This window comes from Dermacentor albipictus, chromosome 1 (genome assembly GCF_038994185.2).
Source record: "Dermacentor albipictus isolate Rhodes 1998 colony chromosome 1, USDA_Dalb.pri_finalv2, whole genome shotgun sequence".
Classification (NCBI taxonomy): Eukaryota; Metazoa; Arthropoda; class Arachnida; order Ixodida; family Ixodidae; genus Dermacentor; species Dermacentor albipictus.
The window spans coordinates 88,676,662-88,748,750 of record NC_091821.1 but is presented as its reverse complement, the minus strand read 5'-3'; the positions used below and the strand labels follow the sequence as shown (position 1 = coordinate 88,748,750).

Sequence of the window (72,089 nt, the reverse complement as noted above, 5' to 3'; positions counted from 1 at the left end):
AGCCGACATCGCGCTAGGAAATCCTACGAATCCGCTTCACGTCTGTTCCCTTGCGCCGTCGTTCTTTCTTCTTTTTTTAATCTCTTTGATTTCACGGCCTCAAATCAAGAGTTTACGCGTATCGTCTTTCTCTTTTCTTTTTTTTCTTTACTTAGGGGAGCTTCTTGTTGGGCTAGTTGGTTTCGATTTTGGGGGATGGTTCTTCGCACCACAAGTGAATAGTTGGCCGGAAGGAGAAGAGAAGGAGAAGAGATAAGGAGAAGGTTTCTCCTTATCTCTCTTTTTCTTTTTATTGTGGCGCTAAAAACCATGCCTCAACTTCTCTTCTCGCTCTCTTTCTGACGCACAAGCGAACAACAAATGCTGCGTCGGGTGAGTTTGTATATTCTCTTGAATGCTATATGGCTACATCTCCTCTTTCCGTAAGATGGCGCGATAAGCCTGGTTGAAATAAAGCCAATAAAGCGTGGAGCGCCAGCCCCGTCGTTTTGTTTGCCATGATAAAATAACACCATTCCCCCAGCACGCTCTGAGCTATACCTCCGATCGAGTTGTCTCGCCACGAACGCTGCAGACTAAGTCAGTCTTAAAAATTCAACGAGCATCTACTTTTGCGAATGGCATTACGCGGTCGCAGTGCCCTGTCGCAAGTATTCTGTGACATTTGGGACTTCGCTGCTTTATTCATAATCAAAAAAACATTGCGCACGCGCGCGTGAGTGTGTGTGTGCGTGTGTGAGCGTGTGAAGATAATTTCGATTTTACTGCGATACCAATTATACGGACGCTCCAGGAGTGTTTGCGACGTATGTGCCGGCGCCATCGTACTGCCAAGGTATTGGCCCTTTTCGCGGAGCAGCTTGCTCTACAGGAACGAGATGGCGCTTTCGGCGGAGCGCCGCACGTTGCCTCAGCGAAAGCACTCGCATACGAAACCGTTACCGCTTCTGCCCTGCTACTGTGCGATCTGGGTGGGTCGCTAACGCACTGAATTTGATTATGCTGCAAAACGTGGAGCGGTAGTGGCAAGACGAGCGCAGTAGTTGGCTGGAAAAATTGTGACTAGCATGTTAAGGTCATAGAATGAATCGGTGTGGCCAAGTGCACGGACTGCTGCTACATAAGGACTGCCTGTGTTACCAGCCCTTCGCAATGCACAAAATTTCTCGAGCATAAAAAAATCACTCATCCGCCAACGTCGCATCGCTAACCTCCAAAGAAAGGACTTCCACACCGGAATATCATCAAGAGTTAGTATTGATCGTTACACAGTGACAAATGGAGTAGCGCCACTTCCTGACATAGTTTCTCACACGTTGCCTATACACATCCACCCTCACTGTATTGCCAACGTATCAAGAAAAACTAAATGCGCGCACTCTTGAATTAATGTGCTGAAGCATGGGTGACGGCGACCATACAGCAACAGCACACGAATGTTCGAAGCTGAACGTTTCATGACGGTCCACCGAGTAAGCGAGTGACTAGCGATAATACGTCTTTGCTGCAAGCTCCAGGCGCCTTCATCCTCCGGCGCTCGCTTCCCTCGCGGCGACACACATAACAGGCAGTTTCAGTTGGGCGTCCGCTACCACCCTCGTGCGCAGGGAGTGAGGTTGTGCGTGCGCCAAATACACTCATAAAGTTCCAGATCGCTTGCATGCGCAACTGCAAATCTCATAATTAGTCCCCTGTCTTTGAAGTTTACCTACATATTGCTCATAATGCGCCCTTTATTTTCGCCAAATATAAGTGAAATTACTTGTTTAGTTCGACGAGGACATCACTCAAAAAAACGGAACGTGTTATGACGCCTGAAAATAGAGAAAGAAAAACGATGGCATAGTAATTATTTGCAACGATTCTAAGACAAACGTAAAAATTTTGTCACATATTGCCGTTACCATGCCCCCATCCCTCTTCCACAATATATAAACCTGTTGTACCCAACAGCTATGTCGGGACATTAGGTATCATAGCTGGTAGCAGCCATACCACACGCTCTAACACTTGAATAATAATTTTTTACTAAGGCTGTGTTTCATCCAACCGCATTTATCTTCACACAGAAAGTTTCCATAGAATACCACCAATTTTTGCTAAATTTTATCTTTGTGGTTTTTATAGTTCTGCCAGGGCAGCCGGCTCAACTCTTCCCGGCTCGTTAGACGCGCTCATAATACCCTGGAGTGCTTGCATACGTAATTTATTGCGAAAGCCCCAATGCCTTATCTCTTTTGAGCCTCACCTGCACATGACTTCTTAGTCATCAAACATTACGAATCGCCGTCCTTTTGTTTAGTGAGGACACCAGACGAAACTAATGTATCACGCAGGAAAAGTAAAAAAAGAAAAGATGAAGGTTCAATAGTTATTCGTATCGCCTCTAAATGAGAAGAAACGTAAAACTACGCGACACATTGCACCTGAAATGCTGGCTATTTCTTCAAAGTATAAATATCTGAAACGCAGAGTTCTCTTGAGACATGCTCCGGTCTCTGATGAATACCCTTCGAATACTCTTAAATAACCTGCACACTCCTTCAGCGCGAAGTGCAATGCAAGTGCTGGATGCTCTCAATTCAGTACTTGCAACTCTTGAGTAAGCATCATGGCTCACACGCATCATTATATTCGCACTGAAGTCAGAACGGCCGGGGTTTAGCTTAAAAATTATACTGCCACGTACTGCAACGTACTGCTGACGCCCACCGGATCCTTGGTCTTCACTGGTAACTTCAACGTGCATCACCAGCTATGAACCACCAAGATTGACGGCAGCCTAACGTATCGACGGCGCACTTGCTTTGACTTGACTGATTTCCAAGCACTTTGCTGCGTGCACAGACAGTGTTCCCTCTATCCCGCTTTCTTTCTTTCTGTACCCTTTTCCCCTCCCCCAGTGTAGGGTAGCAAACCGGACGCTCGTCTGGTTGACCTCCCTGCCTTTCCTCTCTTTGCTATCTCTCTCTCTCTCTCTCTCTCTCTCTCTCTCTCTCTCTCTCTCGGAAACCTAGCTAATATCAGCAGCGTGATACTTTCGCACACTTGCTTACAATTGTTTTTAACCATGTAGTTGACGTATTGTCCCCTTATGTTCGCAAAATGTTCCCTCAGTTGTAATTGTAAGTATGCATCGCAGCCGTCTAAGCTTTACAGCTTTCGTAAAACGGACGAATATTTAACGCTGTGGACCACTTGCATACATATTCTGCCAGAAAATGCGCATTTAGCCACCCATCCATTTGGAACATTGCCTACACATTGGCCATACCATGCCCTTCATTTTCCCGAGATATAAACAAGATGCCTTGTTTAGCTCACTGAGGACACCGGAGAAACAAACTACAAATCTCGTAAAATACAAAAAACGAGGGCTTGGTAATTATCTGCAACACTTGCATTTAAAGCAGGAAAGTGAAAGTATCGCAACGCATTGCGCTTAAGATTATCTCTATTTTCACGAGAATTCAAACGCCTTTCATGCTGTGGTTTTAGGAGTCTGGGAAACATTTCTATTAGCGGCTGTACGACACCCTGGAACGCTTCAATGAGTAACTTTCTACAAAGGCTGTAATGAACCTACACCGAACAAACATAACTCGCTGGTTTATCCGAACTCCGTATTTCGAATACACTGTGCCCCACATATTTTACTGAGAATACCGGGGGAGAAAACTAAATGACATGTATAACGCATAAAAATTGGTAGAAAGGGTCAGTAACTGTTTTCAGAGCACATAAGCAACCTACACAGTGCAAATTTTCAGTACACGTAACCAAAAGGTGGCCTTCATTTTTTTCAAAATACTAAACATCTGCTTCTTTTCTTCCTGCCGGGAAACATGTACTAGTGTAACTCTTATTTAGAAACAGCCTGAAAATGAAATCGTCAAAGTAAGACGTGACACTTGCCTTTAGAAAAAATTGGTACTGAAACGGCTTTGCACGTTAGACCAACGTCATTTTCATGAGCCTATTTACGTTAAGTCTTGACAACACAATCATATTCGACAGTTATACCTGTAAGCGATTGATTAGATTTTTCATGATCATAACCTACTGAGACTGCAACGTTTTGTAGGCTATCTCTGTACAGAGATAAATAGCTCCGGCATTTGATAATCCTATGATTTCATGCCGTAAGGCACACAACCACTGGGCGCGGCTAATTATAGGGCTTTATCCGAACCTCCCCCTCACCTGTAGAATAAATGTAGCAAGCTGATTCGAATACGGATATAGCGCCCCCCCCCCCCAAAAAAAAAGAAGAAAGTGGGCAAAATGCAAGTTGCGCAAGCTGACAGTTTGTTACGGCGGTAACTGCCCAGCGCCAGCTATTCTCCGCAACGCGAACGTGTATGGTCAGTCCCGCGCGTCGTCCGCTACAGGGCGTCGCGAGAAGGCACAAAAGCGCATTTGGACGAAGCTTCGGGCCACGGCACTGCCACAATTCTTCGGCGCTCACCAACTGCTTTTCTACAGATGCTGCTGCTGCCGGTCCTGGGACAGTTGCTGTCGCTGCCTGCAGTACAGCTGACTGATACTCGTGCCGACGAACAGCGCATGAGTACTGTGCATTGCATGGAGAGCCCGCCAGTCTGCCGCGACTTATCGAGTCTGCTGCATCACCTGCCTGCGATTCTGGACAACTTCATGCAGCTTGTCGGACAACATGGGACGACAATATCTACACCGCCTCCTGCGGTGTATACATTCAATGTTCAGTCTTGTTTCAGCTTCACAGATGCTATAGTTAGCCCTACTCACCCTGTTTACGATCCTGGAAGGTTGAATTCTTATTTTACATGTCACTACAAAAGCACAAGCAAGGCAACAACCACAGTAAAATGTTCACTTATACTGTGGTCAGCGTATTTCTTGTGCCAAGTTAATTCCCAACCAGATGAACTGTTGTCAAGCCCTTGATTTCATGCTCCTATAATATTGCACAAATACTAAACTGATAATCAATTAAAGAAATAATAAATACAGTATGGTATGGTATGAAGAACTTTATTTAGGCCCGCATCAGTCCCAGACTGATGCGGGCCGCTCCTACGTCGGTACAGAGAGGCCGAGCCCCTCTACCGTCACACGGGCCCTCTGGACAGCCCTGAGTTGGTCCGCCAGCACTTCACTGTGCAGCATGCGCTGCCAACAGTGCAACAAAATATTTTTCTCAGTACATAGCACCTGTACCGAAATAGTTCTTCCAACGTTCGCAAAGAAATGTATTTGTGCTCTATACAGGGTGTCCCAGCTAACTTTACCCAGAGTATAAAAATATGCAAATGCCACGTAGCTAGACGGAACCAAGGTAATGTTGTTTGCCGTCACTTGGATATACTCCAATTATTTTTTTTCATTCCGCCGAATTCGATAAGTAGTCTTAATTAATCAACTTCTCAAGTGTTATAATTAGGTGAAAAGTACCAATGAGAAAATTGTACAGCGACATGAAAAACTCCCGATACAGCTTTCTGTTGCTCAATACGTGCTACATAAAAGTGTTTTTCCGAGTGTGAAAGAAGCCCGTGAATACACGCAAAGTGCCTCGAGCGGCCAGTTGTGCGGCAATTTGCGAAGCATTCCGGCAACTTCCGCGCTTACAAAATTTACCATGTCGCCCCCCTCCCACCTCAAATTCATTGAGGCAGCCTTGAATCCTCCCTGGCAATGCTTTCGCAATTTTGACACTTTTTCAGAGTAATTGTCTTCAAAATGGCTAGAAGCGTATGGCATCGAGACATCGAGTGCTAGCCATGGCGCTGAAATTTTTTTACATGTTCTTTCTAACTAAACGTATTCACAATGACTAGTGCGTATAGCTTATAGACATCAAGTGCTAGTCATCTTGAAGATTTCTGAACTTGACATAGCATTAGCTGCTTCTAGCATGCTTAAGCTGTGTCAAGCTAGCTATTAGCAAATTTGTGCTTCCTTGGGATAAACATGCACCCGGACTACCACAAGGAAATGAGCCAAGCGAGAGCACAACTCTACGCAAGGCCTACGAAGGATCAAGAGGAGAATTCAGATACACTGACGCTGCAAAGTACAACATAGCGGTCCCCGCTGTCAGCGTCATAAACTGCCAGCGAGAAGAGATAGCATCGGCCTCGGTGAACACTCCAGACATCGACTCCGTGGAAGAAACGGCGAGAGCCCTGGTGGCCACCACGGGCAAGCGAGAGGAAGAGCACGTCACAGTAATCATGCACTCGCAAACCGCATGAAGAAATTACCAAAATGTCCACATTTCCAAACAGGCCCTGAGCATCCTCAAGAAACTAGACAATTTTCAAGTAATATATATTGTCTGGGCCCCGGGACACGAGTCCCTGGGGGGTAATCTAACGGCTCACACCTCTGCCCGAGATTACATTCTCCGGGCTGGGTTCAAAAGCCCCGTAATCGTTGTTTTAACATACAGCACATGAAATGTCATCAGAAGCCAACAAACGAAGACACAGGGGAAATTACTTGTACTTACTAAACACTTATTGTTATTAATTACCATGTGTTGTCCTTGGTGTCGTTGCTTATTGGCTTCTTATGACATGATTAAAAGAAATTGGCCCCTCGGTTAACCCCCTTTCTTCGCCTTCATTACATAATGAGCCTCTCGAATCTGGCAACATTGATGCCTTCAGGTAACATTTATGAGTTTATAGACCAGTTGCCTTCACCCAAAAAGATCACGTACTCGTGACGCCTGCGGCAGAAAGGATGTTCCACATCCGCCGCCGAGGTTTCCGAGTGGTGGCGCTGGCTAAAATTCCCAGGGTGAGTTCTAGTAGTAACACATAAATACCCCAGAAAGTGGACGGGAAAACGGCGCCGTGGTAGCTCGATTGGTAGAGAATAACACGCGTAATGCGAAGACGTGGGATCGTTCCCCACCTGCGGCAGGTTGTTTTTCCATCCATTTTCATTGCCATTAATTTAACACTTCTTTCATTCAGTTAGCAAGTACAAGTAATATCACCCTGTGTTCTCCTTGGTGTTTTGGCGTGTTGCCTTATAATGCTATGATTAATAAAAATCGGGCCCCTCGGTTAACCCCATTTCTTCTGGTTCAGCTCATCATCATCATCATCATCCTGGTTACGCCCACTGCAGGGCAAAGGTCTCTCCCATACTTCTCCAACTACCCCGGTCATGTACTAATTGTGGCCATGTTGTCCCTGCAAACTTCTTCTCATCCACCCACCTAACTTTCTGCCGCCCTCTGCTACGCTTCCCTTCCCTTAGAATCTATTCCGTAACTCTTAATGACCATCGGTTATCTTCCCTCCTCATTACGTGTCCTGCCCATGGCCATTTCTTTTTCTTGATTTCAACTAAAATATTATTAACTCGCGTTTGTTCCCTCACCCAATCTGCTCCTTTCTTCTCCCTTAATGTTACACCTATCATTCTTCTTTCCATAGCTCGTTGCGTCCTCCTCAATTCAAGTCGAACCCTTTTCGTAAGCCTCCAGGTTTCTGCCCCGTACGTGAGTACTGGTAAGACACAGCTGTTATAAACTTTTCTCTTGAGGGATAATGGCAACCTGCTGTTCATGATCTGAGAATGCCTGCCAAACGCGCCCCAGCCCATTCTTATTCTTCTGATTATTTCAGTCTCATGATCCGGATCCACAGTATACCTGTCCTAAGTAGATGAATTCCCTTACCACTTCCAGTGCCTCACTACCTATCGTAAACTGCTGTTCTCCGAGACTGTTAAACATTAGTTTTCTGCAGATTAATTTTTAGACCCACCCTTCGGCTTTGCCTCTCCAGGTCAGTGAACATGCATTGCAGTTGGTCCCCTGAGTTACTAAGCAAGGCACTATCATCAGCGAATCGCAAGTTACTAAGTTATTCTCCATTAACTCTTATTCCCAACTCATCCCAATCCAGGTCTCTGAATATCTCCTGTAAACACGCTGTGAATAGCATTGGAGAGATCGTATCGCCCTGCCTGACGCCTTTCTTTATTGGGATTTTGTTGCTTTCTTTATGGAGGACTACGGTGGCTGTGGAGCCGCTATAGATATCTTTCAGTATTTTTACAAACGCCTCGTCTACACCCTGATTCCGTAATGCCTCCATGACTGCTGAGGTTTCGACTGAATCAAACGCTTTCTCGTAATCAATGAAAGCTATATATAAAGGTTGGTTATATTCCGCACATTTTTCTATCACCTGATTGATAGTGTGAATATGGTCTATTGTTGAATAGCCTTTATGGAATCCTGCCTGGTCCTTTGGTTGACGGAAGTCTAAGGTGAGGAAGCCGCGGTGGCGTAGAAGTAGAATACCCGCCTCGCGTGCAAGAGGTCCGTGGTTCGAATCCCGGTGCCGCGCAATTTTCCACCGGATTAAAAAAAAGAAAAATCCGCGTGTTGATAAAATTGCATGAACAGGCCTGGAGTGTGGCCTGATCCCGGTGACCAGAACCGGTAACGCGCACTCCCTGACGAGAGCAGGATTGGCCACCCTGGTGCAGTTCTTGGCCACAACCTCCTATATGAACACAACAATCGTTCAGCTCATGAATAGCCATATGGGTGTAGTCACGGATGACGTCACAAACCGTGTTTCGCTCGCTTATGGTCGTCCGCCACCTATGCAGAACCTCAGGAGAATCAGTATCATTAGTGGAAACATATTGTGTGTGGTTAGAAAGAAATTCTTCTATCCACTGGAGCAACAGCAGGTCAGTACGCAGGCGGTGTAGTTTTAGTAGGAGCATCTGATGGTTAGCCTTATCGAACGCTTTTGCAAAGTCTAGGAAGATGCAGTCAATCGCCACACTTGTGGCCAGGGTCACGTGCAAATCATTAGTAAATATGAGAAGTTGCGTCTCGCATGAAAAGAATGACGAAAGCCATGTTGGGTATGTGGAAGAAATTATTGGACTTCAACAAATTAGCAAGACGGGTGTAATAATATACTTCATTAGTTTACAACGAACAGACGTAATGGAAACAAGGCGATAGTTAAGGGGATTATGCATGTAACCGGACTCAGGAAGCGGAATCGCCTTGGCTGTTTTCCAGTCTTCTGGCAGATAGATATCCTGAAGCGATTTAGTAAAAATGCAACCTAATATGATAGTACTGATTCCTTTTACAGCAAATCGATATATGGCTAACCGATTCGTCCGTCCGTCTGTCGCCTGTACGCCTATAACTCATCCGGCGCGACCACATGCGCATGCGCATAAGAAAGAGGAGAGGCGCGTGATAGGCTGCGCCAGTAGTGACGTCGTTGCTCTCCTTCGCAGCCGAGCGCACGCAGCAGTTTCTCTCCGGCTCCGAAATGGGTAGGCCAGGCGTCATACGTACTCCTGAGGGGCAGGCAGCTTTCGATCAGCAACGCCGCGTGCAGAACCGGGAACCAGCTCGCCTACGCCGTGTCGATGGTGCAGCCCGGGCACAGGAACAGGCTCGTGCATCCGAGAGCAAGCAGCAACTGCGTACCCAGGATCCGGCAGCCCACCAAGCCGTCGTTCAATGAACCGTCGGGATTAACCCAGTGATGAAAACCGGGGCCGCAAGTTTAAGTTTCCTTGGTTAACCATCTGTACGGAGTGCTTGGGCGGTGGTTTTGTATTATGAAGGAATTTGGAGTTAATTGTGTAAATACCACACGAAGATGACAAGTATACCAGTAGTTTCAAAAGTAATGGGATGCATATGGAAATAGCTAAAATCCTACGTGTACGAACGATGAATAATGTTAGAGTCAGAGAAAGGGTGATCAAACGTTTCGTTAAGTAATGAGGCACCAAGATGCTTTGGAACTGGATTGCGAGACTTATCAACGATACACATCATTTTGCTATTTTACTGCACTCCAAAGCTCTTTTGATTAGTTCTTAACAAGGTTGAATGTGTAGCGTAAAAAAATGAATTGAGCAGGGTTGAGATCGTTTGCATACGATGTAGCAGCTATATTATAGGCGGGCCAGCGCTCGGCGCTTTGCGATGCTTTCGCAGCGCGAAAGGGCCTTGCTTTTTTCTTAGATAATATATTCAGGTATCCATAGTACCGGCGTTCATCAGAGTCGCTGTATACGGTTCTTAAAGGGGCGCACAGGTTCAAGAACTTTTGCTTTGAACAGCTGCCAGAGTGCTTCAACGGGTTTCCTCATTTCAAAGGCTGTGGTATAAAGGTTATAAACAGGCATCATCATCAGCAGCAGCCTATTTTATGTCCAGTCCAGGACGAAGCCCTCTCCCTGAGATCCCCAATTACCCCTGTCTTGAGCCAACTGATTCCCAACTAGCGCCCGTAAATTTCCCAATTTCGTTGCCCCATGCATCTATCTTTTGCCGTCTTCGACTGCACTTCCCTTCACTAGGCACCCATTCCGTAACTCTAATGGCTCGCCGGTTATCTAACATGCGCATTACATGACTTGCCCAGCTCCATTTTTTTCTCTGAATGCCAATTAGAATATCGGCTACACCCGTTTGCTCTTTGATCCAAACCGTTCTCTTTCTGTCTCTTAACGTGATGCCTAGCATTCTTAGTTCCATCGCTCATTGCGCGGTCCTTAACTTGTTCTCAGAAAGGCTGGCCAACGTTTCGACAGGAGCACCTATCTTCGTCAAAGGCGGACTTGTCATCCTCGACAGGTTAGCTTTAACATGTTAGTAGAGTCATGTCAAGTGCGGTCGTTGTCGCTGGCGGCTGGATGAAAAGGGGGAGACAGAAAGGAAAACGAACGCTGTCGCTTGACGTCTCTAGGCGGGGTTTCTAAAACGAGGGGGCAAGAGCGGGAGAGTGGGAAGGCGGCAGTAAACAAAGACAAAAAGAAGGGAAAGAAAAAAAGTCGCAGTTTCACCCGAAAGGCGAAGCATCGAGTGCGATAGCAAATAAATGGACAGCTATACGAAGTAAAAATATTAGTTTTGTCGGCCGTATAAACTTGTACGTTTATTCCGTGTAAATTCGCTTACTAACTAAATTAACAAGTGTGCACGCGCGCACAAACAAACATGAACCCATCTCACTCGATGACTCCGGAAACTCGCTCTGAAAACGCTGGAGTGAAGAAGCGCGGCAGCAGTAGCGAGCCAACTGACCTTCGTGCTGCCTCTCGCTTCCCCGCGAACTAAGCTGCCAGAACATAGCGCCCAAGAAACTGTGAGCCCGCGGCGCAGCTAGACTCTGTACTCATCTCAGATCGCTTTCAAATAGGGTCTATGGGGCTGCGCCATAAGCAGCAGCCACCGGCTTGACCTTTGAAGATGCATTGCTTGCAATGTCTGGTATGGTTGCTTGTATATTTTAGGTACTTTTGTTTGTCAAAAGGTTTCCTATACAGCGTTGTCTTTTGTAACCCGTTGTCAATATACAGTAAACTCTCAGTTGTACGAATGTCGGTTTAATGAATATTTCAGATTTATGAAGTTTTATAATATCCCGGCAGTTTTCCTATATTTTCATAAAAAAGCGCTGAAGACGAAGTCGGAAGAACACAGTTCAGTTGGTGGAATTTTATGAATATTTAGAAGGAGGTAGAAGCGTCCTGCAGTTTTGTTGCTTGGTTTAAGAAAGTTGAATTCTGACGGTGTTATGAATTCATCAGCAAAAAGTTATTTCAGCCTGTTGGTAATTGTCAGCGTATGTGGTAATGTTGAATCGTTGTCTAGCTTACGGTAACGTTCAGGGTTGTTTAGCTGTCTGTGAGCCTCGTGCTAATCTACTGGTCAAATGACTATACTTCCACCCTGCTTCCGCCCTTCAACAGAATTCTGGTGTTTTACGTGCCAAAACCACGATTTGAATATGAGGCACGCCGTAGTGAGGGACTCCGGGTTAATTTTGACCACCAAGGGATCTTTAACGTGCCCCCTATGCACGGGACCACGGACGTTTTTGCATTTCACCTCCATGGAAATGCGGCCGCTGCGGCCGGGATTTCATCCCGCTATCTCGTGCTTAGCAGCGCAACACCATAGCCGCTATGCTACCGCGGCAGGTATTCCACGCTTACGGCGGCAATTGTTCGATGTCCACCAATCATAATAAAAATTTGAATATACATTATCGTTTGCATTCTGATTATCTATGCCAAAAGATATGGCTGCAAGTCATTTAGCTTTCCTGAAAATTAATTTTAAAAATTGGGTGCGTTCCCGACTCATGGCTTTTTACTGGCCACCCGGTGTTTGTAACGTGAGAGACTGCACCGCCCCTGTCGCTGAAATCATCGCTGAAATCGCCGCTGTCTTGTTCGGGAAATTTGTAACAGCTCCCTGCGGCGTCAGGAGACACCATCAGTTTCGCTTCTTTTGTGTTAGCGCCACGTGTACTGCGTGTTTGGCACGCTTTCTGCGCATTTGCATTATGGTAGTGTAAGGTCTGACGTCATCGACTCATCGTGACGTCACACGAAGTAGCTATACCTGTTTCGGTATCCCGTTTATTGGTTATTTAAAATTATTTATGAACTTCTAAGCAAATTGAACCACCTTACCGGCGAAACGACTGCCAATGCCATTTGAAAATGACAGTATCCTCATATGGTTTAAAAAATGCCCGAGTTGCCCTTTAATGACAATGCCGTTCCGGCAACCAAGATTTGAGATGATACGGCTCTCTGAGGCAGTTATGTTTTTATACTCCGTTTCATACATCAGGTGCAATGCTGTGGAGGCTAGAGATACTTATTGCAGTGGCCGAGTTCGTACTTAGAGTTCGGTGTTTCTTGACTCGACTTTTGCGAACATTTTCTTTATATAAGCTCAGTTCTGAATGAAAAAAAAAAAGGAATTTACCCATAGAAACAATCCATGTACTTATACGGCTGCTAACACGTTGTTTTAAATCGATTTGCTTTTCGTTATTTTCTAATTGCAGCTCGTCGTGGCAGCTTCACGTGCATGCTCGTGCGAGCAAACGCCGCTGGCACGCTGCGAAGCATAGATGGAAACGCGCGGAGTAATAAATTTTGGTGATCGGACTTCTTGCGTAGCTTCCGCAGCGTTACACCTGATGCATGAAACGGAGTATAGGCATAGTTTCCTACAATATACTAGAGGGAACTCTAGCGCTGCAATCGTTGAGCCACCATGGGAATGATGGGAATTACATGGATTTGTCTGATCTTCGCGCTTGTGGATTCCGACGTTCTTCTGGCTTTGTATTTTACGCTATATAAATATTGTTGTAAATTTCAGAGCAATCTATACTCTCCGAAGTGCAGAAGACACCACGAACACGCGCGATCGCACCTAATTGCAACGATTGAGCTTGTCGAGGTGGCCAAATTGAAACGCGCCAAGCGTCTCAAGGCACTCATGCCCGCGATAAATTCATAAGGGCTTTTCACGTCGCTTGTCGATACATGCGTCCATAGCTTAATGGTGTCAATATCAAGCTTCTGTGCTAGAGGCCCTGTGTTCGAGTCCTGCCGCCGGACAATTTTAATAACGTTGACTTCGCTATTTATTACGCAGCACATTGTTGAAAATGACGAGCTTACAAAGCCGTTTGAAGCCAGAAGAACGAAGTTTAGGCAAATCCATGTACTACCCATAATTCCTTATGCTGGTACAACCACTCTCATTGCAGCTCCCGTAGACACTAGCACCAGAGTTATCTCTAGCAATCATTGTATGAAACTCTATATGTTTTAGGGTCGCTTAGCTTTCTTGGATTGACTACTTTGTCGCTAAGCAAACGAATTCGTTTGCTTAGCTTTATCACTAGATTTAGCGACTTAAGTCGCTAAATCTAGCGATAAAACCGCTAAGATGGCAAACTGCTCAGCAATAGCAACATTAAATGACATATAATAGGGTGCTACTGTGAACATTGCCGAATTCCCAATCTTGTCAGCTCTGATTGGCCAAGGCTGCTACGGACTCTTGTGATTTGCTCAACATTCATCCATAACAGAATTTGACATGTCAGAATTCGACCACAATAGAACCCACTGGACGCGCGTGCGCGTTCTGGCCAGCGGCTCGGCTGGTTGGACTGCAGTCGGCAAGCCAACCGATCGCGCGTGTTAAAACTGACCGCACGGTTGCGTATTCGCAGTGATGCGGAGGCATGATGCTGACTGGCTATCAAAAGCTACAGACGACCTTTTGCTGGCCGTTCGAAGTCATCTTGCTAGTATTTCTATTGCATAAACATGATCGCAACGTTTTTTTTTTTTTTTCTATCGCTGTGGCCGATGCGACTTCGTTATAATGAGGCTCGGCTGTACCACATATGCATTTAAGGCTCGAGGATGTGGCTTTGAAAATCAACTTCCTTATTTCTTCATGGATTTTGATGAAAATTGGCGCAAATGTTTAGAATGTCTTCCTGATGCTTCCATAAATGTTTCAGAATGACACCTTGCGAACATATTATTGAGCAGAATTTTTCTCCCTTGAACTTTCTCGAGGGCCATGGAGAGCTTAAAAAATGCGATGAAAGGCATGTTGAGTATTAACTGCGTGCTGAAGGTGGCGACAGTCTTTTTTTTTTTTCGCAACAGAAATTTTCGGAGACTCATTTTTGTATGTTAGCTTCGCCTCAAGCGCACTTTCGGGTTGAACAAATAGCCACCTCATAAATTTATAAACGTTGAGATAAAAGAGCGTCTTAAGACTGTCACGACCTGCACTATAGCCCAAGGAACGTGACAAAAATAAAAGCCAAAATAGGCTAAACGGTAACAAAGAAATCAGTTCCAGAAACCGAGCAGAAAGGCAAACACGAAATTTTTGAGAAAACGGCTCTCAACAGGGCTGCGCATAGAAGCGATCGAAACTCTCAGGAGCACGCGTGCCACGCAAAGTTTCGCCTTCTCTTCAGCTCGCTAAAAGGCACCGAATCTATTTGCAGTCTTTGGCGAGTTTTGTGACGTGGGGGTTCTTGGACATGTGGCTGCTGGTATGGTGTGCCTTCGTTCCCCGCCCACATTTTTTTATGGCATTCTTTGCTACTACTCTACAAAGAGCATGGTGTCTGGATTTCAAACCAAGTGAGGTGCATAACTCTGTCTGGGCATGATTATAGTTCGTGTTGTACTTGCAGGCTGCCACATTGATAGCAGTCTCCAGTGCAACCAGTGAGGCATTTTTTTTTTCTTTTGGTAGAATCAACCATGTTAATGAAGGCTCTCAGCAGCCTTCCGAGTCATCTTCCCTTGACAATGACTCTGTAACTTAGGATCAGAAAGCCACTGATAGATATACAGGTGCTAGGCGTTTTCCAGTTTGTACTTTGTATGATGCCTCACTTCTGCAGCCATGTGTCTGTGCCAGCCCAAGGGGCCCAGTGAACAGAGCTTATGATGAGGTTCTCCGTATGAAGGCGTGGTATGACGGATATTGTTACTAGATATCGTGGCAATATGATAATAGAGCTGGCGCGCGATGTGCTTGGTCGCGGGTCCGAGGTGCCGATGTGCGAAATGCCTAGCCGCGGGTACGAGGAGTCGACGCTCGATGTGCTTGGTCGAGCAGCCCGAGGTGCCGACACGCGAAATGCCTAGACGCTGGCTCCAAGAGTCGACACTCGATGTGCATAGTAGCGCAGTCGGAGGCGCCGATGCCCGAAATGCTTAGCCGCGGGTCCGAGGATTACGTGCGCGCTGTGCTTAGACGCGAATTCCGAAACAACGAGTACTGAAAGGCTTAGCCGCGTGCACGAGGATTCCGCGCGCGAAGCTTGGTCGCCTAATATATTCAGTGAAACTCATTCTAAATCAGACAAAACATTAACACTGCCTCCGACACTATATTACTTCGCTCACGCCGTCCCAGCAGGGCGGTTGAGGACTGTCTCAGGCGGCACGTGCAGTTCGCGAACTCCACATAAAGCGGATCGACCGGACACGGGGCAGTGCCTACATGAGACAAGGAACGGCCCACTTATCCGTTTGCCTGCGTGCTACGCAAGTGTAGAGTTGCGCGGGCCACCATGGATCAGATCACTCCCGCACCCGGTGGTCAGCAGCAAAGTACCTTCTACTCGACAGGGAGCCGAATTACGACGGGCAATCTCGGCCGAGCACCCCTGACGCAACGGCAGGACCCCGTGCGCGCTCCGAGTTGTACACAGCCGTCAACGCAGTAGAGCCGCAGCAGATTGGCAGGGCTCCAGCCACCGAGGCGCCAGTAGTGGCCGCACGTGCAGCGCTCGCTCAATCAACGACACGGCACACAGATCGCACCGCAGAGCAAGCACATCACGGTTCTCGAGTCCGATGCCGCAAGGGAGGAACTACGGCGTAGACGGCGACGGTCAGAATCAGATGTCCCCGAGGGGCCGATTCCGATGGCAGGCCACCGCCTGCTTCGCGAGGGCTCACACCAAGGTTCCCATTTACGAAGCGACCGCGGCCGTCGTTACACGCGATCTCGCGCACGGCGGGAGAGACGGACGATAGCGCAAGGCCAATGAGTTTACAGGACGAGAGGAACGAACGACGCGCAAAGCCGCAAAATTAATGCTTTCCTCCCCAGCTCTAACTGTCTGTGTCAACGCTCGCACACGAAGTATACCACACGAAGTATACCACACGTAGTATACCACACGTAGGCACACACAAGCCATTTTCCTACGCTTGCGTAATGGACGAAAGAACACTGGGAGTGTTCTTTCGTCTGTAAACCATACTATGTTTACAGAAGCATAGAGTAGAGAAGTGGCGGAATTCAGTGAGAAGCATGAAACCAACGCATCTGTGGGCAGTGTATCATAATGTGAGCTGCCAGGCACCATAAATACACTATGTATTGCTCTAGCATGCTGTAGTTGAAAAGCAAAAGTTTTATTACTCCATTGCTTGGCGTGCAGCTATACTTGGGTTATTAACAGTCTCCCCTAAAGACTCTAGAAGTTCTTTGCGGTAGTCTTCAAAGTCTCCGTCAATTTCTTCTATTCCTTTGTGCTCAATCACCCATAGCTGGCAATTTGTTTCACGTATGAGGCGCTCATCGTGGCTCACAATGATGACACCTAAAACAAGCAAACATAAGCAACATTTAGTCTTGCAACTACATGCTTCTGCAGGTATTCAAAACGCAAAAAAAGAGCTTTCTTACCTCCTTCATATTCTCCAATGGCCTCTGCCAAGGCATCGATTGACTCAATGTCCAGGTTGTTTGTAGGCTCATCCTGGCAATGCAAATTTGTGACTCACAATAAGTACACAATACGTTTATCATAATAAGGTGTACTGCAGTAATTAAGCACAGTGATCATACAAATTCACAGTGGAAGGGTAGTATAGTATATAAGTTTTGGATAAATGAAAAAATGTGTACATAACAGTCTATGCAAGCACATAGGTAATTCCATGCCAAGCCAAATGTGTAAGAGATTGAGCCCAATGATCTTATTTTTTATAATTGTGCTTATTTATTGATAGTGTCATCCTACAGTGTTTTACCATTTTTTTTCATTTGTTTGAAGGCAAAATCGAAAAATATGTTTTGAAGCAGTTTGGGGAGATAGTAAAATTAAATGGGAGCACTGAGCCCAAGCCCTGTTATCGAGCACTTGGGGGGCAATTCAAGTAATGTTATTAGATCCATAAAATACAAAAAAACAAACACTGCTCATGGAACTCAAGCACCAGCAAAAATAATTACCTACTTATGCACTTTTTGGACAATTTGATCTTCTGAGTGAACTACTTTTTCATTATGGCAGCATAATTTCTTCGCGATGCAGAAGCAACTTTGGCAAAGCAGTGCATCTCTAATATGTGCCATCAATTCAAAAGATCAGCATTTAACATGACATACAAAAAAAATATTTCTTTCTTTTTATAGCTGCATGGAGAGAGAGCCCCAATGCTGTTGTCATCAAACTGTCAAATCTGCTTATTACGTTGCATTAAGTAGTTAATTTAACGTTGTACTAAGATCCATCCAAGCACTCGCATACTGCCTGCTGGTGAATTCCAAATACTGAGCAATGCCCAGCACCACACCCTTGCACAAAGCGCTTTCTCTCAGCACACCTCTCTCTCACTACTGCGCCATCACTTCACTCCCACACAAGCGTTTAAGGGCACTTTGCAGCCAGGCTATCGCCTCACCTGAACCACCCCACAGGTTTTGTGAAAAAAAAGACTCAGTCCGTGGATAGCATATCTTAAATTTTACAGTTGTATGCAGCCCTTGGAGCTAACAAGTGGAGTGTGAATTCACCTTTTTCTCAAATGCTCTTTTTAACAGAAGCTTTCTCCTCACTCTTTTCTGGACACTTCGTTTTGTAATATGCAGATTCTGATATGTGGCTGCAATTGGCCAATAGCTAACATCAAATCAAATTATGGGGTTTTACATGCCAAAACGACGATCTGATTACGAGGCACGCCGCAGTGGGGGACTCCAGAAATTTAGACCACCTGGGGTTCTTTAACGTGCACCTAAATCTAACTACATGGCTGTTTTCGCATTTCAGTCAAGAAGATTGTTTAGATCAGTGCAGTTCTTCCTACTGTTATTGTGTATATTTATTGATGCAATTTACTAAACAGGCTGCAGTGAAAATCTTCTTTTGAATTTTGATTATAGTTATGTATTTCAGGAAGAAGCTGACTACCATCTGCTCACACTTGGCCGCGGGTAATCACATAGGAATTAAACTTTGGCCACCCTGCTTATCAGTGTCGTAGCCATCTGACTCATTCATTTCAACTAGTTTAGAACGCTCAACTAGCCTCAAACGACACGAAACTGAAGGTGCTCACTCCTGGCCACCCCTGGTTAGACACCTTGGCAGACTTCACTTTGTACTGAGCTATTGATAGCGCTTCAAATTGTGCCAGTTGGATGTGGCTACTATCCATCATTCAAGGTGGTGCAAAAAGCCGGCCTGTACCACGTAGCACAGCCAGACTGGAGAACATGAGTGCAAGCCCGTAGCTGAAGCTCTGTTGTGCACAAAGCTAATGCTGCGCATACGCACTACAGTTGCAAGTAGCTACGGTCTGCTACGTAGCATAGATACCGTGGCTTAGGGAATGTTCGATCGCCATAACTACGCTTCTCCTGAACGCATAGAAGTATTTTTTGCAACAGAGTATTTCTGAAATAGTCCATTTTAAATTCAGATGCATTTCTTGACTTTGATAAAATGTGGTTCAGGGTCCCTTTTAGGTCAAATGCTACAATGAATAATCATCTTGAAATAAACACCACGAAAACATGATACAAAGGTGGAGAGAAGTTAACAAAACAAGGCAGGAGGCTGCAAACTGGACTGTTCATCAAAAGAAATGACCTATCAATCAATCTTTCAATCTTTATTTCGCATTCATTCATTTACAAAAAAATGAACGCCGGGACAAGAACTAAAAGCTGCTTTTTTGCAGCTTGACAAGGTTCTTGCCTATATTCATGACAACGAGGACTCAACAAAATAAAGTTTGTACACTTTAATGCGCACAATGTACAAATGTATAAGTGAAAATGTGTAAGGTGAAATATACAATCAGTGATACAAAGCAGTGTGTTACTCAGTACAAATGACACATCAATGTACAGTATAATGTACTGCGAGAAACAAATGCAAGAAAAGTCCTCTTGCTCACCAAAATCAGCACATCAGGAGCCCTGAGGCACAGCTCAGCCAAGGCGACTCGTGCTTTTTGGCCACCCGAGAGATCGCTATTTTTGATTGTGTGTGCATGGCTCACCAGTCCAAAGCTACCCAGCTGCTTGCGTGCATCCTGGTAGTTGAGGTTGAACAGCCTCTGCAAAAGCCCACCCACCATGAACAATGTGATGCAAGCTTGGAAAGACACGTAAGTGAAGTGCCCACAGAAACCACCCCAAAATCATGACTGTCTAATTTTGCCAAAGTATAATTGAGTCAAACTTAACTAGAGGGCCTGCTACTCAGTTTAACATGAACACCTGCCAGTTCCTTCAATGCCCGTCAACTGAAGAATGTGGCACCATAATCCATCGTAATCCATCATCCATCATAATCCATCAGCGCCCACATCACGAGCTGCTGAGGGCACCAAGCGCATAAGTTATACAGTGCCCAAAGAACCCAACTAGTCTCTCTTAAGAGGAAGCTCTAACTCAGGGACTCCTATCTAAATACGAGGGCGAATCAGACAGTCTTTGCCCCTATTTTTTTTTTTTTTTAGCCAGATTACAGCTGTAAATGCGAAGTCAACATAGCCATTCACAGCGGTGGACCCTTCTTGGACTGGCCAGCTCTGCGGTGGACCTTTCTTGACAGCAGCTATGCAGCATGGTGCTGCTGTCAGTTGTTGAGGATGGCAGTTGCGCTTCACACATCCACAGCTACGAGCAATTTGTTTTCTATGGAGCAAGGAACAAACACCCATCAAAATCTACAGAAAAATCAAAACCCACGTATAGGAAAATGTGTCTCGCTTTGAGAAGTGTGAGGTTGTGGTGTGAGTTCGAAAAAGGCCGTGAAGTCCAACGATGGTACCACAGTCAGTCAGACAAATTTTACACAGGGGCATCTCAAATTTAGTGCTGCGATGGGAGAAATGTCTGAACAGGTGTGGGGACTGTGTGGCAAAACAGTGCAAGGTGCGTAGAAGAGTATGTATATCTGTAATTACATGTATGTACCTTATTTTGGCTAACAAAAATGGGGCAACAACTTTCTGATTCGCCCTCGTACATGGGAAAAGAGAAATTGTTTTTCTTGGAAACCACTGCACCAATTATGATGAGGTTGGTTGCATTTAAAAGGAAAAGCTAAAATACCGTATAGACATGCGGGGGCTGCACCTTCAACATGGCAGACCAAAATTTGGGACAAAAAATTTCCGACGGAAAAGAAATTGCATTAACTGCTCCAATGCCGGGCGTGCACGTTGGCGGATTTTTATGCGCTGCATACTTCCCCGTGCCGCTACTAGTTGACTACAGCCAGGATGTGCATGAGATCCAGGGCGCAGCCGGCACCATTTTGACCAATAGGTTCAATCCTGGTACAGTGATTGATGGAAGTGGATTTTTTATTTAGGCTGTCAATGTTTTAATAAAAGTTTGTGAAAATATCAAATGTCCAGAAAACAAAACTCTCAAGTTTATAACTTTACCTCAACAATGAAAAATATTATCACAATCCTATATTTTGCATCTAACAGTAAATTTAAAGCACACAAAATTAATGTATTATACATTGATCTTACATACACCACTAACGTGTGAGTAGGACTTATGCAAAAACCTTGTAAACATTGTAACAAATTCACATAAAATATAAATTATATCAAGTTCACCCACTTTAGATGTTCTAATGAATGCAGTTTACAAAACTGTTATATCTGTTCTTGGTGCAGAGTTGCGAATTTGTGAAATTTGCATTTCTATTCTTTTTTTTTTCAGGATTACTGATTTCTAGCAATTGTTTTACAAAAATTCAGGTCATAAATTAAAATTCTGCTTCAGACGGTCACCAGAATTCCACTTTTTCTCTCCGATGAATCAAATTTAATTAAAATCAACACTAGGGTTATCTCAGAAAAGCATTTCTATATTTGACATGTATTTGAATAGGCAGAACCGGAGTTGGGCCCAAGCTCAAGCTTCCTCATAAGTGCATGCCCGCCGGGCACTTAGTATAGTCCCAGCACCATGCATGTGCTCAAGCCGCTTCATGCGAGAACCACATCAGATATGCACAAGCAAGCTCAAAGCAGCAGCTGTTTGTGCTTTCATCGAGGGTGTGTTACTCAAGACAGCATGCTGCATGAGAGCAAGCACACTTATCTCTCGTAAGCACATGTAAAAATACCACACAGAACACATAAGCCCTTTAGTAACTTACTAACCGGCTACAGTATTTTATATTTGCATTGCGGTCGGAGAACATAAGTACTTGCTGAAGGCACCTTGATCTACAAACCAGTTCACTGTTGTGTACAGCAAGCGAGCAGCTGCCTCTGACAAAACAAATGTGCAGATGTACCATCACTGGTTACAAAAAGCAGTGTGTGCAGCCTTACACATATATGTTGCTGCGCATGCACCTAAGTGCATTTTCTTCAACACAACTGCTGCCAGGCAGAGCCTGTATAGCCCAGATATGGCTGCTCATACACTCTACAAAGTAGTGTATCGGTCTCTATAGGCCTCCTGCACAGATTAGTTTTTACAGAAAACAACAGTAATAGGCTAGGAGATGGGCTCATTGTGCTCATTCGTGTAAGTGTTTGCTTGCCAGGCTTTGGCTCGGGCGCGACCTGTGATGCCAAAGGTTTAGCGGTAAATGTGTGAGAAATGCGTCAGCATCCATGATTTAAATCGCGTTCACCACATTGCGAAGTGTTGTTCAGCAGCTTTGACACACATCCTGCTGACGGTGGTCCGGAGTAGGCCACAGTCAGTTTTACTGATATATGTGTATGTGTATATACATATATAGTCACAGCATAAGAAGCCAACAAACACTGACATCAAGGACAACATCGGGGAAATTATTTGTGCTTAATAAATGGTATCAAGAAATTAATGGAAATGAAAGTGGATGAAAAAACAACTTGCCACAGGTGGGGAACGATCCCACAACCTTCGCTTATATTATACATATATAGTAATAAAACTTAACAAGAGGCATAGATTAAAAGTAGTGCAAGCCTACACTGCAACCTCCAGTCATGATGATGATGAAATAGATCAGTTTTTTGAAGATGTTGAATTAGCAATGAGAAAAGTACAAACTCAGTACACTGTAGTAATAGGCAACTTCAATGCAAAAGTGGGAAAAACACAGGCTGGCGAACAAGCAGTTGGCAACTACGGTGCCGATTCTAGAAACACTCGAGGAGAGATGTTGGTGTAAGTGGTGGAAAGGAATAAGCTGCGAATAATGAACACCTTCTTTAGGAAGCACAGCAACAGAAATTGGACCTGGAAAAGCACTAATGGTGAAACAAGAAACGAAACTTATTTCATACTTTTTACTGATCCCAGCATAGTGCAGGATGTGGAAGTGTTAGGGTAAAGTGCAGTGATCATAGGTTAGTGAGGTCTAACATTCACCTCAATTTGAAGAAAGAAAGAGTAATATTGGTCAGGAAGAAACAAGCCAACCTATAAGCAGTAAGGGCAAAAGCAGACCAATTCCGGCTGGTACTTGCAAACAATTATGCAGCCTTAGAACAGAGAGATCAAGATTACATAGAGATACTGAATGAAACCGTAGCTAGGCTGGCTTCAGAGGCAGCAACTGAAGTCGGAGGTAAGGCACCAAGGGCAACCAGTAGGTAAGCTCTCCCAAGTAACAAAGGACCTAATAAAGAAACGACAAAGAAAGAAAGTGTCTAACTCAAGAGATCAGATAGAACTCGCTGAACTGTCAAAACTGATCAACAAGGAGAAAATATGGAGTTATTCGAAATTATAACGTGAAAGACTGAGGAAACGGTAAAAAATGGACGCAGCATGAAATCAGTGAGAAGAAAACTTGGCATAGGACAAACGAAGATGTATGCACTGAAAGACAAGCAGGGTAATATCATCACCAATTTCAAAGATATAGTAAAAGCAGTGGAAGAATTCTATACAGACCCGTACAGTACACAGAGCAGCCACGATACCTCCATTCGAAGAAGTAATGAACAGGCTACAGAGGCTCCTATAACTAGCGATGAGGTTAGAAGGGCCTTCCAAGACATGAAACGGGAAGAAGCGGCAGGAGAAGGTGGAATAACAGTCGATTCAACCAAAGATGGAGGACACATAATGCTTGAAAATCTGGTGGCCCTTTAAACAAACTGTCTATCGTCTTTAAGGGCCCCAGAGAACTGGAAAAATGCCAACATTATACTAATCAACAAAAAGGGAGATGTTAAAGAATTGAAAAATTATATGCCCATTACCTTACTTTCTGTATTATATAAAATATTCACCAAGACGATCTCTAACAGAATAAGGGCAACACTGGACATCAGTCAACGAAGGGAACAGGCTGATTTCAGGAAGGGATACTCTACAACAGATCACATTTATGTCAGGTAATTTAGAAATCTGCAGAGTACAATCAGCCTCTCTATATGGATTTCATAGATTAGGAAAAGACATTTGATTCTGTAGGAATACCAGCAGTCATAGAGGCATTACATAATCAAGGAGCGTAGGACGCTTACATTAGACATCTTGGAAAATATCTACAGGGATTCCACAGCTACCTTAATTCTCAACAAGAAAAGTAGGAAGAAGCCTATAAAGAAAAGGGGCAGACAAGGAGACACAATCTCTCCAATGCTATTCACTGCATGCTTGGAAGAAGTAATCAAGCTATTAAACTCGGAAGGCAGAGGAGTGAGGATCAACGGCAAATACCTCAGCAACCTTCGATTTGCAGATGACATTGTCCTGTTCAGCTACATTGGGGACGAGTTACAACAAATGATTGAGGACCTTAACAGAGAGGGTGTAAAAGTGGGGTTGAAGATTAATATGCAGAAGACAAAGATAAGAATCAATTAGCGCTCAGAAGTTGGAGTGGCGCCCTCTCGCGAGTGACGTCACAGCCAGGACGCCACTCACTCCTGCTCGCTCGGCTGCCATGCATGCTCGTTCCCTTCATGTATGCTTGGGGTATGGGTGACTCGAGCCGTACTTATTGAAAGATATGTTGGATTCTTTTCGCTGCCATGCCTGAATCACAGTTCCTTCTTCAAAAGCATGCGAGTCGAGAAAATTTGTGGCTTGGATATCACAAGCTATGTAGCGTTGAAGGGGTCTAATGGTTTTGCAATGCATATATGCGCCATGTCTGTCCATAAATTATGTGTAAAATGAATGTCTGCAAATTCAACACGTCAAGTTGTGTATGATACTTTGCTAAACACTTAACATTCCCTTAGAAGTTAGCTAGGAGAGACATTGCATTTTACATGAAAGAAATATCTTGGTATTTGGTGTCAACATGCTATCCGTACTAGAAAGACACTGCCCAGTGAAGCTGTCATCATGATTCTTATTACTCTGGCGAGTTGTTCTAGTCAAATATGGTCACTTTATTAATGCATGAAAGAAAGAGTTAGGCATGCATTTCGCATGAAAAGTTTGGCTGCTACTTTCATTGCTCTTTGAAACAGGCCCCCATAAAACAAATTGCTCATGGCTGCTAACACGACGGCGCGTCATGTAGAGTATTTACATACTTAATTCACAAATACCATAGTAGCAATCACCTGAAAGAAAAGTTTCGGAGTTCAGTTTGAGAGCCAATCCATTGCAAGCGATGAAATGTTTCATGGTGGCCCTCAGTAGCCTTTATTGGCAATATGGGACACCCCTCACGCAACGCAAGCAACTGATCGTAGTTATGGCGAGGCATGCATTGTTCACGAAACTCATCAGTTCACTACAACTTCGAACTGAAACCATGAAGCAGTTTTTTACCACACCAATTGCTATGCCTAAAGTATACTCGAGGTATTACAGCCAGTGGTGCAGCTAGGTCGTCTGGCACCCGGGGCCCATAGGTCTTCTGTCACTCCCTCCCCATCCCCCTGGGTGTAGCCGGCGGAAAGAGGGGTGTCTTCAGACGTATATGACACCCCCCGTCCCCCACTGACCCCTAGCACCCCGAGCCCACGCCTCCACCCCTGTTGCTATGCCACTGACTACAGCGCAGCTTACTGTGCCTAAAAAAAAAAAAAATCCAAGCAACTTCTGCCTGCCCATGTCTCGATCCAGCGTTCTTTAATTATACAAACAGAGAACTATTTGCTTTGTCAGTACATAAAAGAGAACCTCGCAAACCTTCATAAGGAAGACACCACAAGCTTTACATATTTCACTTGATTTTTGACCCTCCACTGGGGAATTATGATATCTTCAATATGTCCCATACTACTAATGAATGACGCTTCAGCTTCTTTCTGGCTGCAGCGATACGGTCAAAAAGGCATATTTCACTAAAACATTCGGGCCGAGCATCCTGTGTCAGTTCGCCAAACAGATTCGTCAGGTACCTTCCTCAAGCAACAAACACCAGTACATTGCCCAAGTGAGTTGAATGTGTAGCACAGAAAAGAGAATATACATAGATACATTTATTTTAGTATTCTGCAAATAGCTGTAAGCCTCAATTAGCTTTACTTCAAATCACCGCCACTTGAAATAGAAATAACACGACAACTGCTAATTTTGAGAAGCAGTTAAAGAAGCAAGTGATGCTGGTAGAATCTAAACTTCAGTGTCAGTTAAGTCCTCGTGTTACTGGCAAACTTTTCTGTGAAGAAATGCAAAAATTAGATATTACACCATGAACTATTCGTCGTGAACAAACCTGTTTTAGCGGATTAAAATCAAGGTAACTGTTGTAGAAGTCATACATAGCCAGCGTTTGACATAGCGTGGCAGGTATGGTATCATAACTGGATTCTTATACAGGAGGCCTCCGATTGGTACAAAATACAGATTGGGGTATCCCCCCATCTAATATTGCTAAACGCCATGTATCCCACTCACTATAGAGCCAACTGCCCTTGGTGCAGTGGCATACCCACCCTAATACATGTAACCTGGGAATGCACTCAGCGCCCTCACAGGTCAAATAGCAACGACACAATGAAGCAGTGGGAGGCACAACTCGACCGTTCTGACTTGGCAGCACAGAAGTCCTTAATTAGCCAGGTCAGGCAAGGCAGCAGAGGTCAGTGGGGCCCTGGACTGGGGGGCTCTGACTACCCCCCTTAAAATCTCTTCCTGACAAATTTTAAATTTCAAATATCATTTATTCTCTCTTTTTCAATGTTATATACAGCATCCAAACATACATCGCCACATCAGGAGGGAGGCTAAAGGCTGTATTTGCCTGACGAGGCCTATCCTCCTCGTGGTGACAAAACAGTGCATTTGAGACAACAAGCTTTCTTCTAAAGTAACATCATTAAAATCGCACAAAAAAAGAACATCCACAATTCTGTACAATATATAAATGTTTCGAAATAGTATTTTTTGAAATTACATCGGTGAAAAGAAACAGGAAAAAGAGCACACAAAAATCAATAAATAAGTAAACCACCACAATCTAGCAATAAAGTTTTTATCTCTCTCTCTCTATATATATATATATATATATATAGGGTGTGTCCGGAAAGTAATGGGTTTATTGACCGGTTGCTTTCACCTAAAAGATCAAGTTCTCGTGATGCCTGCGGCAGAAAGGATGTTCCACATCCGCCACCAAGGTCTGCGATTGGGGGCGCTGGCTAACACTCCCAGGGTTCTACTAGGAAACATGAATATACAAGAAAGTGAATGAGGAAACGGCGCTGCGGTAACTCAATTGTTAGAGCATCGCACGCGATATGCGAAGGTTGTGGGTTCGGTCCTCACTTACGGCAAGTTGTTTTTTCATCCACTTTCATTTCCATTAATTTATCGTTTATTTCATTTCTTAAGCACAAGTAATTTCCCCTATGTTGTCCTTGGTGTCAGTGTTTGTTGCCTTCTTATGATATGACTAATAAAAATCGGGTCCCTTGGTTAACACCTTTCCTTCTCGTTTATCACGCATTCAGGTATCACTTAAACATACAGCATGTGAACATGTGCATTGTATTCGCAACCTGTGCAGCCAGACTATGTAATAAAAGCAGTTCATGTTAGAATGACAAACATTTCACACTGGACAATAAACATTATCTACAGAGATCCAATTTTCAAGCACATGCCCACAAAAAAAGAAAGAAAAAAAAGACCTAGGGCTGGCACAGCTCAATGGTTGACAAATTTTAATGATCACGAAGTCCCTAATTTTTGCTGATCAAAGCTTCCAGAGGGTGAAATTAAGTATTTACTGTAGTGTCACATAATCAAAGACAATGCACAGCAAGCAAGCATGAATAAAGAAGTGCAAAACAAAAGGAAAGTCTAATCACCTGAAGATACTCGACGGGGCTTTCATCAGAACTCAGCTGCTCCCCGGAATGCTGATCAAAACGACCTATTCTCTAAAAGGTATTGGACAAGAAACAGACGAAAATAAGGGGGGGGAGGCACATTAATTCACATCATTCTCAATCGTGTAAGATTTTTGCAGTGCTTTTAAATAAGTGCCAGATGCTTAACTGCCACACTCAGTGTCACACCCACCCAGGAGAATCAAACACACACCATCACACAGCATACAATGAGGAGAGTTCCTGCACAACATGGCCTCCGAGCTTGCATGTGCACTCCACTACATATTGGCAAAAAACGCCGCTTGCACAATTAAAGCCTTTTATGTGCGATTGGACTGCAGTATCACCTTGCAGAAAGCAACGGAAATGGGCTATTTCACCGGTGGGTGCCAGTCTTGGAGGTTGCACCATGCGTCACTTCTCCATCATCTAGTCTGTGGTGGCTCACTCAACAGGTTTTTTGCAATGCAGATGTGGCATACTACAGAAAGGAGCCACTTTTCTTCGTAACTCTAAGGTAAACGTTGAATAATAGCGTGAGCTGTCAGCAATGGTCTGAACGGTCTCCACAAAGAATGGAGCTGAGGAACCTGCTAGTACATGTAACAATGAACAAGAGTGTTTAAAATTAATATTAAGGAAACCCAATGCTTGCATTGCAGACAACTCTCATCTTGACCCATTTTTGTTTTAAACGTATATGAAAATGCCTTACTCGGTTCCTGATTCAGCAAAGAGAAAGTGCAGAGATATTCTACATGGCTATGGCACAGCCATTCATTAAGCACTTCTGACTGCAGTAAGGCCTAGATCTTGGACCACAAACTCTCTATTCTATTCGTTCACCTTCCTTTCCCTTCTATCAAATTTCCAGTAATTTCCTTTGCACATTTGTTGCACAAGACTAACATGAATCAACTCTAATGCAAAGAATAACTGTTAAAGCTAACTTTAGTAAATTGTTAGGCTGCTGAATATAACCTCAAACACAAGAGGGACATTTAATGGGGCCCTGAAATGTTCTTCTTATCATAGTAAACAAACATACTCAATTAATGAGCCACGTGGCCATGATGGTTGTGAGAAACATTTAGCCTGCAATCTCACTTTAAACTAGCATCATTCTTTTTATAGGGGGTGTTGGGGCTTTGTGTTCACCTTTTCAGCTGCATCTTCATGCCTACATAAATGGCAGCTGCTAGCAAGATTTCTTTAAGATTGCAAATGGCATAGAAACCAATAGCAAAACAAGCAGTGTAAAAGTGAAAAAGTAAAAAAAAGTGCACTGAGTCAAGCTTGTACACCAGTTAACTCTTTAAGGATGGAAGAGGTGCTGAGCTCGTCAAGTTCATTATTGCAAAAAAGACAAAATACGAGACCAGCTCACCTGACAAATTTTTGTTTTGCATGCAGGCCAATGATTTGAGCTCCTGTTTTGCTCTGGGCTTTTTTCAGATGGTGCGCATTCCCTTTGTGCTTGTCGCAAATAACATCAGATGGCGTGAAGGGTGAAGTTGGGAGCATAGACTCACTTGCGTGCAACGAAGTCCACCTTCGTTACAGTGTAAACATATATTTTTTTCCAGTAAACTTCACCTTCCGGAGATAAAATTTTTTGCACTGTCTTGCTTTACATGATCATCAAGATCATTGCACATAAAATTAGGACTATAGAGTTGCTTGTGTGCAGTGAAGCCCATTGTTGAAGTATAAAAGCAATTTCTTTCCTAATAAAATCCACCTTTCAGACTTACATTTTTCACATGTTCTTGCTTTATATGATTATAAGAATCATTTACACGCAAACAAATTCTGTCTTTTTGCGAAGTGTTTTTCATTTTTGCTGGCGTGTTCAAAGGAAAAATAAAGAAAGCGCGATAAAATAATTTAAATTATTAGCTTCAGTCTATAAATCATTTAATTAGTGTTACCTTAATGGAATAACTACACCATAGTGTTCAGGGGAATATTACAGAAAAGAAAAGCACAATGCAAAACTTGTTACATGTGACTTTTCATTAGACAAAACATTGCACGAAATGATCTTGCTGGTGAGGGCACACACCTTTCTATGCAGCAACAGAAAAAAAAAAGTAGAGGGAAATATCTTACCAGCATTCAGCGAACTGCCCTAATGTGAAATGCTCAACAAAACCACTAGATTTTAGTGACTGATTCCCTTCAACTCAATTACTGTCAACAGCAATTGAAAGCCCCCGACTCAGGGACACATTTTTCATGATACAATGTGATCATGAAAAGAACCTGACAGTACTCTAGGAAAAAATTTAAGATAACTGGAAAAATTATTGTAAACACCTGTGCAGGGGTGGAAATGACAAAAGTCATTTTGTAGCAATTATTGGAGGAGATAAAATTTCATTCTGGAGAAGACTGCTGCAGACAAATTCTGAATTGCAGCAGTCTAAAGCACTGAAAATTTAATTTAGATAACTTTATAATTAATAATGAGGTAACAGTCACAAAACCTTGCATTCTGCTGCATTAATTAAGTGTTGAAGAGCAGCCTTAAGACATTTTTCATCCTATTTTTTGTATTAAAAGGTGCTGAAGTTACTGGAGGTGTTTTCCAACAGAAGTTGTGAGGAATTTAGGTCTAGTGAACACCACAGTGGTTTATTCAGGGACATTTCTAGGTAGTGTGGCAGCACCAACTAGCTCAAACAAAGATTCTGCACGTGATCAACTTTGCTTTGCCACTCACTAGACTCACTGGAAGCAACTATACACCTGAAGTTCACATTGAGTGATTGGTTGTAAGCCCCCTAAATATACTAAAGGGATCGATATTCCTCCTCTCTTAGCGTCTCCTTTTCAGAATCCCCTCATCACACATGCCTTCTCTCACCGCTCTCCCTCTCAGTAAGCACATTTTAGTCGCGGCGATCATGCTGTACAGCAATGCGATCAATTCGATATCATGATTCGCTATCACTGCGATCACAGCGATCTTGGGGCTGCTCATCGTCATCGCGCACTGGCATCGTCCTGGTGCCAGTGTGAGAAAAGAAAAAAGCAAAGAAAACAAAAGGCACGGACGCTCTTGCATGTTCCCGTGGAAACAGGAGGTCCCATTTCAGTTTCCAACTAGTACTGAACCTCCTTCTGTATATACTTATGTAATTATCACCATTCTTGTCATTAATAAACTGATTCTGAAACAGTGCCAGCAGAACCATGCGACTCTGCTCCAGCAACAGGCAGGCACAGATAAGCCCCAGACATCCCTGCCTGCTCTCAGTAAGCAAATTTTAGTCGCGGCGATCATGCTGTACAGCAATGCGATCAATTCGATATCATGATTCGCTATCACTGCGATCATAGCGATCTTGGGGCTGCTCATCGTCATCGCGCACTGGCATCGTCCTGGTGCCAGTGTGAGAAAAGAAAAAAGCAAAGAAAACAAAAGGCACGGACGCTCTTGCATGTTCCCGTGGAAACAGGAGGTCCCATTTCAGTTTCCAACTAGTACTGAACCTCCTTCTGTATATACTTATGTAATTATCACCATTCTTGTCATTAATAAACTGATTCTGAAACAGTGCCAGCAGAACCATGCGACTCTGCTCCAGCAACAGGCAGGCACAGATAAGCCCCAGACATCCCTGCCTGCTCTCGCTCTCCCGCTCAGGCAGCAAATGAAAAGAATGTTGCTATGTTTAGTTTTATTAACCCTTTTAGACGCCGAATAATTCTGTTGATTGAAAACTTACTTTCACCACATTTCTTACTTATTCAGAATCATAAAAAGCATATAGCAGCAAAAAAGATTAAGAATTTTGAATTTTTAGGGAGTTTTGTCAAGTCTACAGAATGTGGTCTGCATGCGAAAACTCATTACAGAAACATCAAATATGAAAAAAATCAACTATTTAATGTCTAGCAGGTTTGAAAAGCACCTATCCAGCTACTTGAACATAATGCCTGGTGTGAAACATTCGGAAAAACAACGAAAGAAGTCAACCTGCTACACACAACATGCTTGCGACAAGAAAAAACACCCAACTGCCTACCTTCTCACTCGTTTTGCTAAAACACTCTGCACTTATTTATTTGTACTTGCAGCACTATTCTAATTAGAAGTGTTTCAAGATGTATGCAACACACATTAAATATTTTAACTTATATCAATGCTTTTGCTGTTCATGCAATATCTTGGTGTACGCAACTGTGTACACAGCGCCTGAAAGGGTTAAGGAGGCCTAATTGGGTGTGGCTCTTCATGCCCACTGGCAGCCAGAATGAGAAAGTTAGTTTTACATGCACTCTGAGATCAATACAACACCCTGCACCACGCTGGCAATCTTCCACTGATGCCTGCCACAGCCAAAGCTGCCAAAGCTGTTGGCATAGTGTGGCACAGTGCGGTGTCGGTCATTTTTCTGCTTTCAGTGCAACTTGGCACAGCAATTTGCTTGAGTATCTAACAGACACAATTCATAGAGGATTCACACTCCTGCCTCTACAATACTAAGAACCTCTTGTGCAACTAAAGAAGTGTACATTTGCATGCAGCAGTGGATGCATCCTGTACATAGCACCATGCAAGTGCAAGTCAGACATGCCAGAGGCATCCAGTTAGTGAGCCCTCTGCCAGATGGTTGTCAAATCTGAATTTACTTCCTGGTGCTTTTTTTGTTTCTGTTGTGCAGTCGCTTCACCAACGTCTGAATCACACAGAGTATACAGTGCAATGTGAATGTTAGTGTTGAACAGGGGGGTTTTTTTTTCTTTCTTTTTTCAATGTTACCTTTCGCTGTGCCTCAACGAAAGTCTGAACAAAAGCACTAACAAACATAACTGGCCCATTTTCTAGCCCGTAACTACTGTTTGCAGCAAATTTTTGCAGAAGACCTGCGAAATGCTCTCTCTTCACACCCATGTGATTTGCTCAATTTTTAAATACTTCCATGGGCCCTAGTACACAAACCTCATCTACATTTCGAAGGACTTACTTACACCTAACCTTTTACACTTTTAATTATAGATCCCTACACTCAAAATTACTATAGAAATAGGCCTAAATATACTATTATCCCATCATCAATTATAATCTGTTGAGGCAGAGCTGATCACACAGAGCCTGAACAACCTACTCAAACAGCCTATGATTGTATTCTACCTTACTTCAGCCCCACAACACAAGGCCTTTCAGCATGCCTTTAAGCTAAGATATGCGTTTTTTTTGCTTTCACTGGCTAACAGAATAGCCTCCTGTCATACAGCCCATATGTACTTTTCTCCACCATTGTTAAATGTAAAAATTGTTTACTCAATTGTGTTTTCGGGCACTTTAACGTAAACTGCAATGCACATAAAGTGACAGCTAATGATAATAGGTTAGACTGCATCCTTACCAGCCTATGGTTTCTTCGAGCTTCACCTTGAAGCTGAAAAAAAAAAATCATTGACAACAGTTTGTATTGAAAAACAAAATAATGCACACATGCAAGTTGAACTTGCACAATTCAACACTTGTACTGAATTCGGCTACTCACCGGAGTTAGGTCTCCACAAAGAAGCTTGAGAAATGTACTTTTTCCAACACCATTCGGTCCAACAACAGCCACTGAAAAAAGTCATTCACACACAATTTAGTGGTTGATAAACAATAGAGGGGAAATACTAGCAACATTTGTCTTTAGCAGAAAGCCTATCATGTCAGAAAGAGCCAATAACTGTCGTTTCTGATGCTGTAGCATAGCTTAAATGACTAGGCTAAATACCTGCACCGTGTAAAAAAGTGCCAGGTGCCGCCTGGCAACATCAAAATCCTACACTACGTTTCCTGCTATGTCTAGTTTCAGCACTGTTATTAGAGTTCAGCTTTGTTACAACAACCTTTCAGTCATCTCTAATGACCTGCCATTCACAAAGAAACAACTGGTTCTCTCTGCATTCTAAAAAGTGTGTCTGCTTGAACCTGCCAAGCCAGTTCACAGAAGCAGCGTGAAAGATCAAATGCAATATTTGTGTCTCACCCAAGCATTGTGTGGACAACCAAAACATGAATCGCAGATGCTCTGAGTAAAGCTAAACAAATGTACGTGTAAAAGCTATACCCCATTTGAGAAATTCCATGTGCAACATGAATACACACTGGTGACAAGCGATGGATCGGTCACACAGCATGATACAACTTGGTATCAATCCCTTAATAATGCAGAGTGCTTTACGCAACTAGCAAACTAGCACCAGCTGTTTTGAGTAAGCGCTTCCTGTAGATTGTCGCTCCTCTATGTGTTGCAGTAAAGAAAATCCCGTGAATGGGTGCAACTTGGAAGTATTTTGCATGGTCATCACTGCTGCAACTTATGCAACTTTGTGCAACCTTTAGAGCTTTTTGGACGCGTCTATAGCCATTTGAGCCCTTGGAGAAAGTAAAAAGCATGCATTCATTTTAATGTGATAGCAATTATATGCACACTCCAGGCTCATTTCTGCCACCGTCATTGTTGTCGCCATGATCTCTATAAAGTGCAAGTGCAATAACATTGTGGCCACACACTATATGCTGTTGGCGCGAGATTGAGTCTAGGATGGTGGCTTGATCTCGCGCACGCAAGGGGGCAAGGCAGGGAGGCCAATTCAGTGCACTCTATAATTCTCTCTTATCTCACGAACTCATCCAAGTCACCTATAAACGTGGGTGGCTTTTTGTACCTCTGACTGAGTTGTCACAATGGCTGGTACTAATGTGCACACCTGCCAATCCGTAAACTTTCGAACTCATAAAAATTCTGTGAACATAACAAAACAAAGTGGAAGGAATGCGGAAATCTTAACACCTGCCCTAGGCACACATCTTTTGTAAAATACATACGTATTTCATAACCATAATTTACCTTTAGGCACAGCATATAAAGCAGCAGCAAACTTGAAAACACCTGATACTGACAAGCGGCACATTCTTTTTTTGATCACAGTGATATTTTCAGTGACTTTGCTGTTGCCAATTTTGCATGCTTTGGTAGCATGTCTGAACCTTCTCAAGGCAAGTACCTTTCTGGTTAAAAGGGTGGCACAGGTGCCGTCACCATTTCTTTTCTGTACACAGTTTTTGGGATCCTGCGCTGCCTCGGGCATTTTTGAAAATCTCTAAAACATTTTTGGAAACATTTTTCATAAATCTTGACGCAAAATTTGTAAAATTGTAGGACAAGCCCAAACCTATGAAATGTAAGAATAATTTTGGAGAGTTGGCAGGTATGCATATGTTATGCAGCAGGTGTCAAGCATGACCAACAAAATTTGCGATTGCTCAATAACCTGCGACTACATTTAGGTGCATTTTTCATTGACATCCAGCTCAGGTTTTGCCCCAACGATTTGTTTAACATGTCCATGTAGAAAGCTCTGGTGTAATAAAAGCAAAATCTCAAAATAATGTTGAGAAAGGTACTCCTTTTGATCAGCGTCTCCTCCTAATGGATGGCAACAGGCAGTTTTCCAGGACAGATAAGGTAAGGAGCACAGCATAATGGTTTGATCACGGCAACAAGTGCCCTTTACAGCTGCTGTAACATAGCCGAGAGCTCTAACCAGACAGCAGCAAGTCCTCTTAATATTCACTACACATTTCAGCTCTTCACATTATCTGAACTGACATGCATGCACATGCACACACATTCCAGTCACCTCCTTGCAAAACCTACCTCTTGAAGACATGTCAATACCAAAATCTAGGTTCTTGAAGAGTAATGGCTGTCCTTTGTACCCAAATGTGACATCTGAAATAAAGCATACGCATTATAAATAGAAGTAAAGTAAATAATGTGCAAAAGTGTAATTTAACCTAGGAAACTCAAATGCAGACCGTGACAAAGCTAATAGTCCTATTCTGATGAACACAGCCAAAAGTAACAAGTGCACACCCTATTGCATGCATGCTGTACAGCTCAGTCTTACTAATCTAAATGAAGCTGAAAACAGACTAGTTGATTCTTAAATGCTAAATGAGTGAATCTGAAAAGGCTCTGAATAGAACCAACACTTTATACAGTAGTGTCAATTCCTGCTAAGCATTCGGATATATCATTGCACATTAATGAACAATGCCTTATTCTCTCATTGGCATTTACTGGCAGCTGAATGCAACTGACAAATTTGTGTTACTTGTGAACTTACTATAAAGGCCAAGGATAGGCGGGTTCAGTGGTGGCGGGTTTGGAAACTTAAACTTTACAATGTAGTCCTTGGGCCTCTGGATCAACTCAGCAGGGCCATTTTCTTCCTCCGTACCCTGCAGCTTCTGCTTGTTCTTCTGCTGCTTCCGTGTCAGAGCTTGCACTGTGGTTTTTGTCTAAAACAGGAAGTGTGCCCAAGATTTGAAGTTCAGTATGAAGGTAGTGTGTGTGGCATATACAGGCAGCACTCGTTAGAACAACAGACTAATAATCCATAGAGAACGGTCTGCAGTATTTTAAGCCTGTTCAATCAAACAGTAAGGCCACTGTATGTTGTGAAACAGTGGTTTTTGACTATTGTAACCTGGAGGCAATCGCAAGAACAATTAAAAAATCTAAGGTTGAATACGTAAATAAAGGAACGCATCTACAAGGCTGTGAGGAGAGAGTGGCGGCGAAGGCAGACCAGGAGCTCCAAGTGAGGTGATGCAAGGCGTAGTTCTTGGAGGCTTAGCATAGGATTGACTGTGGTTGCCAGAGAGGACCAGGTGGAAAAAGTGCAGCGGCAAGACGGGAAGGAAGACGCAGATGGTGCGAAGTGTGTGTTGTGGTGTGTGCGGAGGGAAAGCATGTGGACAGCATGGGGGAAGAGTCGCGGACTGGGATAATAAAGTGAATGTTTGCAACGAACATGTCGGCCTGTTGCCATTTGCAACAAGGCAACCGTACAAACACACTAGCAGCACGCCGCATTGCTGTCCACTATTTTCCAAACATCTGCTGCCGTCAAATGATCATTTCCCTGCATGATGGAAAGATTTTCTTGTCAGCAAAATAAAATGTGTTCATGTGATATTACCGACGTTGCAGCCAGCTCCCTACTGTGCCAGCCAGCCCGAGTGTGTTGCCACCACCGACGATGCAAATATCTGCTACAATTTGTTTATTACGCAAAACAATGAATGACAGAATCAATTAATGTCATATTTTTTTATCTTTTGTGAAACCGATTACCACTGTCAGACCTCTAATACGAATGAGAGCAGCGATGAGAGGCAAATTCATCTTAAAGCTCACGTCTGGCTGCCGCTGTTATGCAGAAGAGATAGCTTAGCCGCAACACACACTTCACAGTCTGGGCGGCACAAATAGTAGCCCAACTCCTTTTTTGTGTTAATTGCTCACTATCAGAAGGTAATGTGTTCTCTAAACTACGCATTTTGCAATTGGCGGTGGCTCTTTTTGAAAGGCCATCCACTGTGGCTTCAAAGTAAAACAGCACCCTCGGCACCGATCTGACAGTGGTGGACGGTGGCAAGCAACTTAAATGGTCATCCCACAAAGCCATCACTCAGTGGGGCACCGTGTGGCACATCATGGCAGGAGGTTTGCTGCTAGTGCATTTGTTCCTTGAGAAAGTATTTTTCCCTTTCTGTAAGTGGCTGGATGAAGTTGCATGTGGTATAGTGCAGCATGCACACATTGCCACAGCAAATTGCGCTGTACATGCTTCATCCCAACAAATTTTTGTCCATTGTAGCCGATAGACTGTAAGAGCCGAGTCCATTAAAAGTAAAATTTCTTGCATGGATAATACAGACATATCAAACTAAGTGAATAGGATGGGCTGTTCAAAATACAGTAATTGATCTCACACTTCCTCTCTGAGTGATGGTCATAGCGGTGCACAATCTGCCATTTAGTGCCAGTTGGACATTGGCACCACTTCTGCCTCTCTCATTTGCCATCGCCTTTTCGGTGTTTGCTATGTTCCAAGGCTCCTCATGGTGACTAGCAGATCATGTGCTAACCCATATGTGACCGAGTTTCTCGTAGCTGAATAACGTTTGATGCCACAGAATAATCAGGGTGTCTACCATGTTGACATTTCCAAATTCCCTGAGTTTTCCAGGTTTTCCCTGAGTGCTTTTGCGAAATTCCCTGAGTGATGCAGAACTATGTTTTATGTCAAGTCGCGCTGAAATCCTATCGCCCTATGCTGTCACTCTCTAGTAAGCATATGAAAAAAATTTCAAAGAAAACCGACTTAATCCAATTTGAATACTAAGGAGTAGTGTTTATGTTATTCAAAAAAAAAAGAATATAAGGGAGGGGTTATTAAAATGCACAGCAAATAAAATGTCTTCGAAAATATTTTCAAATCTAGTTGGACATTCTCTAGTACAAATAAAAAGTAGATGCATACAGAACCAAATATTTCCGAATATGAGCTATTTCTATCAACTGATAGCATGCTCAGTGTCATGCAACTGTCCTGACATACTCTCAGCTCGCGCAAGACGCCTCAGTGTTGGGTTTCACTGCTTTAAAGAGTTTATTTTGGTTTGGATGAGGGACACCTGCATCTCAGCATCAGCCAACAATTTGTTTTTTAAGCGCAGGCTCCTTCAAAGAAGCGGTCGCATACTTTTTTTTTCATTTATTTACCCTTCACGCAAAATCACGCAAAACTTAATTCCCCGTTCATTCCTCAGTGCGTCGATCCTTTCTGTTCTCGTCCTCCTTTCGCTGCGCGTTCGCCCCAAGGACCATTTGAAGAATACTCTTGGTCAATTTACAGTCAACGTCCAATTTTTCGGACCCCCTAGGGGCCGTGAAAACTTCCGAAAAATCCGGCAGTCCGAAAAAATAAATTCATGTCTTTGACTGCCCTTAAGGGCTAAAATCGACACATGTACGTCTGAAAAAGCTCTGAATGCCTTTCAGTGCACTTATTAGGCATATCGGTGCTCCTAATGTGACAGGTGAGGGCGGGTGCACACGTGTAAAATTAAGGAATACATACAGTGTCCCGCGACAATTGCCCCTTCCTACGCTTGTTACGCTTCACCGCGTTACATGAGTATAATGAGGCGAAGCAGACTTTCGGGAAAGAGCATTATGCAATGCGCCGTGCTTTCCGAGCTTCGAAGACAAAATTATTACTGTCAGCGGAGAAATGAAGAAACACGGCACCGAACGACAAGAAGCTTAACAGTGAACGTCGAAGCAGCTAGGCCTAGCGTTGCCGCAGTGGTGGTTACGGCTGCCAGCGGATCTGCGTGCGAGAGCACCGGTTCAAGGCGGCGAGGTAATCAAAATAGCAGCGGTGGTGGTTTTCATTAATGCCGTCTCGGACCTGCGATCACGCAAAACGTTTAGACAATCGGACGGCGAAGAGTTCTTGCGTCTGAAATTTCAGACGTTATGATACATTGACTCTTTGGGGTACGTGGTGGTGCCGCGAAGCCGTCCGAGTTATCGGGAATCCGGAAAGTCGGTCGTTGACTGTACACTGGCAACTCCTCCAGCCGACGACAATTCGTTACGAGTCCTGTCTGTTTCTCGAGCCAGCATTACCGCGACTTTTGACCCTCTAAAAAAAATTACAGCTAATTTTACCTGATAGAAGCACAAATTCCCTGAGTTTTCCCTGAGTTTTTCCAGACTACTCAAAATCCCTGAGAATTCCCGGTTTTCCCGGTTTTCCCGGTTGCTGGACACCCTGATAATGCACATTAGCAGGCTCAGACAGCCAGTGAGGATTGTTAAATTTTCCAAATTTTACTATGAGACAAATTAACAAGCTTTTAATGTAGTGACTTTCTAGTCCATTACCATTGTCAAAATAATTGCAATTGTAAAGGAAATAACATGCATGACAGTTCACTTACTCTTTGTCCCAATGTGTCAAAATTATCTTAAGACATGAAAATTCAACATTTAAAATGTTGGAACAAAACGCACAAAAGAATACCTTATACCAGAGAATATAAGGCAAGAATATATAAGTGATGTGTCTATAACAAAAACCTACGCCACTAGAAAACTCGCATGGCAAGAAAACTTGCTAAATCATTATCAAAATAAATGATAGAGTATTACCTGCCTGCCATAAGCGAAGAGGTCAACAGAAGGGACTACCTTGTAAAACACAGCTTGCACTATTTGTGAATGACGTTAGCTCTAGCATAGATACTAACACAATAGTAGATGCCCTCTCTTTAGACTTCGAAAAAGCATTTGATAAAATTCTGCACAAATGCTTGTTTTTAAAACTATGGCACCTAAATTTAAGCCTCCCCATCTTTTATTGGATACACGACTTCTTGACTAACCGTCAGCAGTGTGTTTACGCTAACAACACTTTTTCCTTATGTCCCCCGTTCTTTCTGGCGAACCACAGGGCACTGTCCTTGGTCCTTTACTTTTCTTTATCTACATTAATGACGTTCCTACTGACATTCAGTCTAACACCTGGCTATTCGCCGATGACTGCGTTCTTTACTGCCCTGTACTTATTCCCCCCGATTCCCCCATTCTTCAGTTAGATCTTAACCACATTCAAGCATGGTGCGCAAACTGGTTAATGAGCTTGAATATTAAACAAACCGTGCTAATTTCATTTCATCACAGACAATCATACCAAACTTTAAGTATGCCATTTCGGGATCAGAAATTCTCCCCGTGAGCCCTTATAAATACTTAGGCATAAAATTAACTTCTGATCTTTCTTGGTCATTGCACATATCACAAGTTACTGACGACGCTAACCGTGCACTTGGCTACTTGCGATGAAATTTAAAACTTGCTCCTCCTTCATTAAAGATCCAAGCATACTTAACACTAGTTCGGCCTAAGTTGGAATACGCATGTGCAGTGTGGGACCCCTTTGAATCTACACTCGAATCATACACTCGAATCTGTCCAAAACCGTACGATAAGATTTGTTTATTCAAATTACTCATATTACGCCAGCGTATCTGCCTTTAAACCCCACACCAATATTAAAACCTTAGCCTCACGATGAAAAATTTCTCGCCTTTGTCTTTTTTATAAATTTTTATCACGTATCAACTTCCCTATCTGCTAATGCTCCCGTCCCCTGGACTTCATGCTGCATAAGCCATGGAATGGCAGTTTATCCACCAGCAGCACATTCTTCAGACCATCTGCATTCATTTTTTTTTACAAACAGCCAGACACTGGAGTGACCTGCCCACCAACACCATGCACCACTCCAACTGCAGCGAATTCAAGGAATTCATCGATCACCTTACCTACTGATGTAACAGCCCACCCCTCATGTAATACCTCTCAACGGGGCGCATTTGAGATAAAATAAAATAAATAAATAAATAAACTGCTTTCGCTGCAAATTTATCACAGTGCGGTACCAACTTCATCGTTCAGAGTAGTACAGCAAGTATAGCAATCACAAGGAACGTCAGTTTTAAATAAAAGCAACACAGGGCACTTACAGCAGTTTTGCTGGACATGCCAGATGCCTTCATCAGCTTGATCTTTTTCTCCTGCTTCTCATACTCCTTGACAAGTTCTTTTCTTCGTTGAACATACATTTTCTTAAATTGGCCTGTATCACAGAAAGAAGCTTTTTAGAGGGATCTCTCTGCATGTACATCTATACGTGTGAGTAAGTGGCTCAATGAGTTCACACTACAGAACATACAATAAATTTCTGTTATCAGCATGGTCCTCTACGGGAACCATGCGAAAAGCCCACATTAAGCATGCTACCATTTGTACATTTTACAAAATATCATGGATAAACATGCCTTGAAACAAATGATATATTGTGACAGTCTGATGTGCAAAGGTAAGTTTCTAAAAGTGGAATGTGGTACTAGACAGACATAGTCAGTCGGTCGGTGGTTGGCAGCGATTGCAGTACCTGGCAATATGGCCCACGCATCTGCAGCTGTAGAACATAGGTAAATGACGATCAACAAACTGCTGCTCGAAGCGCTCAGCCATGTGAGGGCATGGAACAGAGTAAAGTGGTTCAGGCTGCTGAACAGGATAAGTTGTCAACCTGCGTGTGCAAACCGGCCGGGGCAATGGCGTTCTCCGTTTAACTGCTCAGGAGTACACGTGCCCTGACGTGGTGATGGGGCTCCTCTGTGGTTTGTCTACAACACATACCAATGGTTGCCAAGGAGCACAAGGTGCTGCAGGCACCATGTGTTGCAGGGAATAAGCAGCAGGTTGTTGTGTGATGTTGACCACCAGTACCTCGTGTTGCAGCAGCTCTTTACGCACAATCTGCCGTATGCTAGACAAAAGGTTGGTAGATGGGCTCACATTGATGCTGGCAACAGTTGTCACATTTGCCAGTCATCCAAATATTGGCGCAATGCGACATGTTTTCAAAAAGAACTTTACAAAAAGAATTACTCTACCACAGGCCTCCATGTAGTAGAATATTCTATTCTACCTCCATGTTTCCATCTTGAGTGCTATGCGTGATGATCCAACATCTGGTCACTTGGAATCTGCATGAGCACTCTACCGCATTCAAGAAAGGTTCTACTGGCCTAAAATGCATCAGACCACTGAACGATACATGTCCAGCTGCAACGAGTGTCAACGTCACAAGCACCCAATGAGCGCTTCTCCTGGTTGACTACATCCAGTGCCACCTCTAAACACTCCTTTTGAGCAAGTCAGCATTGACCTCCTCGGTCCTTTCCCACAGTCGACTGAAAGGAATTAGATTTTCATGTGTGACGATCATTTGACGCGCTACTGTGAGACAGCTGCTATACCATCGGCTACTGCAACAGAAGTACGTCTTTTTCAGCTGCGTTTCGTCATTCTCCGATATGGAACTCCCAGTCATCATCAGCAATCATGGGTGGCAGTTCACTGGAGACGTCGTCGAACAGATGTTTCATCTATGTGCTTCAAGTTCTCGCCATTCCACCCCATAGCATCCTAAACAAATGGCCTTATGGAATGCACCAACATAACTATTACAAACATGCTGCCCATGTATGCCACGTAAGATCATAAGAACTGCAACAACATGCTACCTTCCATTACTTATGCATTTAATAGCACCTCACAGCACTAAACTATGGGCCTACACTCCCTTTTTTTCCTTGCCCACCTTTTAAACACAAGACACTATCTTCCCGTTTTCCAATTACAATAATCTTTGCATATCTGAGACCATCCTCTCTTGCTGCAGAGTCCTGATGACTTGCTTCTTTGTGAACTCTTGTTTCTGAAGACCACTCAAGGGCACGCTACTACCACTAATGCCAACACGTGATATATGACCCTGGTTACTTAGTATAGCTGCGGACATCAACAAGAAAACTTGGGTAATGCAAAAAACTGCTGGCACACTAATGGACCCTATGTTATTATCAATTGCATAAGCAAATTGACCTGCCGCATAGCACGCCTCATATCGAATGGCCAACGGTCAGCAAAGACTGAAGTTACACATGTAGCCCATTAAAAGCCCTTTATCTCTCGACAGCCTGTTTTACTTGCCCGGAGGGGAGAAAAGAGGATGGAAGGAAATATGACAGTCTGATGCGTGTTTTGGGTTTACAACTCAACAGAATGTGGGGCACACAAGAAAGGTGGAGAAGAGGAAGACTATGCTTGGCTGGCTAGCTGAATCCCGACAGAAACTCGGCTGATCAATGCCATCACAACTAACATTATGTGGCATCTCAATAAACGCCTTTCGTGGGTGTAAAATTATGTTAGATGTGTATGCTTCAGCAATGATTATCACAGTATCAATTACTATTGCTGCCAACCTGCCCACCTTAAGATTATTAAAAATTCTGCAAACACCAGCAAAAGAGGGGGGGCATGGGATAGCAAGTATTTTTTTTCCCACAGCACGTATATTTTAGGGGGGGGGGGATACAGTCGGACTTTATAAATGCTGATTTACCTTTAGAGGCACTACACAAGCAGCAGCAAAAGTGGAAAAACAGAGACTGACGAGCAACAAATTGTTTTTAAATCGCAGTTACTTTTTCAGTGACTTTGCCATTGCTGATTTTGCCTGCTATGGTAATTTGCCTGAATAAACTTCTTCGAAGCAAGTACCTCTCAGGTATCCTTTCACTATCTCAAGACTTCCAAGGGTATAGTAGTCAGAGACTAGTGAGCTGCACTTTTTGATAAAAAGAATTTTTTTGTAATACACGATGCAACACTAATAAAATTATCCCCCTCAGGTGCTGTGTCTGCAAGTATGCAAGCTAAAATAGTGCGTCAAAAGCAGAATCACTGATAAAACTTGATATTTAAAATCTGTTGCATAATCTTGAAATATGAATAAAGGGAAAATCAGACATCCACCCGTTCGTAGCAATTGCTACAAAGAAAACCCATACGGGTTCCTCAAAAGAAAAGCCTCAGAGTTGAAGAAAAATTCGTCCTGGTCCGGGACTTGAACTCGGGACTACCGCCTTTCCGGGGCAGCCACTCTGCCATCTGAGCTAACCAGATGGCTAGCAGATGGCAGGGCGAAGTCAAATTTGTCGACAACACGAAGCAAAGGCAAGAGTTTGACGTAGTAGTTGTTTGACGTAGTAGTAGCCCGCAAGGTGGAGAGAAGTAATGAATAAAGGGAAAATCCGACATCCACCCGTTGCTACAAAGGAAACCCATACGGGTTCCTTAAAAGAAAAGCCTCAGAATTCAAGAAAAATTCGTCCTGGTCCAGGTCCCAGACCAGGAAGAAAAAGAGCTTAACCATACACACTAATATAAGGCGATATAGAGCAGCCGACGGATTATTCAGACTTGACGGAGAATGCCCGAAACACCTAATGAGCGGAGACCTCCTGAATAATCAGTATAATCGGAGCGGGTTATGTGCAAATTTCTCCTTAACATGCAACTTCACAGCAGCAAGAATTTTGCCTTATGGTGTGGATTCACGGTAGTAAGGCACACACTGCCGTGAAGCCACACCACAGAGCCCACAAAATTTATCAGCCTCACACATGAAGCAGGAGGGTCACTGATGCTAAGGATTTGGAGAAATAAATGTTGCCTTATATTTGAAGAAATATGGTACTTGATTCTAACACACCCTCAATTGTAACACACACCCCAATTTTCATATTTCAGTGAATTATATATGCAATGCCCTAGATTGTTCCTTCACCAGTTAATTACGATAATAGTGCAAGTATAATACGGTAGTAGCAATTCGTTTTCACTTGGACAAAGATAATTTATTGTGTCCGATCTACAGTAGACTGGGCATCCCTCATTGTCACTGTCAGAGGCCTCCTTATCACTATCAACAGCTCAGGGCCACTCGTCTTTGGTGCTACCTATGGCATCAGAGATACCCCACTTTTAAATGCCTTGCATGCCAGCCTGACAAACTTATGAAATGGTCACAAAGGTACTAGGCTCCCACAGCTGCAGTGACAGGTGGATTGGACTAGATTACAAAATTTTCTAGGGCATGCAAGCCAGAAAAAATTCAAAAATGAAAGATGGGTGGCGATCCAGCCCTGAAGATCACACTACAACTTGCTGGGTTTCTAATTTTGACATCATCTAGTAGCATCCAGTTGATTCTTTATAAGTAAACATTAGGACTACATTACACTCTAAAGGAACAAAAGAATAAACCTAGCAAGTTTCAAGAACATTTTCTCTGCCAAAATTGTTCAGACAGGAGAAGATATTTTGAAATCCACAACATAACACTGACAAATCAAGGCTGAAGTTTCGACACAAAATTTTAAAAATTTCCCCTTGCAACAATGGACCTTTTCCTGCCAAATGAACAAAAATAGTTTTGAAAGCGTACTTAACCAGTTTAAGCTGATTTAGTGTTGCTCTTAAGAGTCTCTTTGATAAACATGGCCCGAGAGTAATGACGCCTAATGGAGCAAAAACCTTGCATTTACACCTACAACCGACAAAAAGTAACAACAAAAAAAGGCAAAAAGAAAGCAGTCAGATTAATCACTCACTGAAATTTCCTCTGTAGTAGAAAAGCTTTTGGTTGTCTAGATGTATGACATCTGTGCAAACATTGTCCAAAAAGCTCTGGTCGTGGGAAACCACCAGAAGGGTTTTCTTCCAGACTTGAAGATAGCTGCAAGCAAATTGGAAACTAACCCATTAGCGCTAAAATTTTAAACAGAAAAATTTGCCTACACTAGTACCAAGGAACAGCTATGGCAGCTTGCATAGTTGTCTGCTAACATAACTGCAACAAGACTGTAACAACTGACCTTATGCTATAAGGTGCAACAGAAAAAGCTCATAAATTTGAGCAAAATAACACAGTTTCCAAGTAACAGTCATTTTACCACAACATGCTTCTTGAAAAGATGCTCTCCACCAGAACTGCTTTAGAAATCCGGGAACTTATTTTTACAGCTGACACATAGAAACCCGGGCATAACAAAATTCATGACTTGATGAAGTTTTTCACTGGAAGTACCGTAAAAACCCGCATATAGTACAAGGTGGAATTTTTGGGACACAAAATGGAAAAAAAAGTTTTATCCGCATATAATACGAGTTAGGAGAACATTTATTGAAATTGCACTCCGCACTTTAATCGCTGTCTTCCTCAGCTACGCTCTCTTCGGATAGTTCCTTGTCGGGCATATCTTCCCAGAAGTACTCATCCTCTGTGCCATCGAGCGAGTTCGAGATGCCGCACTTCTCGAATGCGCGAAGCACAAGGACCTCTGATATGCTGGCCCATGCGTCCACAATGCACTTGCATAGCGTGGCTGGCGAAGCCCGCTTCAGCCGCCTGGTCGGCGTCACTGCAGGCTCACCTGAGCGCATCCAATCTGCATAACACCGCTTGACCGCATCCTTGAACGGCTTGTTCACACAAACATCTAAAGGCTGCAGCTGAGACGTCATCCCACCCGGGATAACGACGAGTTCAGTGCCAGATTCGCGCAACAGCCTCTTCACTGAGTCGGCCAAATGGCAATGAAATGTGTCCAGCACGAGGATGGACTGGAACGACAACAGTTCGCCAGGCTGCCTACACCAGATGGACTTTATCCAGTCGAGCACAAGATTCTCGTTCATCCAGCCTTTCTCATGGCATCTCACAACCACATTTTTTGGCAGCTCCTCACCTTTAGGCACTGTCTTGCGCTTGAAGACGACATAGGACGGGAGCTTGCGTCCGTCTGCCGCGCACGACAACATGGCGGTAACTCGCGTTTTCTCGTTGCCAGTGGACCAGACATAAACTTGTTTAGAGCCTCTTCATGCACCGTGAGAGGCGATGGCATCTCCAGATAAACCGGCGTTTGGTCAGCATTGCCGATTTGCCCTAGCTGGAAGTTCTTGGATTTGTGCAGCGAAATAATGTAGCGCTGGAAAGCCACAAGCGGCTCTTCTAACGATTCTGGCAGCTTTTGAGAAATCAAAGTTCGGCGGCGTAATGAAAATCTAGCACGGCACATGTAGCAATAAATCCAGTGCTTGCTCGCTTTGAAGGCAGAGCTCGGTAGCCCTTTCTCGCTTGCAAGCTTGCTTCCTTGCTATGCTTCCTTCTGTCGACGCCATCCGCGAATGCTTCCCTCGTTGTCGCCAAACTGCCTCCCGGCTGCACTGTTGCCGATGTCCTGTGCAGCTAAAATAACTTTTCCCTTGAAAGCAGCCGAGTACTGTTTTCGTGGTCTGGACATCTTGGTCCTTCAATGTGGAATAAAAAAAGATGCACTTCGCAAAACGTGGTTTGCATGTGTGCTGCCAAGGTGCGCACTCAACAATAAAGAAACGATGCTGTAGCCCCACAGCAATAACGAAACCAAGCCATAGCCACGCAGCAATAACGAAGTCAAGCCATAGTCATGCAGCAATAACGAAACCAAATCTTCGAGCCCAAATTTCTGACAAATTTTTATTTGGATCCACATATACTACGAGGCGAAAATTTGGGACGCTAATAATAGGAAAAAAAACCTTGTATTATATGCGGGTTTTTACAGTACTTTTTTTATTTGAAGGGTCGACTATATACATTTTCATGTACCCATCAATCATAGCTGCATATGGTACTGTAGCGAAGGCTGGTTTGCACAAGGCAGGAGAGTCCTCAAATCACACTGCAATTTCTACACACATCACGTTAAGCCATAATAAACAAAACATGCACAGGCCACACTAAGAGGATGTGGGAATTAGGTCACTAGCAAAAGCTACTTACTTATCAAGCCAAATGACAGCATTCAGGTCCAAATGATTTGTCGGTTCATCCAACAAGAGTAACGTAGGCTCAATGAAAAGGGCCCTGGAAAGAATGGAACCTTCCAGTTAGGCTAGTCAGGGGATTCTACTAAGGCATGTGAAATTGTTTATAAGATGCATGTGATGGAAGAAAGCCAGTCATTCACCAAGGTATCTGCTCAATATAAGATTGCTCAGCTAATGTTAAGGAGAGTGCAGCAAGTACACAACTGTAGAGTAAGGGTCACCCTGACGTGGCTGTAAGAAACAAGGGGAGCACTTCACAGCCAAATGAGGTACATTTTGTGCAATGATAGTACATAGTACAATAAAACTGCCTTTAAGACAAACTCAAAGGGGCCATGAAAATCTGCCATATGAGAATTTCATCTTAATGGTGGTGACACACAAATGATAGAGTGAGAAAGAGGTTTATAGTATTTACAGAAAAGCAGAGAGGTCAGGTTTATTTATACCTTGATCTGGCCTGCTCCCATTATTCCAGTTGCACCCAACTATGCATTATAAAAAAACAAGAAATAAAACAGTACTAACCAAAAAGGCATACCATATAATCTCGTGTAAGGGCCATAGCCCCCCTCCCCCCTTATTTTGGGCTAGATAACTGAGAAAATATATTTTAAAATTTGTTAGTGTAAGAGCCACATCCACCCTGCGCACCTTCCAGGGTAAGTTCTGTAAATTCCTGCATCCTGAAATTGAACTTCCGAGCTACATCTCGGAGGTGCGGAACAACGGCTGTACTCTGCTGACAAACATGCTGAGGTTCAGGACACTAAGCTTGCAGACAGTTACAATTAGTTTTATATTTTTACTGCGAATAAAAATTTACACTGAAATCGTGAGGAAAAAAAATATGAAGCCCTTAGACAAGTTTATACAGTAAGTAAAAAGAAAGCACTTCTTGCACTCTGCATGGTTTGGAAGAACTGCTTGAAGCCCTCACGTTTTGTTCAAGCCATTTTGTAACGTTCTTATTTACAAATCATTGGACTTTCACGAAAACTAGCCAATTTCAGATAACCTGAGCAGGAGATGCAGATAACCAAGAGCTTTTAAGTCTGAAAAAGTATGCCATCAACCCAGACTGTTGCTTTAATGAAGCGAAACTTTCCTAGCAATGAAAATAATGAACTACAGTATTTCTAGTAGAGAACGATGATATACAGTTATTCCTCAATATAATGTACTTTGATATTACGAAATTTTCGAGATAACAAAGTATTGAACTTTTCATAACTTCTTGCCCATAGAACACCATGTATTTAGAACCTCAATATAACAAAGTGTTTGTATGCCATTTCAATAGAGTCGCCGACAGATTTTTCGGACTCCAAAAATTCGGACATACTCGATTATTCGGTCTGCTTCGCGGCACCGCCATTCTCCCTATAGACCATATTAGTATAACAACTGCCGAAAGTTCGGACACCTTGAAACCTCTCGTCTGATTTTTCGGACACTCCTTGAGCCAACTCGATCAAGAGCACCAACACGATCAAGAGCACCATGCATCAACTCTGACTGGGGCATGGTTCGACTTGCAGAATGCCATTTTTGTTCTGAACGGAGCCTCCTTGCTGCCCCATGAAGTGGCGCTACTGCAAATCCCCGCTCATCATCATTGTTTCTGCCTGGTTCGATAGAGTGGCTACAGCAGTTCCGGTCTCAGCTTAGTAAGCCATGTCAAGACAATCCAGCAGCTGATTTGTTTCTTTCTTCGTGCACGACGCTGCAAGCAGGCCACGTTTTTCATTTGTGCAACTGGTGACGGCATGGTGGTGTTTGCTTTGTGTGCTGTGTCGAGGCTGCAGTGATCCAACTCGGCATACGGAAACATCGCGTCAACTGTCTAATGACGTCGATAGTGCCCGCGCAGACTGCGCTGGGGAGTGCCGGCAAGCGGGCGCCAGGAGGCCTAGGATTTGTCGCCTTCCGATGTGCTCCCTACTGAGGCCGAAAATGTTCTGCCGAAACCTGCGCAGTGGTTGCATTGCGATTCTGGACACCGTCTCATTTGACAGTTTCACAGGTGCTGTACTGATATGTGCAGAACTCGACGACGGCGAGATCATTCGTCAGGTTTCTGCTACACCGCCAGACGATGACTCCGAGTCGGAAGATGACGCACCATGTTCTACGCTGCCGTCATATGCGGAGCGTGTACAAGCAGTGACTGTGCTTTCAGCCGCCTATAGTGACCGTACGACCCTTTGAGATTCAGGCTTATTTGATTGCGCGTAAACAGAACAGTGTGCAACGACGCATTCTCAATTTCTTCAAGCCTACTGCCGAGCCGAATAAATTCGTGAAAATAAAGGATTTCTTTTCTCTCTTTCTTTCTTGTTTTTTTTTTTTTTTTGCTTAATCTACTTTTTCGGACACCTGTTTATTCGGACATTTCCGCAGTCCCCGTGAGGTCCGCATAAACGGTCGGCGACTGTATAATGAAATTTCACTGCCACGCAAAGGAATGCTGAGACAATAAATGGAAACTTTTGCAGACCCAGATGGTCAAATTGTTGAATTACAAGCAGCTGCTTGCAAAGGCATCTCCCAAATCGTGTGACAAGGGCGACCACCCAAGTGGAGCCGCATCACGTTCCGTATAGTGTCCAAGTGCGATAAGATCCTATCGCGCCTCGCCTCGCGCCTTCGATGCAAGTGAAAGTGTGTGAGGGGGCGTAAAGAATTATGGTGGCTTCACGAGTGCCGCCTTCCCATGTGAGCAAAGAGGAAGAGCCGGGGGAACTCACGGTAACGCAATCAAGCGTGCGCGAAGGGGGGGGGGGGCAGGGGGTAGGGTAAGTTGGCACACATCTCGGCTGTGGCTGCCCATGGCTGTAAGTTCAGCTGAGCGCTTATGCAGGCGCGCATCCTGCTTTAGAAGTCATCTGCCGTATATGCAAAGACTGGGCATGCCGAGACAGCATGGCACCATGTAAGCTGTTTTACCACACATTTAGTATTGGAGGTTGCATAATCTCAAGTTTCGGTGACTCATTGGAATGTGAGGCAGACAAAACATTCACTCTCCACTGCTGGCACTTTTCCCGATAGCATTGTCCGAGTGCAGGCTATGCTATCAGCTGTGGGAGCGGAGTGCACATGAAAGCGTGGCTGGCTTTGCTTAATTCGTACCACGCAAAAGATATCGTTGACGTACCGGGCATGAAACCGTATCATTCGTTGCCAACTCCCAAATTTATCAAAATGAATAGTTTTCTCATTCAAATTAGTTTTTTTAGATTGCCTAGATTGCCCGATAATTCGTTAAATTCTGCAACTCTTTTCCGTGTAAAAAAAATCGATCGGCGATTGTACTTATATGCATAACAGGTAATCATCATCATCATTTATTTTCCCTTAAGGAAAACAAATGATGAAGGGGGGAGGGTTACAGAATATAAGGATAGAAACAAAGATATGGTTACAATTTCTTACAAAACTCAGCCTGTGGATTCGTATTAGAACAAAAAAATAAGAGAAAAGCCAAGAGGCACACTGAATAGAATGCAAAAGCAAATCAGCAGAACAGCCACAATGTGAGACAGCAATCGCAAAACAATGAAGGCACAGTACGGTCATTATAAGATTAGGGTTTAAGGTGATCAGTAAGCAGCTGCTTGAAGATAATGGGGTTGCCCTCATTGACAACTCTATCTGGTAAATTGTTCCACTCTGCAATGGCGCTATGCAAAAACGATTGATTAAAGGAAAATGTTGAACCATGCAAGCGCTGGATGCTGCAAGAGCTAAAAAGGTGATGAGATGTACGGGTTGGTGGGATTAGAAGCCTTCCATGCAGTCCAGGGAAGTTATAATAAAGTCGCTGGAAAAGGCACAGTTTTGCAATTTTCCGACGCAACACCAATGGTTCGAGAGATGATTTAATTGCACTGACACTTCCTTCACAGCTGCACCTGGAAGTGATGAATCTAGCGGCATGATTTTGTACTGATTCTAACATATTAATTAAGCAAGCTTGGTGCAGGGTAAATAGCCGAGGTGTATTCTAGTTTAGTTCGAATGAAAGTTTCATAAGCTAGTTTTCTTGTGGATGAGGGGCACAGCGCTAGGGTACGTCTGACGTAACCAAGTGATTTATTGGTCTCGGTAGCCAATTTTGTTATATGGTCGGACCAGGTCAACTTGGTATTTATAGTGATACTGAGATAAAGATACAATTCAACGGTGGATAGGGCTGTCGAGTTTTAAAAGTATGGGTGATCCTTGTTAGAGTGTTTACAGGATACCTGCATAACTTTACATTTGGAGATGTTAAGTTTCATTAGAGAGTAGGAACACGAGGTTTCTAATAAATGTAATTCTTTTTGGAGCATGGCATGGTCGGTTGGGTCTGTAATGCGACGATAGATTACGCAGTCATCTGCAAAAAGTCGAATATTGGATGATATGCCGTTAGGAAGGTCGTTTATGAAGATGAGAAAGAGAAAGGGACTGAGGACGGACACCTGTGGTACTCCGGAGAAGACGCTAACAGTAGTTGAGCAATGATTTCCGACAGCTGTGTACTGGAATCAATTATTAAGAAAGCAACGGACCCATGACAGTGCAAGAGAGTCGAGAGCGAGGCATGAAAGTTTGGCCAAAAGCTGCTGATGGGGAACACAGTTCAAATGCTTGCTTGTCGTATTTCAATACAATGAAATTTTAATATACCGAAGCAAATTGCCGATTTTACCGACTTCATAATATTGAGGTTTAACTGTAATGACCGTTTCTTCTGACTCAAGCCAACATCTAATGCTGCGCGGCACTACAGGTAACTAATTTCATGCAACAGTGCTCCTGCAAACTTTCAGACATCAGGCAACACGGAAAATTTTTTATCATCAGCACTGCTGAGTGAGCAGCCAAAGCCTCCAAGATTGGGCTGCACACTACTTCTGTACTCAGCTGCTGCTGCCTTCTGCATTTTGTTGCAAATAACACTCAGCACTTTGGTTAAGTGTTGTGTACTATATCACGCAGAAATCAAATGCATACAGCAGAGCTCATGGCTTACAGTACATCTACATTCAGCTCTCCCTTCTTCCATTCAGCCTTCGTCCTGCAGTGGACATAAAATAGGCTGATGATGATACATTCAGCTAATCAACGTTTCCCTGAATGTGCCAGCAGAGCAATGCAAGCCTCTCATTTTATAGAACACTCATTGCTGGACTCCAGCATAAAGAAATTGATTTAATGGTTGCGTAGAAGCATCTGCTCGTATACAGCAACTAGCACTGTGCAATAGAAGAGGACTTCAGTGCTTCCAGGCATGCTCATGAAGCGCTTTGATAAGCCAAGCAATCAATTTATGGAAAGTAAATTGTCATGTGCACACTATTTCTCTCACGGCCTGCAGCAGGCTGTTGCTTATCAGCTTACCTGACGGTAAGTATGATTACCCCCCCCCCCCCCGTCATTGTCGACTGTGAGGGCAGACAATGTCTATGACATAATAGTTACAACAAAGCATTTTCGACACCCCCTTCTACATGGTTATAGTATCGAGGTTTTACTGCTTTTTTTTTTTACTTTATTGATGGCATGACGTGATGAGTCTTTTGGAACATTGCATAAACAAACCCACTGAGAGCCAAGAGGACTCATAACAGCAACCACGGTAAATGTAATGAACCTCTCACCTGGCAAGAGACACTCTCATCCTCCAACCACCAGAAAACTGTTTGGTAGGCCTATCCTGCATCTCGCGTGTGAAACCCAAACCAGCCAAAATACGCCGAGCCCGTGCTTCAGCTGAGTCAGCACCAATCAGCTGCAATTCTTCATAGACCTGCAAAGTATAATAAAAAGTCTTAATGTGTCTCTATGTAATCAGCTGGGCCCATGTCATTAAATATGGGCATGCAAACTAAGAATTAGCTTACGTACATCAAACCAATTAAGGATTCAATGAAGACAGCTAAGTACCTCTAACTTTCCAGCAATTTGCTCAGCATGAAAACCAGCACTAATTGCTGAAAATTACAACGATGGAGTGTCATAAGAACAGAGCACAGGGGAGGTGGTCTCACTGCATGCTCACTTCCATCAGTGCATAAGTGCCGGCCTGTCTCATGAGGGGGCGGGAGGAGGGCCCACAGGGACCCACCTCTGGATCCGCCAGTGCATGTTGCACACAGCTGACAATTTACAATACGGGATTAAATGTTTTTTTTTTTTCTTCACAAAATATCTATGTGAGGATTTAACACTGTTTTCATTAACCAGGGTGTTTACCACGTCCAAATTCCCTGAGTTTTCCAGGTTTTCCCTGAGCACCTTTTCAAAATTCCCTGAGTGATGCAGAACTATGTTTTACGTCAAGACGGGCTGAAATCATATCGCCCGATGCTATCACTCTCTAGTAAGCATATCAAAAAAATGTTTAAAAAAATAAAGACTTAATCCAATTTGAATTCTAAGGAGTAGGTAGTGTTTATATGTTGCATACTGAAAAGATTTTGCGTCAAAAAACAACACAGACAAGAAAGACGACGACACTACGGGCGCCACTTCAACTGTTCAATGAGAGTGAAAGCACTCGACATATATAGCCCTCCAAAACACCACACACGCGCGCAAGGCAACATGGTGTATGATGTCTTATCAGAGTAGGCGCGATAGAAACTTCAGCTCAACATTGGAAGCCTTCTACATGAAGAAAGAGGGTCTGAACTGTGTTAGTGATACATCGGTTTTTCCTTACGAGGCTGAGCTGAAGTTTCTATCGCGCCTACTCTGATAAGACTTTGTATTTGTACTCCATGTTGCCTTGTATGCATGCGCGTTGTTTTGGAGGGCTATATATGTCAAGTGCTTTCACCCTCATTAAACAGTTCAAGTAGCGCTCGTGGTGTCATCGTCTTTCTTGTGTGTGTTGTTTTTTGGCGCAAAATCTTTTCAGTATGCAAGATCACCAACTAGCCCAGCAGTTATCTCTTCTAAAGTGTTTATGTTATTCAAAAAGAGAATAGAAAGGAGGGGTTAGTAAAATGCACAGCAAATAAAATGTTTTCAAAAAAAATTGCAAATCAAGTCTGACATTCTCAAATACAAACAAAAAGGAGATGCATACAGAAGCAAATATTTTCGAATATGAGCTATTTCTATCAACTGATAGCAAGCTCAGTGGTATGAGGCCCAAACTTTGTCACAATTGCAATTCTCTCTCAACAGCTCGTAAGTCAACCTCAACTGTCCTTACATACTCTCAGCCCACGCACGACGCCTCAGTGTTGCGTTTCACTGCTTTAAAGAGTTTATTTTGGTTTGGATGAGGGGGCACACCTGCATCTTGGCTTCATCCAACACCGCTTTTTTGAGCTCAAGCTCCTTAAAAACGGCGGCAGCACGCTTCCTTTCCTGTTCATTCGTCAATGCGTACATCCTTTCTGTTCTTGTCCTTCTTCCACCACTTGTTCACCCCATGGCCCATTTGAAGCATTTTCTTGGTCATCTGCACAGTCCACGTCTGATTTTTCAAGCTCCCCAGGGGCCGCGAAAACGTCCGAAAAATCGGCCAGTTGGAAAAAAAAATGCATGTCATTTACTGTCCTTAAGGGCTCAAACCACCTCAGGCACATTCGAAAATGCTCTGAAGGCCTGATGGTACACCCATTAGGCATGTTGGTTCTCGTACTGTGACAGGAGATACCGGGTGCACGCGTGTATAATTAAGGAATACATACTGTGTCCCGTGGCAATAGCCCCTTCCCACGCTTGTTATGCTTCCCTGCAATACTTTTGCATATACCTCACCAAGCAACATTACCGTACAGAGGCAAAGCTGACTTTTGGGAACCGGCATTATGCAACGCACCATGCTTTCCAAGCTTCTAAGCCAATCGCGAGGACCACAAAGGCGGAGTCGGTGCCATTGCTGACAGCAGCAAATCCTTTCAAAGAAAAACATGGCACCCAATGGCAAGAAGCTCTATAGAGAACGTCAAAGCAGCTAAGTCTAGCATTGCCGCAGTGGTGGCTACGGCTGCCAGTGGATCTGCGTGCGAGAGCGCCGGTTCGAGGCAGCGAGGTAATCAAAATGGTAGCAGCGGTGGCTTTGATTATTGCGTTTTGGACCTGCAGTCACGGCAAGAAGTGTGGAAAATCAGATGGTGAACAGTTCTTGCATCCGAAGTTCCAGACGTTCTGATACACTGATTCTATGGGGTACGTGGTGGTGCCGCGAAGCCGTCCAAATTATCGGGCAACTGGAAAGTCGGCCGTTGACTGTACACTGGCAACTCCTCCAGCCAACAACAGGAGGTCAAAGACGATCCATTACGATTCCTGTCTGTTACTCGAGCCAGCATTACTGTGACTTTCAACCCTTCCAATAAAATTACAGCTAATTTTCTCTGATATAGGCACAAATTCCCTGAGTTCTCCCTGAGTTTTTTCCAGACTACTCAAAACCACTGAGAATTCCCAATTTTTCCGGTTGGTAGACACCCTGATTAACTGTTGCAACCAAACTTTCCTTTAAATTGAGCATGCTTCATTTGAATATGTGCAATCACTGCAGAAGTATTAGACATGCTCCACACATTTATACATGTAATCCAGAGTTGGTTGGAGACCTTCAGGCGAAATTTCCTGAAAGCCTCCAATAGGGACAATCGGCAATAGTGATCTCACTAGAATTACCATAACAAGAACGTTAAAACATTTGACAGATGTTCCCTAGTTAGCATGATAAAACATAATGAAACTGCACTCTTACTTCTGTAAGTTTGTCCTGATTCTTCAGATTGCCACGAGCTGCATCATCTTCCAACTTTTTCTGCTCTTCCAGCAGTTCAGTGCGTTTAAAATCAGCCTTGAGGACAACTTCAACAGCAGGGGTATCATCAGCAACCACCTCTGCAATATGATGAAGGCGAACAGTGAGCAGTCATAATGCAGGTATTGCAAAGCCACCAGAGTAAGAAAAGTACAATGCAATGTAGGCAACGGCAAACGAGTATCAATTTCGTGCTGAAAGAGGTTTGGTTTTCAGGAATGATCTGAGATGGATAACAAGCACTTAACTCGCAGACAAGGCATTTCTTCAGAATTTCCAATTCAACATATTACACAAAATGCACTCAACCCCAATTTGCACCTTATCAGCCAAGCAGCAAAAACTAGAGGCTTGCTTTAGCTAGAAATTTTTGAAGGTGAATGCAAAACATGGACAAAGGATTTTTTAAGTAGTGTTGAAAATGAAATGGCATTTGTTCATGCAACACAACAAAAAAAAAGATCAAAATTTTTTTAAAAGCCACAGATTTTTTGAAGATGGCGTCTGACAATGAATAAAGCCACAGAGAAAAAGTTACCCAGGAGGGCAAGGGTACAAGCTCAACTTCTCTACCATCAACCTCTGCCTGCTTTAATGACATGTGTGCATGACACAAATGCACTTTGGGTTCAAACTTGACTGCCCCAACAGATGACACACGCAGGAATTTGAAAACAGTAGCTGAATGCTACACTCCATTACCTTAAAAGACCCCTCACCAGGCCCCATAGCAAATTTGGTTATACGCTGGAAGTTGTTACATGTCCTTTAGGGAGCGTCTTGCCGCAAAAATTTTCCAGATAAGCCCATTAATAGCTGAGGCAGAAATATTTCAGGGCCGCAAACCCATGATTTCAGAAGGCAAGCTCCACTGCATAGCGAGACACTCTCTCCACTCGCCTCGTCTAGCCTCCGCAAGAGAAATTCCATCCTTGCGTCCTCGCATACGGAACCTCGAGGATCACGTGGCGCATACATCACGAGCCCTGCCTTCATTTTTTTTTTTTTTATCCTCGCTTTTTCGTGGCATGTCGTAGTTCCACTGATGGCGTCGCACATGAGCTGTTGTGATCGTCTCGTTTCGCACAGCGCACGATTTTGTGCACTGTGGACACCTGACTAGAGGTATAATTCAGTGTTGCATGAATACTGAGGTAGAGATAAGTGGATCAAAGCAAAAAATGACATAGTTTTGGTGTCTGTGAGCAAGACTGAACGACGTGGGAACAAGCAGACAAAACGGAAGTACATCTCTCTAGCTGCGGTGCAAAGTAAAACAAAAACATGCAGACATTCAGTTTGTGTGTTTTATTATTTCTCTAAGTTATAAGTCGTCTATTCAAGCTACATATTACACAAATAACAGATGTTGCCTTGAATAATTCTCAAAGTCGCGTGTCACCATGAGCAACCTCACAGTATGAACACATGTACGTAGACGCCCTATCATGTCTACATCTGCCTCCAGCTTGGAGTGCAGCAGCCGCGAGGAGAAGGGAAAATGGCGTTCGATTCGTAATTTCAGATCTTTCTGCGGCACGTAGCCATGTAATGCTTTGCAGACACAATTGTTATTGCGCAATGTATGCTCTGCCCTTGTCAGCTCAAAATGGCCAGACCTGGTGAGAGGTCCTTCAAAGTAGATGACCCACATAAATGACTAGGCACTACATTATGCCCATGCTTCAGTGTTTGTCTTCCTGGCAATATGTCTTCAGGCATAGCTTTAGGGGTGTGCAATTAGTAATTTCCAAGACCGAATCGAAAAGAGCCAGAAGAAAATCTAATCAAATCGAATATCTAATACTTCTGAAACAGCTTTCTAAGAATCAGCAGCTGTTTTCACCATTAATATAAAATGATCTTCGCATCCTAGTATACGCACAATGTTAGCAAGTACAGGGTCCTGGATATTTCGCTGCGCATGTTTGAAAAAAGGTTTTGCACTCACCGCTGCGCTGTACTTGCTCAAATTTTGCAGAACGATCGCATTTTGACGTTGACTTCGTTTAGTATAACACTTTGCACAGTTAATGACCTGGTTTTTAAGAAAAAAGTGTGAATTTGCCTGCACTTATGAGGAGGCGAGCTGCTGCCACGACAGCACAAGCATAAACTTGTCTCACCACCTGCCATCATCTGTGGAAAGCAGCGTTTCAGGGATGGAAGTCACCTGTTCCAGGAGCGGGCAACACACGGCAGCCCTTTCTGAAACGCCGTTTTCTGCAGCTGACAGCAGATGGCGACACAAGTTTATGCTTGCACCGTCATGGCAGCAGCTTGCATCCCCATAAGCACAGGCAAATTCACACGTTTTCTTAAAAACCAGGCAATTAACTGTGCCAAATGTTATACTAAATGAAGTCAATGCCAAAATGCAATTGTTCTTATAATTTGAGCAAGAACAGCGCAGCAGTGAGTGCAAAACCTTTTTTTCGAACACGCATAATGGAATATTCAGGACCCTGTATCTGTCATTGAATTGAACGTTATTGAAGTGTTACCAAAAGTACAGATGGAGCATTAGGAGCAAATAAGCAGTTCATTTGCATACTCAGGACTCATTGGTGAGTGCACATGATGGCGGTTTAGCCAGAAAAGTTCAACTCCCTGAGTAGCGTAGCGCCCTCCACTACATATCTTCTCGTGTTTTATGTCTGCAATGGCCACTGGCATTAACTCTGTTGCACTTTTGCTTTAATCTTGTGCTTGATTGTGCACAGCAGGTGAATTGAAACATTTGAAAACTATTTGAAAAATATTTGTATATAAAAATACTAGTGACTCTTCGATTCAAAGGTAAAATCGGTGAGGGCAATATTGAATTTGTTATGTACACTAATGTTTTGAATATTAACAGACGTTTAATAACTTTAAATAGACTTTTACCCTATACAATATTTAGATAGGCACTATCTGACTTAAAAGTGGACTGAAATCACCCCAGTCTATCATGTGCTATTGCATTAAACCATGTGCTCAGCAAGCCCAGTTACACAAAAGTATGAAATATAAGAAGTTGTTTCAATACATTGCTTACCTTGCTCACAAAGGAGGACATCAATGTTGGGTGGAATGTTTAAGGAACGATTTGCAATGTGCTTCAATAGTGTTGTTTTGCCATGGCTGAAATAAGTACATTGATGACACTCATGTCAGAAGACCAAGTCCTTACAAAAAAAAACAGTAGGAATAAACACACTCACCCGTTAGGCCCAACAAGGCCATAGCGCCTGCCAGCTGTAATTGTGAGACTAGCATTTACAAATAGATCCTTGCCTCTTGCAGAGATGGAGAAATTGTCAACCTGCCAAAATATTAACAGTTATCAGTCCTAGCAACTGTCAACACAGGCATACGATTCAAAACAGTTGCTGCTAAGCAGTCCCCACCCAAGTATCCAATGGGCATATATAACTTGTGCAAATAAAGAAATGAAAGATAAGTTGGTCGAAAATTTCAAGAATTTCTACGAAGATTACCGCCACTTAAACATATATTGGAGGGAAGAACCACCAGAGGAATTGTACACTGATAACATCATTCCACCTGTGATACGCTTTTGGTAAATATTTGACTAAGAGAATGTCTAATGCATTTACCTCTGTGTGTAGTTAATTTGGCAATGAGTACACACGTAAGTCAACACATAAATGAATTGTCATCAATTTCTCCATCTGACCAGAACAATGGGTTCAGCAGATAAGCCATGTGAATGCAAACACAAGGCTTCACTTTCCGTTTAACCAGAAGTCTCAAACAAGTAGTCCATGGGCCACACTTGGCCCGCGAAAGCTCAAGCGTGGTCCACGAGGCTCTACAGAGCACTCATTTTCTCCCCCACGAATTCACCCAAAAATCTATTTGCCCTGCTGCCAAAGATTACAAGTGCAGCCCATGGGGAACTATGTGCTAAGTATTCAGCTCGATACTCCATACACGTTTAAGACCCTCGGATTAGACTATGGTAACATGTTGAATGTAGCAGAAACGGGGCTGCATTCTCAATCACTTTTAGTACCACTTTACCATGTCAATCCCTTTAGGTGACTCACAGTAGCAAGAGACATTCCATAATGCCACAGTGTTATGGCTACCCATAAGGTCAACGCAGATGAAAAGTGCAGTGTGAAGAGCTCTTATGGGGAAATATATGGGCATACAATTTTATTTCATCTTGTCTGCTTCCACTAGTCAGCACGCATGAAGCTGATACCCACTCAAGTTATTGCTCAAGAACATGGCACCCGCCGTGGTTGCTCAGTGGCTATGGTGTTGGGCTACTGAGCACGAGGTCGCAGAATCGAGTCCCGGCCACGGCGGCCGCATTTCGATGGAGGCGAAATGTGAAAACACCCGTGTACTTAGATTTAGGTGCATGCTAAAAAACTCCAGCTGGTCAAAATCTCCGGAGTCCTCCACTACGGCGTGCCTCATAATCAGAAAGTGGTTTTGGCATATAAAACCCCATAATTTTATTTTTTTGAGAACATGGCCTCAGTTGCAACTCTGTTACAAGGGAACAGGGCAGAAATCACAAAGAGGAAGAGAGGCACAAAGAAGTCACACACAGCACTGTGTTGCCCTGTAATGTTGTTTCCCTCTAACAATAAACCAACACGCCCAATTCGAAACGCTGGTCAAATGTGACTCTATGCTGCTCTGAATGGCACACTCCTCACCTTAATGTCTACAGCATTCTCCTGCTGAATCTGCTGTGCAGCCGACTTGTCAGCTTGGGACACCGTAAACTGGTCTCCCTCAGATGATGCCTTTCCCTTGTTGAGACTCTCCAGCTGTTTCTGGTACTCTGACTAATGAAAAGAAAATGGGAAGCTCATTTGTACTATTCAAGTAACCTCAATACTGGAGAAGTTGGTGTTACCTGCTTTTTCATCATCTTCTTCTCTTTGTGAGACACCTTCTTAGCTGGTGCCACCTCTGACAGAAATGAAGGCCAAGAACAAAGAGTAATTGTCATTAACAATCCAAATGCCAACAAATGCAATATCAAAGCACTTCCACACCACAACCCCTTTCTGCCATGGTCCCCCAAGTACCCAACATGCAAGCCTCCTTGCTGCAACGCACTGCAGGTAAATTGCGTATTTGCTAGAATTTACCACAGTCCGTGGGACAAGAACCGTTACTGAAGCTACAACAGAAGTCTTTAGCAGACTCAAATGGTTCAAGGTTAGCATCTTCCATACAAAGAGATGGGCAGTGCTATTCGCATTACAGCAACTTAGCTGAAGGCCTTTTCTCAAAGTGCGGTTTAATTTGTATAAGTAGCACACCTTTCATTTCATCACATGCGAAAGTTTGAAGCACTAAAATGAGACTAATCAGATTTGAACACAATGTGAAGGGTGTGCTTAAGTCAGTACTGTAATCCTATGGGTCGAAGTTTATTATTCTGGGCCAATTTTCAGAAAGGATATGGCTGGTAAAAGTGTCAAACTCAATATGATTGCTTAGAAAAGCTATAATTTAAAAATTAAATGACTGCTTGAAACATTCATGTCTTCCACTCTCAAAGATGGCTTAGTGTTCGTAACTGTAGAGTTAGTTTTCTAATATTAATTACTTCTCATAAAGAAAACAATTCGTCAAATGGAACTGTTTACCTTGGTCTTTCCCCAGGCTTTAAAAATTTACTTCATTATCCAGAAAATACATATTAAAGAATGTTTGCACACAGTTTCATTCCTAAATAAGCAATGGTCCACAAAACAGTCTTAATGTTAAGCAAACCTTATGTACCGTATTTGCACGTCAATAATTTAGCCAAGAATATACAAGAAGGGGAACTTTCGATCTCTTAGAAAAAAAAATATACATATGGTTATGGCAGGAGGTGATACAGCAAAGAAACAAGAAACCACACATAAAAGCAGATGCCCACAGAGCGCTTTGTTTATTGTTACTGCAGACTTTCGTCGCAAAATACAGTAAAAGGATGAGTGCATGCAGAATTCACTTGTCACTGCTGATGTTTTTGTCACTATCAGCAAGAATGGTGCCATCCTCCATGCCAACAAAGTTATTGAACAGGCAGCACTTCACCAGTGCTTGTGGCACGATCAAACATGGCTTTGCTATGTTCAAGTGCATGTGTTTGAAAATGGCTCTGTGCACGGTAGCGATAGCGGTGGTGCCTAATGGTTTAGTTCACAGCAGTTTGAAGTGCCCTCCAAAAATTAAAAATATATATATAACAGGTTATATTCGTGTCACGAACCCAAATATAATGCGAGGCACGTTCAGAAGCCGGAAATTTCAACAAAAGAAAAGCTTGAGTTAATTCATGCAAATATGGTGGTTTATATATAACTTTAGTGGACAAATGTCTATTGAGAAAAACAATTGTAAAGTTTCAGAAGTGCACCACTTCATTTCTGGTGAAAAGAAAGAATATTTCTTGAAAGATACCATTAGCACATTTTAGACCATCATCTAGAATTCTGCTATTTTGCTGAACAATAATTCTGCACTTGGTGAATTTCATGGCATATGTTCAATCTGCAATGGTTTGGCACTCATCCTATAATGCACGAGGAAGTCAATCTTGTGGCATCCAAACTGCATCCACGAAAACTAGCTGAACATTAACATACTAGTCTATTACAGCTATGGTTTCCGACTAATAAGTAGCAAACTTCGGTTATGATTTCACTGAAAAGTCTAACAGGCACAATATGGTAATGATGTATACAACGAACTGTTGCAGCTCACAGCAACCGGCCATCATTGCCAATCTGGATACATGCTCAGTTTACTCAGCAACACAGGCTTTATACAGAGCATAGCGACTTATCTCCCAGCTGCAGTTGCAGAAAACAGTGCTCAGAGATCTTACACTAGCAGGGTCAAAGAATGACATAATGTGGCAGACTGTGATGACAGGCTCGAACAAGGAGTACATGGCAGTGTCCTGGTGCCTTTATTTCTTCGTATCATTAAGTGACATAGCCTTCCAAGCATGGCTTTAGTAAAATTTGTAGCTACCTCTTTGTCAGCCACTGGATACTTCTCATAGCCTTCTTCTATACACTAGTAGTTCAGCAAGTTCAATAGGCTCAGAAACAAACTATTAACAGTGACTGACGAGCAGCACTAGGTTTACTCCTCAATACACAAGCCCAGGATGAAAACACAGTTATTTCCACAGGAACTGCTCAGGTGACGCCAGTCAATGAGTGTAGGTGGCCTGCTGGTTCTCTAAAGCAGTAATGGAAATAATACTTTGCCAGTAGGTGGCAAGGAAGGAAAGCAAAAAAAAAAAAAGAAACTGACACAGTTCACACAGTGTTAGAGTAGCGCACTGATAAGCACTGGTGCTGGTACAACAGGTTTGTGCATCTAGGAGCTTTGTATGTCATTACTCCCTTCAAATAGTGATCTGGGCCCATGCTGTGATTCAATGTCTTGAAAACTTTTCAAAATACAGAGTAAGTGCTTGAATCTTGAAGATAACTTACAAATGCAGGAGGGGACACAGATGCTTAATCAAGCACAGGTACATGCTTAGTAATTTCTGGTAGGCACTTGAGACACTGAAGAAAATAGACGCTCGTGACCAGCAATTCACCTCAATTCGTAAGATGAAAGTACTGCCAGACATCAGTGTCCCTTCCAATGTTCTGATGTACCTAGCAAGACCATCTCACTCCTAACTGAACTAAACTTTGTCACGAAACAAAGAAAACTGCATATTCCTAATGCCACTGGTATGTTATTTTCTATGGTTCTTCATTCCTTACATTCCCTGCTCCTCTACCCCTGCTGCCTAAAGGTGCCTTAATCAACCTTAAAAAGAGAGAGAAAAGGAAAATAATGACCAGCTTAAATATCCCCGACATTCGCAAAGGCGAAATTGTCCATTTCTCTGTACTCACTTTCTTTGACTCCTTGTTAGTTATCACCTACTTTGTCCTTTCGCTCCAACCTGAATAGCATGGAGTCATGCCAATACCTAGCAGCCAGCAGGATCAGAATCTGACGCTTTCCTTTCTGCTCCATCCTCTGGTATCACAGTGTGGCGAGGTAAAAGAGATAGAACGAGGGGGCGTAGTGCGACAGTGTGACCACTGCAGGGCTGTTTGACATGTCTCATTGAAACTGTGTTCCTCTGTGCAGGCCCTCAGTGTACTGCCAGCTCATCATTTGGTCTAGGCCGAATGAACTGTCACTTTCCTGCAGTTATGCTTGTCTAAAACAGACAAAATTCATTCGGTACTGTGACATAGTTGCGTAGTAATGAGGGATATACACAGGTCTAGAGATATCTATAGCTGAACAGTGCAACTGCATAGCAGCCTGTCACTGAACACATAACCTGTGATATATAACGTGATCGAAAATAAAAATTTCGTCAAATGCTCCATATGTCAGCGCGATGCTGAGTCAACGAGAGTTACGGAGCTGTACAGGTATAGTGTGCTGTAAGTCGTACGGGCTTCAGAGCTACACGACCTTGGTTCCTTACCCCGAATATGCTGTTGGGGGATCGGCTGTTTTTCTCGTCGTTTGAGTACACCTCCACTAAAATACTTCTCAGAAGAAAATAAGAAGAAAAAGAAAAACGATTCATTCTCATTATTTTTACTAGACTGTCACATTATGACATATGCATAACTAGGTCAAAGCGACGATCACAGCAGCAACGATCAATATACATGCTTAATAAAGTTTCATTACAGTTTGAGAATGACAAACCAACCGGTATGGTAACTTTACTACAGGTTGTCCAGCCGCACCGAGAGCGCACAGAAAGTGACACCGACACACACTATAAAATGTCACAACGATCGCATACCTTTGTCGGCGTCATCACCTCTGCTTTCCTTCTCAGAGCCTTCACTGTTCTCGCCATCGTCGTCACTACCCAGAGCCTGAAATTTGTTCTGACTGCGACGTACAGGCCTAGAATCGCAGTCTTCACCGTCAGAGCCGTCGCTTATGTCGAGGTTCTCGAGCTTTTTTTCAACGTCGCCTTCAGCAGTACCTTTTCCAGCTTGTTCCTTCTTGCCGGCCTTCGCTTTGGATTTCTTCGGCGGCATATTTAGAGAATATTAAGTTAAACGTACCAGAACCAGTTATACAAAATGTGATATCAGAAATACTTTACATTAAAACTTTTTCTTTTCGACCCAACCTAAACGAGCCGTAAGGCCGCCTGCTGCCAGCACGTTGCCGAACCCGGGTACGGCGCACCATTGCGCGCATTATCACATTGTCGATGCAGACTAATGAGCCGAACCAGTTGAACGCGGCTACAGTGAACTGCGAAAATACCGCCGCAGCGCTGCAATCGAAAGTGGCTTTCGCCGCTCAGAATTGCCGGTTATCGAGCTCACGCTAGCATTCGCACCAAAGGTTATTATACTTGCGGGTTAATGCCAGTGTATTCGAATAAAGATGCAATATAAAACTATAAAGACAAAAAAAAACGTTACTCGCTATCCCGGCTTTGCTAAAGTGGACGCCCAGCGAAGCTGCTGCAACACTGTCACAACTGCTGAGGGAGGTATGCAATGCTTTATTATAGCATTGATGGTTCGGATGCTTGCTTTAAGCTTGTTCTTTATTGAAACGTATGCTGTTCTGTGTGTTGTGCGGGTGATTTCAATGAATGTATGCACTGTTCACTTCACTTTGCTGAGCATTTGTACCCTCTGCCTTAACCAGTCCTCATAGCAAGTTTTGGTTATACGCTGGAAGTTGTTACGTGTCCTCTAGGGAGCGTTCTGCCGCATAATTTTTCAAATTGGCTCATTAATAGCCGAGATAGAAATATTTCAGTGCCGCGAACCCATGATTTCCGCAGGCGGGCTCCGCTGCCAAGCAAGACGCTCCACTCGCCCTGTCTAGCCATATGGTCTGGGCTAGACGGGGAGAGTGGAGCGTCTTGCTTGGCGTCTTGCTCAAGCCTACGCAAGCGAAATTCCTTCCCTGCGTTCTCCCATACTGGACCTCGAGGATTGTGTGACGCATACGTCACAAGCCCCGCATTCTCTTTTTTTTGTTTCTTGGTTTTTTTTTCGGCGCTACGCATCTTTGTCGACAGCGTCGCGCGCGAGCTGTTGTCTCGTTCGCGCAGCGCACGATTTTGCGCGCTGTGCTCAAGGAAACATGTCTAGCGGTATACACGAATACTGAGGCAGAACACGCGGATCGCAGAGCGTGATCACGCGCTGGAACACGGTAAAAAATGGCATAGTTTCGGTACCTGTGCACGTGACCGCACGACCGTGGAAACAAGCAGCTAGACGAAGCTGAAGTACATCTCCCTTGGTTCGGTGCGAAGTAAAACAAATAAACACGCAGGCATTCCCGTTTGTGTGTTTTATTATTTCTCTAAACTTCAATTCGTCAATTCAAGCAACAGATCGCACAGATAACAGATGTCGCCTTGAATAATTCTCGAAATCACGTGTCACCTCGAGCGACGTCACACTGCGGACACGATTACGTAGGCGCAGGGGCACGATTACGTCACCGCCCAGCTTGGAGCGTGGCGGCCGCGAGTGAAGAGGAAAACGGCGTTCGGATTGAAATTTCAGATCTTTCCGCGGCGCGCAGCGAAATAATACTTTGCAGACACGATCGTTATCGCGCCATGTATGCTCCGCGCTTGTCAGCTCAATATGGCCAGACCTGGTGAGGGGCCCTTTAAGTAGTATTAGAAACAACTCTTGTTAAGCATTGGTAGAAACGTCAACATGAAATGAAATGAAATATGAAATAGACAACGTTAAACGATCACTGTGGCTGCACGTGGGACGCGTTTCTGCCCTCCAAGTGCATGACCTCGTAGCCACAGCTAGACAATCGTATTTGCATTCGTAAATTGCAATATGAACTGTAAAGTAATTAATTAAAATATATTTAGTATGTTTTTCATTAGCTGATTATGCATTTCAAGTTATCGTACAATTAATGTCTGCCTTTTTGAGCAATCCAACTAAATTACTAAAATTATATATCTGCCGCAGCGATTTTGTAAAAATTCTGTATGGCCTAAAAAACGTATTATCGGAGACCGCTGGGCCACACAAATGAGGGCTTTAGAAAATAAATAACTGTAATATGACTCGACCGGAAGGGCAGTTAACAAGGCATACTCGATGAAATGGCCTGGTGGCAGTGGCGGTGAATATGCCACGATCAACCAGACGCACGCGATGCGCTGTTCTGCCTGGCGATCCCCCAGAACACCGGCAGACATGCGGCTATCATGGGTGCCGCCCTCTTTGAGTCACACTTACAAAATCTATTTCTCATCACAGACTTTTTTGTCGTTAGTAAAATAAAATAAATGCCTCGTGTAGCTCCCGAGACTAGACGCAGCAGGGAAGCTTGCCATTATCAGACGAGTCGCAGCAAAAGCGAACGAAGAGGACGCTAGCAGAGTTGGGGGTGAATGAGTAGATAAACTGACTCGAAGTCTAGCCTCATCCTTCACTTCAAGACAACAACGTCGCCCTCCGAATATACCGCGAAGTCCGGTCTCCCCGATCCTGACAGAAGAGGCCACTGACTGATGACAGCGTCATTTTTAAGGACTCCAGGGGAAAGGACGTCAACAGCGGGTTCACAGTTTGCCACGTGGTTCCTCGTATTGGGCAACGGTGGGACGTTGAGAATGGGAAAAGGGAGGGGGGGGGAGGGAGTCGTTGAAGAGCGGGCGACAGTGGGATGTTGAGGTTGAGCAACGGTGCGGGTGATAGGGAACGGGAGGTGGTGAACGATTCGGCGTTTGTGATTGGCCAGTGAATTCCCCCGAGGAAGGGCCAGGGAAACAAACGGCATAAAAAGCGGACGCGGGCGCATTTTTACAATTGCGACGTGGACGGCTGTGCAGGAGACGCTCGGACATGCAAAGACTCTAGCATATGCTGTGCTCCGATAGTTGGAGCCATGTTTGTAAAACTGAACCATGTACCTGTTTTTGAATTTAATCCCTTATCTCATTCTTTGAACGTCACTCGGAACCATTGTTTCTAGCATTCTTTCTCCGCAAGGAAACGGCACACGCGGCACAAAATGTTCGATGAACGGCCGCTTATCTGAACGTCCATATTCGTATAACGATTTTCGCTGGACATTCGACGTATGTTTGGAATCGGATAACCGACCGAGAACTTCCTCAGGACATCCGGCTTTGCACCATAGCTGTACCCTGCCGCGTTGTCATTGCAGCGGTGCCCGGCTCGTGTAGTGTTATCATGTAAGGCGAGGGAACGCGGTCTGCGCTGACAGCTGTTTTGCGTTAGTGGGCGCCATTGTTTGGAGCTGTCGACCGAGCGTTGTATGCAGCGCGTTCGTAGAACTCGCTTCAAGGCCACGCGTGTTTTGCACTGCCGGTACTCCAGCACAACGTGTAGTAATGATTTGCAGCTGCATATATGGCTGTTAGCCTTCTCGAGTTGGCGTGCTCTGTCTCTTTTGCTGGTCTTTGGAATTTCAAGCCTGAACATCAGTATAGCTGCAATTGCAGTTGCGGATCGAGCCATTTCCCAAAACTTTAAGCGCGTGTGAAGGTGTACGTGTGCGAACACATGTTCGTCTTTCAGCATGCATGCGTGCAAACAAATGTGTTCGTGTCTGTGTCTGCATGGATGTCTGTGCGTGCGAGGGGAGAGATATAGTGTGTGTGCGCGAGGGAGAAAGTGCGTGCATGTGAGGGAGAGTGTGCTTGTTTGTGTTAGGGGTAGAGAGTGTGTGTGTTTGTGTGTAAGAGAGGGGGTGTCTGTGCGAGAGGGAGAGAGGAAGTGTGTGCGCGTATGTGCGAGGGAAAGAGTGTGTGTCAGGGAGAGACAAAGTGTGCGTGTGAGGGATAGTGTGTGTGTGCGAGGGAGAGAGAGAGAGCGTGTTCGTGCACGCACGCGCGTGCATCTGTGCGTACGTATTGGGTGTGCGAGGGTGTGTTTAAGTATGTGTGCATTTTCTTCCTTACACCTACTCTCGGAGACAAATTGTATATAGAGTGTACTAAACCCATATTTAAATCCACGAGACAACAACAAATGACACTGCACTTGAAGTATTGTTTCTTTCTGAAAGCGAAATCTATGCAAAAGAAAAGCGCCTAAGGCATCAAGGACGCGGCCTCAGATTTCGTCCCGATGGCACTATCACCATCAGCACTGCCTAACTGTTACCCTTCGTTGTCTTCCTGCCCTCGGCGGCAGCGCATTGTCTTGATGCGCAGCGGCGTGCTAAATCTGCACCATCATTGCGTCGTGTATCGCTTCTCGAGACCAAGCAAGCTTTCAGCGGCATACGTTCGCTGCTAATAATAAAAAATTATGTGGTTTTACGTGCCAACACCACTTTCTGATTAAGGCCGATCCACACGACCATAGCCTCCTCTATTGGCGGCGAGGAGTTACGGAGTCGCCATCTATCGGAAGCGCCTCGCTGGCGTAGTATGAGGGATCACGTGGCGCGCTCCTCATAGGTTTTGCTGTCAGCGCTCACTGAAAACACCACGCGGGAGCTCTGCCGGAAATTTCTGTAAGTACTTTCAAAACGAAAGAAGTTTTTGACTGTCTCAATAATAATCTTGGGCAAACTGAAAGCACAGAATCGTTTACAGACGCTGTCTCTTTACCGAATACGGACAGTGAACGCCCACTGCGCGCGGTCGCCGCGATGGAGTCTCCCGAACCGGCTTCTTGCGTGAAAGATAGGTAAACGCTGAGAGCAGACTATGTGAAATATGTTCTTATACTGTTTGTATAACTAAATGGAGCATAATAGAATGAAGCCTCAATGCAGCCATCGCACAGATTCGCAGCGACCGACTGCGCGTCTGCATGCTTGTCCGCGCACTGTTTCGCTTTCGCCGCGTGCGCGTTTTCGCTCCGTGCCATGAGCTTTAGGCTGCAGAATATGAGCCTTTGACAGTATACAAACAACCATTGTTGCGTGGGTGCTATCAGAGCTGTTCAAAAATAATTTCATTGTAGATACTTCGACGCTAAGGGGACTGTGATGTGCCGTCGCGACGATTCAATCTTTTTTTTTTCGTCTAAGTTCTCGGATGTTTCAGTATTATTTCTCGAGTTGCGTCGCACTGTTTGTTTATCGGTGTTCTCAGCGTGCGATTTCCCGCTGCGTCTTTTTTGTAATCCAATGCATTAATTCATAACACAAACATGACCATATGCCATGCTTTTTTTTTTTAATGTGCTTCTTGCCACTCCCTTTCCACTCCAGTAAACTTGCCAGTATCTATAGTATCGACAAGTTCCTAGACCAAACCGTCATGACATTAGCCGGGCAGCGGACTCGGGCGAGCGTCTCAGTGCGCGTTTTCCGAACATCGCAGACCCGGCGCCGTAGCAAAAATCTTCCTCGCGTCTGTGCTTGCTGCATACCCGAGTTGTAGCCGATGACTGTTTGCCGGTTTGATGTTTCGCGAGCCAAGCTTCACGCAACTTCTTGTCCTGCGGCTACGTGTGAATAAGGCTGACGCCGGGCTCCGTTGCGTACGTCCGGCAAGGCGGCACCGAGCAGTAGCCTACCATGTTGCGCGCCTTCAAAGGCAGCCACTACCTATTGTAGTGCTTTCAAGCGTTGTAAAGGAGACTCCCGAAGTGCTAAAATCGCACCACTAAAGGAGGACCACAGCGTACGAGAGAATTTAAACTCGCTTTCAGCTCGCTTCGGCGCTCCCGAAGCAGCCGACGCGGCGGCTATGTCCACGTGATCCCTCCTAGCACGTCACGCCGACGGTGGCGCCAGCTTTTCCAGTGGTGGAGCTCGAGGCCAATACTTGACACGACGGACCAAGTCCGCGGGCCGCTCGGTCACGTGATGCGACGTCACGGCCCGGCGCGGTCCGGTCCGGCGCAGAGCACATCCACACGGCGGACCGCATAGCAGACAGCAGAGCAGACCAACCAGCTACACTCTCGGCCAGAGTGTTATCATTGTTATCATTCCGGCTCGAGCCCCACAAAGCCGGGAACTGCTCAACGAGGTATACAAAATGAAGAAACCTACTCGTCACTCCAAGAGGAAACGGTGTTTAAAAAATATGTCTGCTGCACGCACGTGTAGGCGGAACGGCGGACATGAAACTACTGGCTTGACTGGCTTTTGCTGAGCCGAAAACTAGATTGGATTTGGCTGACGACACTCTGTTGCCGGACAACATTCGTTGGCTAAGCCAAAATCGCTGCGGTTTGCATGCGGTCCGCGGCCAAAACGAAAGCGGG

General features: G+C 43.9%; 1 protein-coding gene across 1 annotated transcript; it reads right to left on the bottom strand.

Annotated features, from left to right (window-relative positions):
* Positions 1-16,761: 16,761 nt before the first annotated feature.
* LOC139048721 (ATP-binding cassette sub-family F member 1) lies at positions 16,762-66,114 on the bottom strand. Its single transcript, XM_070523236.1, has 18 exons — positions 65,678-66,114; positions 61,745-61,800; positions 61,542-61,673; positions 60,066-60,166; positions 59,900-59,985; positions 56,800-56,939; positions 53,720-53,868; positions 48,022-48,105; positions 45,806-45,930; positions 41,297-41,409; positions 36,037-36,211; positions 35,565-35,639; positions 33,408-33,478; positions 33,267-33,299; positions 27,865-27,936; positions 19,558-19,719; positions 17,057-17,129; positions 16,762-16,970 (listed from the first exon to the last, which is right to left on the bottom strand). Exons 1-18 carry the CDS (start codon positions 65,919-65,921, stop codon positions 16,786-16,788), a joined length of 2,076 nt encoding a protein of 691 aa, XP_070379337.1. The 5' UTR covers positions 65,922-66,114; the 3' UTR covers positions 16,762-16,785.
* Between the last annotated feature and the right edge of the window lie 5,975 nt (positions 66,115-72,089).

Coding starts and splice junctions, on each gene's coding strand:
- LOC139048721 (XM_070523236.1), bottom strand. CDS start 65,921: ATGCCGCCGAAGAAATCCAAAGCGAAGGCCGGCAAGAAGGAACAAGCT. Junction 56,940..59,899: donor TGTCCTCCTTTGTGAGCAAG/GTAAGCAATGTA, acceptor ATCATATTGCAG/AGGTGGTTGCTGATGATACC. Junction 41,410..45,805: donor CTACTACAGAGGAAATTTCA/GTGAGTGATTAA, acceptor TCTGTGATACAG/GCCAATTTAAGAAAATGTAT.